Source organism: Hemitrygon akajei, chromosome 17 (assembly GCF_048418815.1).
Source record: "Hemitrygon akajei chromosome 17, sHemAka1.3, whole genome shotgun sequence".
NCBI classification, from domain to species: domain Eukaryota; kingdom Metazoa; phylum Chordata; class Chondrichthyes; order Myliobatiformes; family Dasyatidae; genus Hemitrygon; species Hemitrygon akajei.
In genome coordinates, this window is record NC_133140.1 from 67,558,298 (window position 1) to 67,619,245 (window position 60,948).

The following is a 60,948-nucleotide window of genomic DNA, read 5'->3' on the forward strand; positions in this document are numbered from 1 at the left end:
CTGAGCATGTGATGACTTCACTAGTTTAGGAAACGCAGACACACACATGTTAAAAGGACGTATCATGTGTAACCTGGCATCGAAATGTAAGTTTTGCTTCAGGTGAAAGTGCTCTGAAGTTTAGGCAGATAAGGTCGTATCACTCATTCTAACAAAAGTCGTCTGTCTCAAAATTCATTAGCCTGGAAGTAGCACAGACATTTCCTTCTTGGTCATTTGTTTCTATAGAGTATAGTGGTAAAATAATTATTAAAAGGAAATTCGATAAACCCTTCCCTTACCCTCAGCTAATACTTGCTGACAACTCTCTTGCTCTCCCTTTAGACTGACAAGATATAGATGCTAGTGATGATAATGCAGACTTCTCTTCCATCAACAGATTAACTGCTTGCCAAAGCAAGCAACAAAAGTCACCGCAAAAGGATCAGTAATTGAATTCTCTGTCCTTCAGCCATAGAATTGTGACCCCAGTCAAAGCTTTTCCCTTTCCATTGTAACACTGCCAGTGAAATTGGTAATATTACTAGAATGCCCAGGGCAACAGATTCATCTGGGTCATTGGCCACTTGACCTCTGTGATGCTATACAACAAAGATAAATTAAATGGGGAATTTAGGAGTAAATGGTTTAATGACAGAGCAATTGGATTGAGGAGCTAACTACCAATAATAATAATTATTATTTATTTTTTCTCAGCTCAAGCTGGTAAACCCTGAGGTACTGGCATAACCAAGCACACTCATTTCTCAGTTGCTCGGAATTTTCAAACTATTCTAGTGGTGTTTAATACTGTGACTTACTGAAGATTTACATGGATATTATTGTGTAGCCCTAATTGTTCAATGCTATTGTGTAGTCACTTTGGGACGATACCAGTTGTAGATATTATTATTGGGATAACATATACTTTGTTCATGTTCCATAGTCTTTCAATTTCCTCCTTAAATTCAGCATATTTCTGGTGCTTTTTACTTATTTATTTCTGTAAGTTTTGTGTGCTTGGAATGGCTATGTTGATGAAATAAGTTGTTCTTTCTTGTTTATCTTGTATTATTATATCTGGACAGTTATTATGGATTGTCCTATTTGTAGTAACTGATCAGTCATAATATTATATGTGGTATTTTGACCCTAAAACTGGATGAGGCTTGAACTTATGGTAAGGTGTGATTTTTTTTTATGACTTTGTATCTTAAAGCAAGGTTTCGATGAATGATGCTTGTCACTTGATTGTGCCTGTATAAGCAATCAGATTGTGTTAAACTGCTGCAGGATCCTGAAATGTGTTGGATTGTTTCTGGTTTATTTTGGCATTTTCTCCATTTATCATCTTGAATTTGTTGGTCTTTTGTTACGTATTTTTGATTTTTTTTGTGTGTTAACCACCCTTGTATTGCCTCAAGGAACCATTCTGCTTCTGGGAAGAGCTCTTCCCTTGGTTAACTTTTTCTTCATTAGTAATAATGACTTCATTTGTCTGGCTTGTGCTTTTATTTAGGTTTAGTGATGTATACTCCTTATCGGAATTACATATACTTGCGTGAAATGCTGAATCCTGTTTATTATTATTATTAATAATAGTAGTAGAGGTAGAAGTAGTAGTATTAAATCTTTTTAATTTACACAGTATGTCTTCTTTTCACATTGGTTGTTTGTCAATCCTTATTTATGTATAGTTGTTCATAAATTATATTGTATTTCTTTAAATGCATTCATGAAAATGAATGTCAAGTAAGTATATGGCTAGATATAAATACTTTGACAATAAATTTGACTTTGAGAATAATTATGATCAAAAGCATGGTTTCTTTCTAGGGAGCACTGATAAGTATGAAATTGAAAAAGACAAGCCTCGGATCTAAGTGTCCTGTGTTATTGATTGTGGGAGATAGACTGGGACAAATACCATATATTACTCTTGATACCTTTCAGCATGGAGTCTCAGCTGATCCAAACATATGTTAATTGTTCAAGTAATAATTTATCTGACCCTGGAAAATTAGGTATCAGTAATGTGTGCATAACAATCTTTTTATCTGCCCATTTAGCAATCCATGGAAAATGAATTTACTTTTTCTAAAAAATTGCTACTTCTGTTTCTAGAATCCTTTCAAGATGTCACAGAGTTTGCACAATCAGAGAAACTCCACCCAGCTGAGAACTCAAAGGCTAACTGAAGCTGGAAGATAATCTAGATGTTAACCACATGATTTGGATTCATGGCTTGGTTAGTTAGCTAATGTTCTGTTAGTCCTACTTTAAGAATAAGCCCAACTTCTCAAATCTTAATTTTCTCTGCACTTTTTTTGAGATCTGGCCATTGTTCTTCAAATATGGTATGGCATCCATTATTATTGACTTTTGGTCAAGATGGCAGCTGTGTATAATGCTCGTTTGGTCAATATCTTATGGATAGATCAAGAAACTATTTACTTCATTTCTTTTATGTCTTTTAGTCTGTTTTTCATCTTGAATGTGACTCTGGAACTGTTGGAGCCTGGGATTTGCAGTCTGAGATTGGTTTGACATTGTTTGGGTGTTTCAGTGCTCTGCAGTCTCCAAGAGGATTCTGGGAGGCAGAGGCAGCGTATACAGACCTCATGGTGAGAAGGCTGTGGGATAGGCTGCGGGACAGAGATTGAAGAGTTGAGCTGAATGCGGAAGGTGAGTGCCAACTACCTGCCTTTTGATAGCTGGTGGAATCACTCTTCACAGAGAGGGGAGATTGCCTTTTGATCACTGATGGGATCGCTCTGCTATGGAGATGGGAAAGCCTGACACTGGGCTCGGAGAATGTTACCCAGGTTTTCTGCATTTGGACTCCGGACTTTTTTCCCCACAGGAATATTATCAAGCAGCTGGGGTATGTAGATTATATGGTTGACACAAGATTGTGGGCCAAAGGCCCTGTACCGTGCTATAGATTTTATATTCCGTGTTTTTTGTCCGATCTTTCTTGGTTTTTTTTGTGTGTAAGGGAAGGGGATTTGGGGGGGTCAACGCGCCTGTTCCATTTTTGTTCATTTTTTTGAGCAGGGGGAGGGATTTGGGGGTTGACAATTGTGCTGCCGCTCTTTTCTTTCTTGGTTTCATGGTGAGCTGGAGAAGAAGAATTTCAGAGTTGTATACTTCGATAACTTTTGAAATTTGAATATGCACAATAAAACAAGAGCAGAAGCAACCGACCCCCCCCCCCCCCCACACACAGAAATAGTCCTTCCATTCAGTATGGTCATGAGTTCAATTCACCTCAATTCCCTTCTCTGCCACATTGCCATAGCTCTCAATATCCCCATCTTTCAAATAAAAAATATTTATCTCACTTTCAACACCTCCCATAAGCCAGCTCCACAACACCCCCAAGGCAGAGAATTCTAGACATTCACTGCCGCTGAGAGAAAATTTAACATGGACCATAGAACACAACAGTACAGTACAGGCCATTTGGCCCACAATCTTGTGCCAACCTTTTAACACACATGCTCCAGTGCCTTGATAATATTCCTGTGGAATTTATTCTAAACAAAGTTACGTATCCTAATACAGGTATAAATTCAATAGCTACACACACAGACCAGTCACAGAGTTCATGTTAGAGTGTAATTATGCATGAAGAGCTGCTAAAAGACATCACCTGACTAGTATTTTATATATACTATTTTTAAATAGCTGCCTATCGTTACACTCTGTGGTGTCTAGCCTGGAATCTTTCTCATTGCAGCACAGAAATCTCAATTTACTAATGAAACAAAAGCCATCAACGGAATATATGACACCAGCCACACTTCAGGAAAGTTACAAAACAAAATAGAGGATTAAGATACAAATCTTTAAAAATCAAGCAATTCTATGATGCTGATGCTCTTTGACCATGAAATACAAACGTACATTCAGTAAAACATGTATAATACAAAATAACAGTTATTACCATATTAACTTCATGTAAAAACAATTTTGGAAGCAATTAAACTGAATAACAAGAGTCTGATCATTAAATAGCAACCCTTGAAGGGAGAACTCTCAGAACAATCATTATATTCAGTGTTGGAGTGGGAGCCGGAGAGATAATTGCAGGTATGGGAAGGTACTTACAAGCCAATTATAACAGCCGTTGATCAATGTGGTGCAGTTTTGTCTCCACCTGGTTTACTGCATTCTTTGTGCATAACACGGCTTGTGCCTTTCATCAGCAGCAATGGCATTTTGCCCTTTGTTCGCTAAGTGTTCTTTTCCTCCCTAAAATATGCTCCATTAAGGGTTTACGAACTTAGATACTCATGTAGGAAAAATTCTCTGGCATTTTACATCTGAATAGGTCTCTAATTGTCTGGACCAGTTTTCCATGTTACAAACCAGAAAGTCAGTTCGGATTTGTTCCACTTAAATTGAAATTGCAGAAATTTTCCTTTGGGAAGTTGATTTCCCTTAATCAGAAACCACTCTTAATTTGTGGCTAATTTTACTAGTTTTAATTCCTCTTTCCCTGCAAATGAAAAACAAAACTCTAATACAGTCCCGAAAGCTCCTGTGGTCTGCATATTCATCCAGTGGTAATACGTCAAGATTCAAGATTCAGGATTCCACCTGCCCTGCTTAAGGACTGTTTGTCTCATTTCCTTCAGGGTAAAGGCTACCAACATCCACTCCAAGACCACTGAACTGAAAAAAAGGCAGTTACTTCCACCAAGCTATCAGTCTGATCAACACCTCCACACATTAACCACCCCACAAACCCCACCATCCACTACATCCACACCAGCCACTCCTCTCCACTGCCCCTCAGCACCTTTCAGTGCCACGATGCACTGCCACTTTATGCACACACTCCACACTTCAAACTTTCACTGACACCATCACTGTCCCTCCCACTTTTTCCTCTGCCCTGTTGTTACCTAGAAGAGTTCCTCTTGCCAAGAGTCACTTCGTCACTTTATCACTTCAGTTCCCTAATGTACAGATACTCCTGTACATAGCATCACTTTATGTACGTATAGTCTATGAATATAAACTAATCTTATGTATATATGCCCACACTCAAGCATTGCGTTCTGTAGGATTGCTTTCATATGTATACTTATTGTGTTTTATGCTTATTGTGTTTTTTATGGTGCATCTGATCCAAAGAAACAATCATTTCATTCTCCTTTACACTCATATACTGAAGAACAACAATAAATAACCTTGAACTGTGAAATGAAAAACAAAAATCTAATTCAGTCCTGTGGTCTGCATACCCACGCAGTTGTTATATGCAAGTGAAGTTATTTCAGAGTTACTTTTTTTTTCACCAGTGAGTTGTCTGCCTGTGACAGATGCTGGAGGTGCAGCTGCAGGTGGCATTCATGGAGGGAACTGGACAGTCAACATTTCAGTCTGAGGTTCTTCATCTGAACTTAGCCAAGTGGAACTCATTATCTTCAGATATATGAGCACAAGCATAAGCCTGGTGTACATGGTTAATTAATAGGCATGTGGAGGGCAGGGGAACAGAGAAGAAAGGAAAGAGTCAGAATTTATTTAATGAAATCAACACAAAATTTAATAATCAGGTTGGACTAATTTCCAAGTGTAAGGAACATTCCAAGTGAATCAACATAGAAACTTGGCCAAGCTTTGCTTTGCTCCCTTGGGTCTATGATTTTGGAGCGTTTTCAAAATCGAAGCTGTTCAACTGGTGATTGTCCACAAACATGCACTTATGTTTTCTTTGGATAATAAATGTTCATGTTTGGCTGAACAGGAAATCATAAAGTGAACAGAGCTGAACTCTTGAACCTTAGCCTTATCTTGACATGTGCATAATTCTAGGCAGGTCCTAAAATTTGGCTATTATACTGTCTGACTCACTTGTTGCATTGACAAATGTGTGGTGCAGAGTACTACCGACCTATTTTGACTAAGGAACCAGCAAATTCAATAGGCCTCCCTACGCAACTCTTTTTCATTCGTCCCTCTCTACTGATCTCCCTCCTGGTACTTATCCTTGCAAGTGGAACAAGTGCCACAGCCGTTCCTACGCCCCTCCCTCACTACCATTCAGGGCCCAAAACAGTCCTTCCAGGTGAGGCGACATTTCACTTGTGCAAACACGAGGAAATTCACCTGTGAGTCTGTTGGAGTCACCTGCTGTATCAGGTGCTCCCAGTGCGGCCGCCTGTATATTCAGTGAGACCCAATGTAAATTGGGAGACCACTTCGCTGAATACTTATGCTCCATCCTCCAGAAAAAGTGGGATCTCCTGGTGGCTACCTATTTCAATTCTACTTCCCATTCCAACATGTCAGTCCACGGCCTCCTCTTCTGCCATGAAGAGGAAATGCTCAGGTCGTAGGAGCAACATCTTATATTCCGTCTGGGGAACCTGCAACCTGATAACATGAACATTGATTTCTCAAACTTCCGGTAATTGCCCCTCCCTTCACCATTCCCCCGTTCCTGTTTCCCTCTCTGACATGCACATCACCTCCCTGTGGTACTCCGCCCCTTCCCTTCCCTTTCTTTTCTTGTCCTATCATATTCTCCCTTCTCCAGCCCTTTATTTTTCACCAAATTCCCAGCTCTTTATTTCACCCGCTCCCCCTCCCAGTTTCACCTATCACCTACTGCCTTGTAGTTCTTCCTCCCCTCCCCCACCTTGTTACATTGACTTCTCTTTTTTTTCCAGTCCTGGTGAAGGGTCTTGGCACAAAACGTCAACTGCTTACTCTGGGCTGCTGAGTTCTAACTAAAATGGAATTGGAAATTGGCATGGCTGTTTCAGTCATTCCTCAAAATGAGTTTGAATGGCATTTCAAAGATACAGGACTGAAGCTTGCAGATATCCAACTAAGAACTTATACTGGAAAAAGGATAATTCCTGTTAATTAATAGGCATCTGTTAGTCTCGAGAGACCATGGATTTGTGCCCATGCTTTAAGTCTCCCCTCTCCATGCCACCAATGTTGTCCAAGGGAAGGGCAAGGGCCGAAACAGCTTGGCACCGGTGTTGTCGCAGAGCATGGTGTGGTTAAGTGCCTTGCTCAAGGATAGAACACGCTGTCTTAGCTGAGGATTGAACTAGCAACCTTCAGATCACTAGACCAACGCCTTAACCACTTGGCCACTATTAGAATGATATGCTGAATGTAACAGCAAAATGCCTCAACTAATAAGCCGCTTTGGGCTTGTATGTGGTCAAAACATGAAGGGCCAACATTATGGGGACATGAGTGGTTGAGGCAACTACAAATTGATTGTAGATCCATTCACCATTTGCATGCAACATCCCCTGTAAAAGTCAATTAAAAGAAAATTAAGAAAGACACTGAATTATGCTACAAACGTACCCCATGGTGTACACCATGAACTGTTGCCCGACAGAGGGCAAATATTTGTTGGTGCCAACCTCTGTGCCTCTGCTTGGAAAACATATTGGACCAAGGGAGGACCGTGCTGCTCAGAGGAATCGTGAACATGATGAAAGCAGTGATCCAACTACAAGTTTTTGTAGGCAACATAGAACATAGAACAGAGCCATTTACAGCACATTACAGGCCCTTCGGCCCACAATGTTGTGCCGACCATGTAAACTACTCTAGGAACTGCCTAGAATTTCCCTGCCACATAGCCCTGAGAAAGCTTCTGATATGTTAAACAGGCAGTTCCTTTGGAAATGTGGCTAGGTTTTAAGCTGAAAGAGAGTTCAAGGAGCATTCAGCTTTTGTGAGTATTAAGAACCAGAATCTATTCTTTGTGCATTAAGGTTATTGCGCAAACTTCAAGTGGGAGACTGAGAGCTGCTTGTAAAAGTAGAAGCAAAGACCAAAGCACATCTGGACGAATGGAAGGCCAACAAGAAACGAGTCAATGAACTAAAGCAGAGGATCCATCAGATGATGTGGATGAGGACACCAAGAGGAGAGACCAGATCATAAAGAGAGCAATAGAAAATACTCCGGTGAACTAAATGCACCTCCCCTAGATCAAGATGCCCACAATATCTATCCTTTGTTTGACATGCAGTGGAGCAACACAAATGAGTGGCACTCAAAGAGATAAGTGAAATGATACTTTTGACTGTATTAAGCAATGGCTCAGTCAATTGCGTTGCTGAAAACAGACTCAGAATTGGGTTTAATATCATTGGCTTATGTTGTGAAATTTGTTGTTATGCAGCAGCTGTACATTGCCATAAATACAAAGAATTACAGTAAGAAGTATATACATATTTTAAGTTAAATTACATAAGTAGTGCAAAAAGAGAAAAAAAATGTAGTGCGGTAGTGTTCGTGAGTTCAATGTCCGTTCAGAAACCTGATGGCAGAGGGAAAGAAGCTGTTTCTGAATCGCTGAATGTGTGTCTTCAGGCTCCTGCCTAATGCACCGGTAAAAATCAAATCCAGTAGTAGTAGCAGTTGTGTGGCCACTTGAGTCGCGTATGATGTTCTCCTAGGGGGTTGTCTATTAGTGGGTCTTCAGGTGGCTGTTGAGGCCGATCCAAAATCCACAAAAACTTCCTCTGGGATGTTAACGGAGTATGCCTTACGTGACTTTGTCTAATGTGTGGAGGCTGATACAAGGGCCATCACAACACGGTCCTTGACAGCTCAGGGGTTAGGGATGTGATACAACTGGGGCTCTTCTCTACTGTCTTTGTGATGTGCAATCATCTTCCACCAGCTCCACTGTTAAGGTCTTAATTGGGTTGCTCTTTGTCGGGAACCTCGCCCTTGACCTTACTGCCATGAGTGACCCCACCAGGAGCCAAGTGCAAGATGGCTAATCTCTGGACAGCATCACTCTCAGGAACTCGTAAACCTCTTCACCAGGTCAGGGTAACAATCCTCAGAGAGCCAATCCAATAGGAATACCCAACCTATGCTATCTCATATATGACCTGTCTATACCTCAACAAGGCTTACCAATTGTTTTTCAAAGTTTAAAGCAAAAAGTAAATTTATTATTAATGTATATACCATCATATACTACCCTGAGATTCATTTTCCTGCAGATATTCACAGTGGAACAAAGAAGCCCAATAGAATCAATAAAGCATTATATACCAAGACTGACAAACAACCAATAGGTTTGTAATCAGATCAGAGTAGAGGTGAGTGAAGTTATCCATGCTAGATAACTTTTAAGGATGTAAGCAATACCTTTAGATTTGAGTGTAGAAAAATATTGAATATTAGGCAATGTACTGTACTTTTTATTATTAATACCTTTTTCATAGTAAACTGCATGACTTAACGCTTTAAATTTTATCTTGCTGATTTAACTTTAGAAACTGCAACTCTCGGAGCCTAATCCAATGACTTTCAGATCTGAGAAGTTGGCAACAGTGGCCTGACTGGAATGACTCAATAACCATAGCAGCTGGACAAATGCTTTGCAAGTTGGAATAACTAAGTTTCCAGTGCATTAGCTACTCTAGCATCCCCAGTCCTCCAATCAAGTTTGCAGCCACAGCATGTGAGAGGAAAAAAATGCCGTCCAGAACAAAGCAATTATATGTAATGGGTCAGCCGGTCCTGAAATGCTAACCTGCAATCTGACCATGTGTAGAAAGATCGGGACTGCTGAAGTTACTTATTTTTCTATTTCTAAGGTCTGGCCTGCTGGACAAGTCCCACAGCCTTGCTCTTAGAAACACGTTGCACTGGCAAAGAAGCAAAATCTGATCCAAACTAACAGAAGCTATCCCTTCCGCTGTCATCAACTCATTTGGATTCAACCCATCAAAGATACTCTCTTTGTTCTACCCAAGTATAATCCACTTTCTCTGGTACTGAAAGCTGAAAATAGGAGAGTCTCCAGATGCTGCAAATCCAGAGTAACACACACACAATGCTAGAGGAACTCTGTAGACCAGGCAGCATCTATGGAAAGGATAAAAATACAGGTTCTGATAAAGGATCTCAGCCCCAAACAGCGGGTCTTGATTCTTCATAGATACAGTGAGTTCCTCCAGCATTTCCTGAAAACCAACCAGTTTTCTCTCTATCCCAGATCTGATGAAGGATTAGGGTTAGGGGATATCCATTTGCTTTCCTGCTGAAGTTGTCTGACTTTCTGAATGTCTCCGGCATTTCATAATAACTATTTAAGTTAATTTGACAGCATTCCTCAGCCTGCAACTGGGGACTCGCAATGAAAGTAGCGTTTAAGCTGTTAGCCGGAAACGATAATCAAATTGCTAACGAACACCTGTCAAAATTATGGTTGACTTTACTTCCTAACGGATGCCGATAATCACTCTCTAGGTACAACTGTGCGTCGGTCAATGAGTTACAGGTGCGAAGTTTGTCAGGGTTCATAAAACAAAACATAAAATCCGAGAAACAAATTTATTCCATTTAAGAGAGCGGAGAGAATAAATATCTTATGAAGAAAACTCTAAAAATGCTTTCTCGGACCAAGGAGTACTTCAATCAGAAATGCAGGAGTGAATTATTACGCATGATTTATATTCTTCAATTCTGTCTGGGCTATCTACAACAGTGAGGTTACCGAACATGACTGACAGCGGAATTATCCAATCAAGTTCAGACTGTCCAGGAGTAGCTTTCTTGCTACATGCAGCCATTATATAGATTCATATCACCCCCCCCCCCCCACCCCAACACACGGCCACTGTTTTACTGCCATTTTCCTCACTTTACGCTATGTTTTGATACAGGAGGAACACCGTAACCTTGGCGGTTGCCCGAGGCCTTTACAGGATACCCACCCACCATCAGCAAACTGGTAAAAGTCTGCAGCGGTAACCTGTTCCTTTTAGTTGTGAAATACCCAGTTCAGCAACTGCTCAATCTCGTTTGCGAGTCTGAGAGAGAAAAAAAAGAGGTCCGCGGGAGTTACACTTGCAATTTTCAAAGATATTCGGGGATAAGCTATTATTAAAATTCACTCTACCAAAGTGTAATAATTTCACACTGGAGATATCCCAGCATTATGAAAATTGAATTCTCTTTACAGATTTATAAATGAAGTTCATCTTTTACGGTGAAAAAGGCAAATGTGTAGTCTGATTGGACAGACCCGCACGGCGCTTTTCACTAGATGGTTGACGCCTGCACATAGCGGCGGCGGGAGCATCTTTTTTTAAAATTTAATACTGTTTCAACATCTGATCTCGCAAATTTTGATAATGATATATTTATATCCCCATTCTCACCCAACGTTAACTGATGTTCTATCCTGCCTGGCTTATAAACATTCAATGCTTTAGTTTTTATCTGACTTAAACTTTCTAATGACTGTGTTATTATTCTCATGCGCCAGCCGTTTTTATGAATTCAGGTCAGCTGTTTATTTTAAACAGCTGTGGGTGAGGTGGGCTCCGGGCAAGGGCTTCCAGACAGAACAGGACAAATAATCTGATCGTTCCCGAGCTGTAATCAGCGAGGGAGTTGGTCGGGCGTGTGGACTAGATGCCAGATGTGAACGCGCCTGTCTCCGATTAAAATTATCTGGCTAATATTAGGGTATAGACAGCTGCTGCACGTCGGGGAGGCGTGGATACCTGCTTTCGCCCGCGCATTCTATTACTTTGGCTGCACCCTCTTCCCCAGCAAGACTTTGCGACCCTAACTCTACAACTCTCTCTTATCGCCATTCTAGACGTGGAGGCGGGTGCGCAAGCGAACGATGGACTACGGTAAAAGTTTCTTGAGAGCGCTGGCGGCGGCCCTGTTTTGCTTGCTGACGCTACGGCCACTGTCCGTGGATAGCAGGAGCCTTCGAGTGAAAGTTGGAGACAAGCATGACGTGAGTAATTTTGTGTAAAGGAGAAAACTGATTCAGGAAGGAAAGATGATATTAATCCGTAGCACATGCTGCCGAGTTGTAGTCAGATGATGGATTTCTGATGCTGATGTTTTAAGGTCATAAGCTAACTGTGGACGCAAACCAACACACATCCCCTCCACAGGGAGTGTAACCACAATAGCAGAAATGTATGTTCTTTACAGGCGGGGATCTCTGAATATTTCGTGCGGTGTAGTTACTGAAGGATCTTGCAGGCGGGCTGCATGTGAATCGGTTATTTTAAACGGGATTAAACCACCGCGGGACGCAATGTGTTCTCTTTAGGGAAACTTTTCGGAACGAGAATTTTTTGTTGCAGAATCGCAAACGATGAGTTAAGAATTGTTTGGGGGGGGGGGTTGTAAAATAATGTCCTTGTGCATAAGGCAACACCAAATCCGTGCAGTCTTGTCCGTGAGTTTTCCACTCTCTGGGTAGCAATCAATTCTGGAGCTACCATATGAGATAATTCCGGACTACCGTGTAAAGCGGCTGAGATGGGCTCAGGAACACTTTAAGGCAATTTGCGGAATACGGTAGATCCCCGGAGAATTACACGCTCGGGGCCAAAGTTGGATCACCACAAAGGGACTTGTGTGCTGCAAGTGCTTGTAAATTATACCGAGAACGGGGACTAGGGGAAGATAGATTTGTATGGACAGTTGATGTTTCGGCTCAAGACGCTTCATCTGTACCATTTTATTGTTGGCTCCAGATGGTGGCGTCTGCAGTCCCTGGCATCTCCATCTAAAAAAAAAATCGGTGAAGCTATTGGGGTTCGGTCGAGCTCCTGAAGAACTTCAGTTCCCAAGAAATGTGCACGCGTCATTTTTTTACGACGCCGTGGCGTTCAGAGTAATAATTCACCAGCTTGTCCATTAGGGCGGGGCTGATTTAATTTTCAATATGAATTATCAGGCCAGATGGTTTGCGAAACATAACTGCCAATTCATTATACAGTATGAGCCTCCTTCGCAGATTAATGACAAACAGAGGTGAATATTGAGGACCAGTGTTCCGTAGCGAACGGCATCTAAGCAATGATGTCCACGTTGCTTGCTACAAAACACTTGGAGATCGTTGTCACTCACAAGACATCCAAGGAATCTGAGCCAACCTTTTTAGGGTGCTCTGATGTAGTGGTTGAATTTACCATTAGTTGTGCAATTTGTGTGAGTTCCAATTCCGGTAGCAAATTACGATGAGTAAGTAGATGCTCTAAAGTGAGGAGAAACTGTGCTAATTATGTAATGAAGAGGACATCTTGCTGGGATTATTTAATCATTGACTGTAGCATTGGCGTGCATTAGTAAGGGACAACACCATTCTGGACGAGATAACCTGGTTTAATCCCTTCAGTGCCTCTCCCACATTGTCCAGCGGGGCGGAACACACCCACTGGTGTTTAATTTTAATGTTCTGTTTTGGCATTATAATGTAGTGTTTAGTGTTCCGGCTTTTCCCCACTTTCTTTCCTGTTACTCTGGATTTCCCGCATCTGCAGAATCTCTTGTGTTAGTGCTTGAATTCCCGACTATCCCGTTACTGTCAGAGGACCACATGCGATGCCTTCTCTTCCTGTTCCTACGTCATTCCTCCTGTTCGTTCTTGTGGGCTATTAACATTCAACTCTTTGGAATTCCATCACAGTCCCCAAGCCGCCCCTCCCTCCCAAAGGATAGTCCTTATGACCTACCCTTCTGACAGCCTTTGAATAATTTTTGATCACCTGCTCCGTTACTCAGCAAGTGACATGAGTCAAATATTTTTGAAAAGTGCGATACAATAACAGCTGGCATTTAAATAGTGCCTAAAATTGGTTGTTGTTTAATAATCGTGGTACAAGTGAATATGAATTGCTATAAATAAATATATACCATAGTGATACAAGAGAGGTAGAGTTTGGTGAGGAAATGTCTTGGTTTGATTTTCAAGGTCCTGGGAGAGGGGACCCAGGGTAGTGTATCTAAGTTTGACGATGATACTAAATTGAGTTGAAAAGCAAATTGAGCAGAAGATAGGGAGAGTCTGCAGAGTGATAAAGATAGGTTAAGTGAATGGACAAGGGTCTGGCAGATGGAGTACAATGTTGGTAAATGTGAGGTCATCCACTTTGGAAGGAAAAGTGAAAGAGCAGATTATTATTTAAATGATAAAAAGCTGCAGCATGCTGTTGTGCGGAGGGAGGTGGGAGTGCTTGTGCATGCATCACAAAAGGTTGGTTTGTAGGTGCCGCAGGCTATCAAGAAGGCAAATGGAATGTCCATCTTCATTGCTAGAGGGATTGAATTTAAGAGTAGGGAGGTAATGCTGCAACTGTACAGGGTACTGGTGAGGCCACACGTGGAGTACTTCATGCAGTTCTAGTGTCCTTATTTGAGGAAGGATATATGGCTTTGGAGGCGGTGCAGAGGAGGTTCACTATGTTGATTCCAGAGATGAGGGGATTAGACTATGAGGAGAGATTGAGTTGCCTGGGACTGTACTCACTGAAATTCAGAAGAATGGGAGGAGATCTTATAGAAACATATAAAATTATGAAAGGGATAGATAAGGTAGAGGCAGGGAAGTTGTTCCACTGGTAGGTGAGACTAGAACTAAGGGACATAGTCTCAAGATGCAGGGGAGTAGATTTGGGATGGAGATGAGGAGGAACTGCTTTTCCCAGAGAGTGGTGAATCTGTGGAATTCTCTGCCCATTGAAGTAGTGGAGGCTACGTCAGTAAATAAATTTAAGGCAAGGTTTGATAGATTTTTGCATAGTAGGGGAATTGAGGGTTATGAGGAAAAGGCAGGTAGGTAGAAATGAGTCCATGGTCAGAGCAGCCATGATCTTATTGACTAGCAGAGCAGGGTCGATGGGCCGGATGGCCTACTCCTGCTGCTATTTCTTATATTCTTGTCCTTGCCTGTCTAGTAGAAGAAAGCTAATTCCATCATGTGGTGTGAACAGTTAACAAACAACTCTTCTGTTCTTGATATAGGATGACAAATTGCTTATATCAAACAACAAAAGATTTTTTTTGAGGAAGCAATTCAGTGCCTCAAAGAAATATAAAATGTAATATCATTGCAAGCACTCATGCACAGTTTTTGAGGCGGTTAACACCGAGACGGCCTGGAAAACCTTGGCAGCTGCTATTGTCAATTCAATGCTTCTTCATTAATAGTCTTAAACTCTTTGTGGGGATGCTGGCTGGACATGTTGAACAGGCTGTGTGGTATTTAAAAATAGAGACTGGTAGTCTTGGCCCTCTTCACTGAAGATTTTAATGTCTCACTGCTGAGGAAGGATAACTCACATTATTGAGGAATCTCATCCATTGCCAACTTATACTGGAAAGTTTTGGGTAGTATCTCAGCCAGCTTTTAATGTGTGATGAGAGTGGCCGAAAGTTCTGACAGTGGCTTTTCAAAAACTGGGCTAATAGGAGTTCATGGACAATATTTCTTGTTTTGACAAAGATTCAGAAGACCCCTTTGGACTGGGGGTTCTGAAGATGATATTCAAGTTACTAATTTATCAACACCAACTATGAATGGCAACAGCAAAAATACTTCTATGTTAAAAAAAATGGAGGGAACTCCAAATATACTACTAAATCATGCAGGAATTATTTTGAATGAGGATAAAGAAAATATTTCTGCTGATGGCATAAGTAAGGAATTTCTATGAGATAGTAATAGAAACAAAATAAGGCTATTTATTCCCTTGTGCCTTTCAATGAGATCTTGGATGATTTTCACCTTCGCTCCACTTTCCTGCACTTGTATAATCATTGATTTCCTCAAAACCTAAAAATATCTTTATTTTGTTTTAGTTGGTCTTCAGTCAACAACAGTATATTACACCCAACATTATGTTTTCTAACTTAATAACCTCTTGTCAAAGGCCATTGAAAGTCCAAATGCGTGGCTTCAATTCATTTATCTTTGTCTATTTTCTAAATTACAGTATTAAAAACATCTGAAAGATTTGTCAAAACTGATTTCCCTTTCATAAATTGACTCTGCCCAATTGTATCATTCGTTGACAGATATCCTGTTGTCATTTCTCTCTTATTAGATTCCAATGTTTCCCTTCTAGATGTTAGACTAATTAGTCCATGATTCAATTTCCTCTCTCCTTCCTTCTTAAATAGTGAAGTTTTAATTGCTACCTTTCAACCTGTGTGAACTGATCTAGAATCTATGGATTTGTGAAATATGACAGCTAGTGCATCCACAATCATCACAGCTATCATATGCAAGAGCATCAAGTGCAGATAAATAGCTCCCCGTTACTAATATTTTACTGAAGTTTATGTCTTTGATCTAGTCCTTCATTCTATACGTCTGTCACTTCCAAGACACTTTTGGTGCTTTTTTCACTTAAAAGCAGACACAAATTATTTGTTTAATTTCTTGCCATAAGTCCTGATGAAGGATTTTGATCTGAAACATTGACTATTTATTCCCCTCCTTAGATGCTGCCTGACTTGCTGAGTTCCTCCAGCATTTTGTGTGTGTTGCTCAAGATTTCAAGCAATCTGCAAAATCTCCTCTGTTTGCTTTCTCTGCCTTTTCCTTATTTGCAGCAGTAATTTTTCCTGTTTCAGGCTGTGAGGAATCCACATTAACCTTTATTAATCTTTTCCTTTTTATCTATCTACAAAATCTCCTGCAATATTTAGTGCTTCTCATTTGCCAATATTTTTCCTTTCCTTATTTTATCTGCCTTAGCTAAATCCTGAAAATTTCCTAGTCCTCAGACTTTGATTTTTTTTTTGGTTAAGTTTTAGCTTTATCCTTTGATCTAATAATATCTTTTACTTTTAATGGTCACAGCTGGCTTACTTTTCACATTGGATATTTTTGTCTTAAAGGGATATATGTTACGAGACAGGAAACGTGTGGTGGGTGAGGGCTTGGAATAATAAACCACAACACTTCTTGATTAGCCCTGCGATCAAATAAGGGACTTGACCCTGTCTCCTGTTTGGAATCACCACACTCTTTATGCGTTTTCTTCCTCCCCCCCCCCCCCTTTAACTGGATGTTAAAATGAGTGCCTATCTCACTGGCTTTCCTCAATCTTGAATCTGGCAAGGTAGACTAAATGATAACTTGACATTAGGTCGTATAGTTAGGTAGCGTAACCTGGGGACACGTGGACAAACCTAAAAGCCCACAACAGCTGTTGAATCTGATGCTGGAGCTGTGCCAAATATAGATGATTTTGTTAGTTTTTTTAAATCACTGCATTTAAAACCTCTGACAACTTAACTAGATAATATAATATTCTTAAAAATAATAATCAAAAACCTGGTACAAGTGATTATAAATAATTAAAACATTAAGCTATACTAAAATTATTTTGAACGATAGTTTGCCTTCCTCTTTGCCTCACAATCTGCAGTCGTAAAATCCCCACTGGAGGTCCCATTTTGTGGTTCAGAGCAGAGAACTGATTCCACTACATAATGCTGGACAATCCCAGCAAGACTGCACTTTGCGAGTAGAGAATAGTGAAAGATAAAACGACGTTTGTCCTTCAGTGTACCCTGGTCCTCCGCACTGAAAATCAAGAAAAAATGCCATGAACTGTATCACTAATAATAAACTTAAACACAAGATTCTTCATATGCTGGAAATCCAGAGAAACACGCACTAAATGCTGGAGGGACTCAGCAGGTGAGATGGCATTTAAGGAAATGAATAAACAGTCAACGTTTTGGGCCGAGACCTTCACCGGGAGTGAAAAGGAAGGGTGAAGAAGCCAGAATTAGAATGTAGGGGGAGATGATAGGTACAATCTTGTTCAAGTTAGAAGGTGATAAGTAAAGTTAGGTGGGTAGAGAAGGAGATGATGTGAGCAGCTGGGAGGTAATAGGTGGAAAAGGCAAAAAGCTGCAGAAGATGGGATCTGATAGAGGAGAGTGGACTATGGGAGAAAGGGAACGAGGAGGAGCACCAGGGAGAGGTGATATGCAGTTGAGGAGAAGGGAAGCAGTAAGAGGGGGGCCAGAATGGGGGACTGAAGAAGGGGAGAGGGGGAAATTAGCAGAGGTTTTAGAAATCGATGTTCATGCCCTCAGGTTGGAGCTACCCAGAGACAATATGAGGTGTTGCTCCTCCGACCTGTGGCTTCATCATGACAATAGACGAGGCCATGGACTGACATGTCAGAATGGAAGTGGGGATTGGAATTACAACAGTTGGTCACTGGGAAATCCTGCTGTTTGTGGTTGGAGTGAAGGTGCTCGACAGTGCTGTTCCCCAGCCTATCTCGGTCCCACCAATGTTCAACAGGCTGCATTCTGGATACACAAGACAACCCCAAAAGATCCACAGGTGGAGTGTTGCCTCACCTGGAAGGACTGCTTTGGGAGGTGAGGGAGGAGATGAATGGGTAGGTGTAGCATTTCTCTCACTCTCAGGGTTAAGTGCCAGGAGGAAAATTAGTGGAGAGGGTCAAATGGGCAAGAGAATCAGGGAAGGAGAAATCCCTGTGGAAAGGGAGGAGTGTATGGCAGGGGGGAGGTAAAAATGTGGTTGGTGGTAGGAAACCATTAAAAACGTTCAACAGAATTCAGCTTTTCATGCTTTCCCTGTTTCCCCTACCTACCTGGCTTCACCTATCACCTTATAGCTTGTACTCCTTCTTCTCCCTTTTCAATTCTGGTGAAGGGTCTCAGGCAGAAATGCTGACTGTTTATTCGTTTCCATAAATGCTGCCTGATCTGCTGAGATCCTCCAACAGTTGGTGTGTCCCTCTGATAATAAATCTGATTCTGATTTGAAAGTCCCACAATTATGGCCATTAAAATGGAGTGTCTGTGGTTTCCACTCTGAAGCAGCAACAAAGCTTAGCAAATCTCATGCTTTTTGATAGATAACAAAATTGCACTTCATTTTCTATGTTAAGGATGGTCTGGAATTGAAGATGAGATAATGACCACATTTAAAGTGAAATCTCAAAGACTAATAGTCAAAGTTTTTTTTATTGTAAGCTGCAAATGACCAAATACCCAATGAGATGAAAGTGAATCCATATCAAAAAAGGGAGATGCTGAATTACAGAGTTCTTAAGTGAGTGACAAAGATCAAAGCATAGAGTCTTTAGAGGTGTAATTTGTCTGGTGTATATCCTTTCTGGGGGAAAAAAAGGTCTATTCTGCATTGGTGTTATGCTAAAACCAACATTTGCTTAACTTGGTATTTCTAAATGGATAATACATGTGTATGCAGGGGAAAAGTCAAAGATTCAAGATTCAAAGTGTATTTATTATCAAATCACATATGCAGTATACAACCCTGAAATTCATCTTCCCCACAGACAGTCCCGAAACAAAGAAAACCATGGAACCAACCCGTTCAGAGAAAAACATCAAACCCCATCCCCCCACACGTGAAAAATAAAATTGCACAAAATTTATTTTAAAAAACCGATCAAAAGTACTGAATATAAAACACAAAAGGCATCGTTTCAGTACAATTCAAAAATCGCCCAACAGTAGTCACAAGGAAAAAGCAACCAGAACTAAATCTAGAAATAGAAGACATCGTAAAAACTAAATTAGCGTCCAAACCTACAATCCGTTGCAATTAAACCTAGTTCTGACCCCATCCGCCGACATCATCGAGGGAGAGAAGGTCACTCGAAAGCAAGGACCTTTCCTCGGGAGCAGTAAGCAAGACCGCCACACACAGCTATCTTCTCCAGCAGCAGAGAGCAAGAGCCTGGTAGACAGTGCTGAACACTCACTTGCCTCGATGTTTTCCATCTTCCTAAACGTCGTGAAGTGGAGTCGTTCAGGTTTCCCAGCCTCCATGCTGCATGCTTTGGTTGCAGCCTCATGAAACCCTCTCAGAGACAGCAAAGTGCCAATCACCATATTGACTCAAGATCACACCACCAGCATGTAGATTGCAGGGTTTAACATAAGACATAGGAGCAGAAGTAGGCCATTCAGCCCATTGAGTCTGCTCCGCCATTCATTCATGGGCTGATCCAATTCTTCCAGTCATCCCCTCTCCCCTGCTCTCACCCCATACCCTTTGATGCCCTGGCTAATCAAGAACCTATCTATCGCTGCCTTAAATACACCCAATGACTTGGCCTCCACTGCCGCTCATGGCAACAAATTCCACAGATTTACCACACTCCGTCTAAAGTAATTTCTCCGTATCTCAGTTCTAAAAGGATGCCCTTTAATCCTGAAGTCATGCCCTCTTGTCCTAAAATCCCCTACCATGGGAAGTAACTTGGCCATATCTCATCTGTTCAGACCTTTTAACATTTGGAATGTTTCTATAAGATTCCCCCCTCATTCTCCTGAACTTCAGGGAATACAGCCCAAGAGCTGCCAGACATTCCTTATACAGTAATCCTTTTATTCCTGGAATCATTCTCGGGAATCTTCAATGAACCCTCTCCAATGTCAATTTCTAAAATAAGGAGACCAAACCTGTACACAATACTCCAAGTGTGGTCTCACAAATGCCTTATAGAGCCTCAACATAATGTCCCTGCTCTTTTATTCTATACCTCTAGAAATGAATGCCAACATTACATTCAACTTCTGCACCACCGACTCAACCTGAAGGTTAACCTTTAGGGTATCTTGCACAAGGACTCCCAAGTCCCTTTGCATCTCTGCATTTTGAATTCTCTCCCAATCTAAATAATAGTCTGCCTGTTTATTTCTTCCACCAAAGTGCATGATCATACACTTTCCAATATTGTATTTCATTTGCCACTTCTTTGTCCATTCTCCTAAACTATCTATCTCTCTCTGCAGGCTCTCTGTTTCCTCAATACTACCCGCTCCACTACCTATCTTTGTATCATCGGCAAATTTAGCCACAAATCCATTAATATTGTAGTCCAAATCATTGACATATAGTAGAACCATATCTGAAATTTTTAAAAAGCTGTAAAAGAAGTGAAAGCAATTGCTTTGAGAGTTGTCTTGAGTACGTCACTTTGGTAGCATTGTTTGCTAGTGCTGTCTTCTTTGGAACATGCAGTTCAGTAGAAGGTTGAGTGTTTTTTTTAATCTTTTAAACGTCTGTCCATTGAAAGCATGTTTCCTAACAAGGGCCAAGGTCAAAGGAGCCAAAACCCTGACCAAATATTTTAAATGTGAGCAGACTGATCATAAATGAGTGGGAGTTTTCTGTTGTTCCAATTCACTTAGTTGGTGACTTCTGTGGGTTGCCTGCACGTGAATCGGGCAGCTGTAATTAGATTTTAAAAGGCAAGGGGAATACAGGCATCCTGTGATCAATGGGAAAGCAGACCGGAGAGACTGACCTGCTGCAGACACAGTGCAGCCCACTGACAGAAGCAATTGAACAAGCAGCAGAAAATTGACCATATGTAGTACTTCCTGAAGGTTAATTACCAGATTTTTCCACCCACTCTACAATACTTTATGGTTGAGGTGGATAGCTGGGATGGAAAATGATTCAAGGACCTTTCCTCTGAGCACCTGTGTATCTTTATGGCATAACCGTAAAATCCATATATACAGAACATGTGTGATTACATGTATCAAGTCAGTAAATGACATCATACTACTTGTCCTCCAGCATTGGGAATAGGACTAGCTGTATGCTTACTGGGAACCAATTGTGGTGGTACAGAAAGAGATTGGTGGGATTGATTGTATTGATTTAGATACAATTTTAATCACATACAAAACAAAAAAAGACCTGCAGATAGCAGAGTATGATGACCCATGAGTTTGCTTGCCAGTAATTAGAGTCATAGAACAATACAGCACAGAAACAGGCCCTTCAGCCCATCCAGGCTGTGCCAAACCATTAATCTGCTTAGTCCCTTGACTTGCACCCAGGCCAGAGACCTCAGTAACCATCCCATCCATGTATCTATCCAATTTTTTCTTAAATGTTGAAATTGAACCTACATCCACCACTTGTGCTGGCAGCTCATACCATACTCTCACCACCCTCTGAGTGGAAAAAGCTACCCCCTCATGTTTGCTTTAAACTTATCACCTTCCCCTCTTAACCCATGACCTCTAGTAGTCTCACTCAACCTCAGTGGAAAACGGCTGCTTGCATTTATCCTATCTATAGCCCTCATAATTTTGTATACCTCTATCAAGTTACCCCTCAATCTTTTATGTTCAAGGGAATAAAGTCCTAACCTATTCAATCTTTCCTTATAACTCGGGTCCTCAAGTCCTGGAAACATCCTTGTAAAATTCTCTCTGCACTCTTTCAATTCTATTTACATCTTTCCTGTAGGTAGCTGACCAACATTGGACACAATACCCCAAATTGGGCCTCACGATACAATTTCAAGATTATGCTCCAACTCCTGTACACAGTACATTGTGTCAAGGTGCCAAAAGTTTTCTTTACAACCATATCTACCTTTGATGCCACTTTCAAGGAATCATGGACCTGTGTTCCAATATCCTTCTGTTCTACTAGACCCCTCAATGCCCTACCACTCACGGTGAAAGACCTACCTTGGTTGGCTTCCCAAAGTGCAACACCTCACACTAGGCTGCATTAAATTCTGTTTTCCATTTTTCATCTGTATGTGCAGCATTACTAATTAGTTACCAGTGAATGAAGAGGAGAAAATCAGTTTCTTTCTGGACATCCACATAATATAACATCTGCCACCAATGACCTTTTGGTAGTTTTTATTGTTCTCTTTTTGCTCCTGATTCCAGCATCTGCCATCTCCCATGTCTCCATTCCGTTCAAAAGGTCTGCTGCCAGTCAAACAAGACTAGTCCAGCTTCATTTTGACCTCTGATCTTTCTACAAACTTCAAAGTATTTTATTCCTAATTATTTCTGTTGGTAACTTTCTAACAGCTAAGTGTTGCTAATTATCTGGCATTCCTGCTTTGTGGAATGGAACTGTGACAATTTGGCTTCAATCTTTTGGCAAAAGTTCTGCTCCTAATGAATTATGAAAAATCAGTTAATCCTCCGCTACTTCCACACTAAGTCGCACTCAAGCTGCCGATGGCTTACAGAACAACATCTGCATATTTTAAAAAATTTTCAATAAATGAACATTTTATGCTATTATTTGACAAAATTGAGAGTATAGAAACATTGCTCAGTACAAGTTGAAGGATGGATGTAGCAAATCACAAGAAATCATACATGCCCAAGAAATGAAGATGCATGTATTTAATTCACAATTTATTTCAGTACTTTTCAGAAGAAAACACATGTAGGGCTTGACAGGATTGAAGTAAGGATGACATTTTGTTTGGCTGATATGTCTAGAAAATGGGCTTGCAATTTCAATATCAGCAGATGGCTATTCGGTCCTGTGATAATGAGAAGTTTTCTTCAATCAGAGCACAGTATCTTTGGAACGCTTTACCTAGATGTTTCTTGAGTCTCAGTCTTGGAGTACATTAAAAAAACTGATAGACACAGAGAAAATCAAGAGATATCAGATTAGTGTGGGGAAGTGGTACCAAGGTGAAAGATCAGCCATGACATTGAAAGGTGGACCAGGTTTGAGGGGCAGATTAGTTAACCAACACTCTTATATCTCATGTTCTAGATAAACTATCAGCAAACAAATAAAATCAGATCCAGTAATCACTTATGGTAATTGCACCCCCCCTTCACCATTCAACATTCCCCATTCTCATTTCCCCCTCTCATCTTATCTCCTTACCTGCCCATCACCTCCCTCTGGTGCTCCGCCCACTTTCTTCTTTGGCCTTCTGTGCTCTCCTATCAGATTCCCCCTTCTCCAGCCCTTTACCTCTTTCACCAACCAACTTCCCAGCTCCTTATTTCACCCCTCCCCTCTTCCACTTTCACCTAGTGCCTACTGCCTTGTATTACTGCCTAACCTTTCCCCACCTTCTCTGAATTCTCATCTTTTTCTCCTTCCTGATGAAGGGTCTCAGCCCAAAATGTCGACTGTCTACTCTTTTCCATGGGTCCTGCCTGGCCTGCTGAGCTTCTCCAGCATTTTGTGTGTTTTACTTTGATTTCCAGCATCTGCAGATTTTCTCTTGTTTGAGAATCAAATCCATGTTAATCTTTTCCTTTAAAAGATGTTTGAATTAAAAGCCTGCTGACTGCACCTAATCTTAAAATAACAGCTTGGCAACATTAGTAAATTCAAGGACAGGTTTTTTATTCACTCATGGGATCAGACCAGCAGTGGCAAGGCCAAAAAACTGCTGGAAATGGTGAACAGGAAATGCTGAATGAACTCCAACATTTTCTGTTTTTTTAATTTCAGATATCCAGCATCTGCAGTTTTATTTGCTAGCAAGGCCCGTTTATTCCTCATTCCCTGTTGCCCCTGAGAAGGTCGAGGCAAGGCAACTTCTTAAACCACAGCTATCCTCCTAGAAAATGCACTCTGTCAATATTGAAGCTTACGATATGTTATTTTTGGAAACCAAGTTAATGGAAGAGATTTAAAACTTTCAGTCTTATGCATAGTGTCTCATAGTAGATTTTCTACTTACAAAGCATCTCGCTGAGAAAAAACTTCTCTTTGATACTTCCTACCATATTGTGTTGAACTCTGGGACACTAATTGAGGAAGTCCTGAGGTGTAGCAGCATGCTGGTCTCATTCATCCCTTCTCTAAGGGAAATGTTATAATTATTGCCACTCATGCATTCAGTTTCCTCAGTTCCTTCCTGTGGTGCCTCACTTGTCTCGTAAAAATGTAACTTTTTTTTAACTTCATAGGTTTTCAAAGAAAGTAAGTCTAAACCACAAAGCTCCTTGTTTTGGAGTCAGGGGAGACACCCGCTCAAGGCCATCAATATCTTTGCTTTTTAAATCGCCCACGAAGAACACAGTGTCCTTTGTATTAAAACCTTACCATTACATATTTGCTGATATAACAAACGTCACTGTACTCCCAGAATAATTCATTTTGTCAGTGCTTTAAAATGTTTCCTGCTGCAGTTGGGCACTTTTCCATTACCTTTTAGTTTTACAAGCTGGAATGGTTAGGTTCCACAGACATTGTTACATGTTGTACAGGGAAAACTGTCCCTATAGAGGCCATTTTGATTCCCTGTTGTCAGTGAGATTTCTTATGATCGGTGCCAATCAGAAATTTTGTCACAGCACGTGTGTGACTGAATTTCTAATTTGCACCGATGATAAGAAATGGTGAATGCAGATGTTTGAGAGTTTACGGACAACTGGTGAGAATGCCAGCAGCAGTGTTGACTGATAATAAATAGTTGACACCAGTCCCCTCCCATGTGCGAGAGATCAGCAGTGGACATTCCCTCAGGTAAACAGTGAATGCCTCTGGTAACGCATGCACCAGGAGTGACAAAGGAATGGAGGACGATCACAGGAGATTGCAAGCCTGTGGGTTTAGGGTCACTCTTTATGCTGCTGATGGCAGCTAGCTAAGGCTCAACTTCCACTGCTGCCTGTAAGGAGTTTGCACATTCTACCCATGACAATGTGGGTTTCCTCTGGGTGTTTCGATTTCTCCCACAGTCCAAACATGTACCAGTTGGTACCCATTGGTAAGTTAATTGGTCATTGTAACTTGTCTTCAATCAGGCCAAGATTAAATTGCTGGATTTCTGGTGGTGTGTCTCGAAAGGCTGGAAGGGCCTATTTCACACTGTATCAAATAAAATAAAATAAATAAATAAATGTACAAGATGAATCTGCCTCCACTGGCTGGGAAATTACATGCCGGGGCTTAACAATTAACCTGCAAAAGAATGGGAGACTGTGATCTCCCGATATTGGGAAGTACAGGCTGACAGCTGAAGGTTCTCCTCAGGTTTTATGGGGTTGGTGGTTTTACTTGGGTCTGGGCCAACAACAGAGCTGTCCCAACTTACAGCATCAGATTCTTCCCAACTGGAGACAGACTGAAAGCTACTATCAAAGATCAAAGTAAATTTATAATCAAAGTACATTGTACTACCTTGAGGTTTATTTCTTGCAAGCATTTACAGGAAAATAAAAAAATACAATCAGATTTATGAAAAACTGTGCATAAAAACTGAAAAACAAACAAAATAAGACACATTGTGCAAATAATCGTAAGAGCAAGTAAAAAAATAACACTGAGAACATGAGTTGTAGAGCCCTTGAAAGTGAGTCTCGATTGTGTCAGTTCAGCATTGAAGTGAGAAGTTTTTAATTAACATTTAAGGATAAATTAAAATCTTCTAAACTTCAGTGTTCTTGATATCATACTATCCAAACATTTTAATAGAGCTTTAAAAGTACTAATGTTAAAAACAATGTTATAGGCTTATGTTTTGCTATCAATGTTTATGTTTGGCATAAAATTCTCAAACATTTGATCTTCTGAGATCTGGGAAGAAGGCCTAAGGCTATAGGAAAGATGTGGAAACATATGATCTAATCCTAGATTTAACCAGACTCGGTGAATGATGCAGGAAAGTAAACTTCGCCATGTGCTTCGTCTGGCTCGGAAAAATCCCCCACAGTCACACAAAAAAAACCTGGAGTCTGATCACTAAAGTTGCCAGACCAGAGCTTCTCCATTGTGGCTCTGTTATGTAAGGGTCATTGAAATTGATAATTGGGAATAGTTAAAAACCCCATGAACATAAATCATGTGGCTGCCAGTATTGAATGCTTAGCAAGCTGTTAGTCTTTGCCCATTTATTGCTGAGCAGACCTATTTTCTGTTACTATTAGTATCTTGCACTTTTGAACCGTTTTGACTACATTTTGCATTCTTTCAGGTCCTCCCCATATTCCAGCAAGGTTCCATTTTTATAAACTGTTCATAACCTGGACAGTTCACAAGTCAGAAATGCGACCACAAGCTGGGTTTCCAGGTGGCAGGAGAAGCCTACAGTCCCTTAGCTGCTGGCAAAATATCCTGCTGGTCTCCCTAGTGCTTGATTGTACATCTGGGTTGTTAATAAGTCTGATATTGGTAAACTGGGGACACAGCATTTAAAATTTTCAGATAAGCGAAACATTTTTTTTTTAAACACTATTTCCTGCCTAAGCATTGAGGTAAATGAATTCAGAGGTGTAATTGTAAAATTCCTCTGGTCTAAGAGCAAAATGCAACAGACGCTGGAAATCTGTAAATGAACAGAAAATGTTGAAATGCTGTGTTGACTTGGTGGTGTCTGTGGAGAAGAAATCAGAGTTAATATCAGAGATCTATCACCTTCCACCTAGTTTAACTAGAGGGCACGAAAGATCATTGAGCTGAAACTATCTCTGCATCTTCCTCTACAGATGCTGCTTGACCTGTTGAGTGTTTCCACCTTTTACTGTGCTATTGAAAATTCTGTGGTATGGTACTTTTTTGAAAAACAAGTTCAACAGAGAAAGAGCCGGAAACATAATGGAGGTGAATTTCTGCGGCAAATTTCACCCATTTGTCTTTGATACTTTGTTGATGTATGCAGCTCACAGTGAGAACCCAAAACTTGTTTAGTCCTCTGCTTTTCTGCAGACTATAATGATTCACTCTGGCTCTGTCTTCTAGTCCTGCTGAGTAGCTCTGATACTTTACATTTTTTAAATCCGCCTTTTGTAGTGTTTTGCTGTTGTGGTAGGTTTTCTTTCAGTATCAAAGTCAGAGTTTCATCAGTCAAATTATGGTGGTTAAGGCACAATTGGATGTTACATATTTAGAAACTAAAGCCACCTGCAGAAATGTGGAATGCTATTTGCTAAATTAATAAACTTAATTTCAAACTGTTGTGTATTCAATGGAGAAAGGAGTTGCCCCTTTAACTTTGTATTAGTCCCGTCTGTTCTTTGAGTTCAACAATATTGCCATTCTTCACAGAAAAAAAATATTGCCTTCATCTTGATCAACAGTAAAAGTTGAGCTTATTTTTATATGCACAAGTACAATATATGGACAGGTACAATAAAAAATCTGCTTGTAACAGCATCACAGGAACATATAACCATACCAACAGCGTTCACAAGAAAAATGTAATTGAACATAAATTACACACTTTTTTTACAAAAAAGAAGACAATTTAAAAAAGAGTGGTCCTTTTTAGTGCAGAATGATCAATGTTGTCATATTGATGCTAAACTGTAGTGATTAGGGTTTTGGTTAAAGGGGAGTAGCTGCTCTTGAATCAGGTAGTGTGAGAATTCAGTCTTCTGTACATCCTTCTCAATGGTAGCGGCAGAAAGATTGCAAGGCCTGGATGTTGGGTGACTTTGATACTGGATGTTGCTGCCTTGATGCAGCACCTCCTGTAGATACTAACAATGGTGAGGATATGCAAAGAGGGAATTGAGGCAATGTGGTGTAGGTAAAGGAGGAAATCAGGGCAATGGTTAAGAGGGATATTTAGCTCAAAGTCACAATGTGAAATCTGTATGCATGGAACAAAGAAACACCTAATCACAAGTTAAAGTCACGTGCAGTAAGGATGTAACTGTGACTGTGTGTCTCTTTACAGTAGGTACCTACAGTGGCATGAAAAAGTTTGGGCACTCCGGTCAAAATTTCTGTTACTGTGAATAGCTAAGCGAGTAAAAGATGACTTGATTTCCAAAAGGTATAAAGATGACACATTTCTTTAATATTTTAAGCAAGATTACTTTTTTATTTCCATCTTTTACAGTTTCAAAATAACAAACAGGGAAAAGGGCCTGAAACAAAAGTTTGGGCACCTTGCATGGTCAGTACTTAGTAACACCCCCTTTGGCAAGTATCACAGCTTGTAAACACTTTCTGTAGCCAGCTAAGAGTCTTTTAATTCTTGTTTGGGGGATTTTCACCCATTCTTCCTTGCAAAAGGCTTCTAGTTCTGCGAGATTCTTAGGCCGTCTTGCATGCACTGCTCTTTTGAGATCTATCCGCAGATTTTCAATGATGTTTAGGTGGGGACTGTCAGGGCCATGGCAAAACCTTCAGCTTTGCTCCTCTTGAGGTAGTCCATTGTGGATTTTGAGGTGTGTTTAGGATCATTATCCTGTTGTAGAAGCCATCCTCTTTTCATCTTCAGCTTTGTTAAAGACAGTGTGATGATTGCTTCTAGAATTTGTTGGCATTAAATTGAATTCATTCTTCCCTCTACCAGTGAAATGTTCCCCGTGCCACTGGCTGCAAAACAAGCCCAAAGCATGATCGATCCACCCCCATGCTTATCATTTGGAGAGGTGTTCTTTCCATGAAATTCTGCATCCTTTTTCTATTATAAAAAAATACAAAAAAACTTTTAGAAAAAGTTCTATTTTAACTTCTTCCATCCACAGGACTTGTTTCCAAAATGCACCAGGCTTGTTTAGATGTTCCTTTGCAAACTTCTGATGCTGAATTCTGACACAATGAGCAAAGGTATGTTTGGAGAAAAGTGTTTACAGACTGTGATACTTGCCAAAGGGGGGGTTACTAAATACTGACCATGCAGGGTGCCCAAACTTTTGCTTCGGGCCCTTTTCCTTTTTTGTTATTTTGAAACTGTAAAAGATGGAAATAAAAAAGTAATCTTGCTTAAAATATTAAAGAAATGTGTCATCTTTATACCTTTTGGAAATCAGGTCATCTTTTACTCGCTTAGCTATTCACAGTAACAGAAATTTTGACTGGGTGTGCCTGAACTTTTGCATGCCACTGTAATAAAGTGGCCACTGAGTGTATTTCTGTCTGTTTGTGATCTGCTGCTGCTGTAGCCCATCCACTTCAAATTTTGGCGTATTGTGCATTCAGAGATGCTCTTCTGCACACCACTCTTGTAATATGTGGCTGTTTGAATTACTGTCACCTTCCTGTCAGCTTGAAACAGTCTGGCCATCCTCCTTTGACTTCGCTCGTGAACAACGTGTTTTCACCCACAGAACTGCCACTCACTGGATGTTTATTTTTTGTTTCTCACACCATTCTCTTAGAACTCTAGAGCCTGTCATGCATGAAAATCCCAGGAAATTAGCAGTTTCTGAGATACTCAAACCACCCCATCTGGCACCATGGTCACAGTCACTTAGGTCACACTTCCTCACCATTTTGATGTTTACTCTGAACAACAATTGACCATATCTGCACGTTTCTTTTTAATGGATTGAGTTGCTGCCACATGATTGGCTGATTAGATATTTGCATTAACGAGCAGATCTACCTAACAAAATGGCCACTGAGTGTATTTCTAGACTGATGAAATCAAGTTAACAATAACACTGTGGATTAAAGATTAGCTTAATTTGTCACATGTAACACAGTGAAATGTGTCATTTGTGGCAGGTCAAATCAGCGAGGAATGTGTTGGGCAGCTCTCAAGTGCCGTCATACTTCCAGCATGAACATAGCATGCTTGCACGTCATTAACCCTAACAGCACATCTTTGGAAAGTAGGCTTAGAAACAAGAACACCCAGAGGAAACCACATGGTCACGGGGAGAACATATAAGCACTTCACAGGCAGCAGTGGGAATTGAGCTCTGATTGTTGATCATTGGCGCTGTAATAGTGTTATGCTAACCACTACACCACTCTACTGCTCCATGTAAAACACAAAAATTAACTATCAAAGCCATTATACTTATGTAAATATAAAAAGGTTAGTGAAGGTAACTTCAGGTCTTTTAAAGTCAGAAATTGAGTCGAATATTATTGCGAGGCAACACGCGATGCACGTGGAAGGGCATTCAGGACATCACCAACTACAGGACAGCATCACCTGCCTGTGCTGGTGTTGCCTTCCTCCCAGATGTGTTGAATTCCTACACTGGTTTCAAGGCAGAAAATGATGTAGTGGCAATGAAGACCACTCCTCCTCCCGATGACCAGGTGCTGTGTCTTACCGTGGCCGATGTGAGGAAAACTCTATGCAGGGTCAACCCACGGAAGGCTGCTGGACCAGACAATATTCCTGGCAGAATGATCAGAGGATGTGCAGACCAGCTGGCAGATGTTCTCACTGACATCTTCAACATCTCCCTGAGCAGCGCCACCATTCTAACCTGCTTCAAGGCCACCACCATTGTCCCCATGCTGAAGAAGTCTTCAGTGTCCTGCCTCAATGACTACCATCCCATTGCTCTCACATCCATCATCAAGAGGCTCGTCATGAGGCACAACAAGATCCTGCTGCCTCCCTCACTGGACCCCCTGCAGTTCGCGTACCGTTCCAACCACTCAACAGATGACGCCATTGCCACCACCCTCCACCTGGTGCTCACCCATCTGGACAAAAAAGACCCGTACGTTCGAATGTTGTTCATAAACTTCAGTTCAGCATTCAACACAATCATTCCTCAGCACTGATTGGAAAGCTGAAACTGCTGGGCCTGAACACCTCCCTCTGCAACTGGATACTAGACTTCCTGACTGGGAGACCTCAGTCAGTCCGGATCGGAGGCAGCATCCACTGCTGTTCACTCTGCTGACCCACAACTGTGCAGCACTACACAGCTCGAATCACATCATCAGGTTTGCTGATGACATGACCATGGTGGATCTCATCAGCAAGAACAATGAGCCAGCATACAGAGAGGAGGTGCAGCAGCTAACGGACTGGTGCAGAGCCAACAAGCTGTCTCTGAATGTGAGCAAAACAAGACATGGTTGTTTTCTTCATGAGAGCACGAAGCGACCACTCTCCACTGAACATTGACGGCTCCTCCGTTGAGATTGTTAAGAGCGCCAAATTCATGATCGTTAAGAGTGCCATATTTCTTGGTGTTCACTTGGCAGAGAATCTCACCTGGTTCCTCAACACCAGCTACATAGCCAAGAAAGCCCAGTAGCATCTCTGCATCCTCAGAATGCTGAGATAAATCCATCTCCCACCACCCCCCCCCATCCTCACTGCATTCTACAGAGGATGTATCGAGAGCATCCTGAGCAGCTGCTTCACTGCCCGGTTCGGAAATTGCACCATCTCGGATCGCAAGACCCCGCAGCGGATAGTGAGGTCAGCTGAGAAGATCATCGGGGTCTTTCTTCCCGCTATTACAGACATTTACACCACACGCTGCATCTGCAGAGCTAACAGCATTGTGAAGGACCCCACGCACCCCTCACACAAACTCTTCTCCCTCCTGCCATCTGGCAAAAGGTACTGAAGCATTCAGGCTCTCATGACCAGACTGTGCAACAGTTTCTTCCCCCAATCCAACAGACTCCTCAATACCCAGAGTCCAGACTGACATCTACATCATTTATTATTATATTGTAATTTGTCCTCTACTGTGCCTATTATCTTGTTCGTATAATTATTGCACTGCCCTGCACTGTTTAGTGCACTTTATGTACTCCTGTGCAGGTCTGTAGTCTAGCACAGTTTTTATGTTGTTTTACGTAGTCTAGTGTAGCTTGTGCTGTCTCATAGTCTAGTGTAGTTTTGTGTTGTTTCATGTAGCACCAGGGTCCTGGAGGAACGTTGTTTCGTTTTTACTGTGTACTGTACCAGAAGTTTATGGTGGAAATGACAGTAGACTTGATTTGATTTGACTTGATTTGAACAAAGAAATGGGGGGGGGGGGGGAATTAAACACCTACATTGATTCTGTCTTCACAGAGGAGCATACTAAAACCTTTCAGATATATTGGGAAGAGGGGAGAGATAGGGGGAATGTACATTGTGAGGAGGATGCAAAGACCATTTGGGTGAATAGGCAAGTACATGGCAATTCAGCATATACAGTTGTATATAAAGTTTATAAATGTGAGGTTATTGATTTTGTTCCTGAAATCTGAAGGTCAAATTATCATCTAAGTGGTGATTAAAATGGGAAGATGGTAGGCACATTGAAACTTGAGTGTCCTTGAACACCACTTGCTGAAGGTAAGCATTCAGGTACAGCAAGGAAGGCAGGTGATGTGCAGGAAGTAATGGTACCAAGAGATGCAGAATGGGTGGAAATTTGGGCCGGAGAAATGCCAGTTAGAGTTAATCTGGATAAGCGTAAAGTGGTGCATTTTTGGAGGTCAAATGCAAGGGTAAAGTATACAGTAAATGGCATGACCCTTAGGAGCATTGATGTATGGTGGGATCTTAGGATGCAAGTCAATAGCTTCCTGAAAATGGTAACACAAGTACAGCTGGTGGTAAATAAAGTATACAGCACATTTTATTGGTTGGGGCATTAAGTTTAATAGTTAGCAAGTTATGCATTTTTGTCAACAGGGTACTGAAGTAGATATTTAGTCATAATTATATTTGAATAGTGGAGCCAGATTGCATAGCCCACGCTGATTTTCCGTGATTCTATCACCAGTACAGGCAAGAACTGGGAAGAAATATTCCATTTTGTCCACTAGGTGGCAGCATCATTCATCATTTTACCACATCCATCAATGTTCTCAAACTGACACTGCTCAGCCATCTTTTAATTCCCCTTTGCTGTTGTGGCATCTAGCGAGGTGAAAAGTTCTCACTTTACTAGCTAGTGTCACTTTGCTCGATGGAATCTGAATTAGATGATTGAAATTAACTGGAGGTGATCATTGTAATCATGCAAGTTTAAAAGAAAATGCTATGAGCTTTTATGCAAAGTAAAAGCACTGTGGATGCTGGAGGTGAAAATTAAAACAAAAAGAATGTCTTCCTCCAGTTAAAGCATGCTCCAGTTCATATGCTCTACATCACTTAAGGGCCTCAAAGGTGTGATGTTTAGAAACAGTACTGGGCAAAAGTCTTAGGCACATATACTGTATATACCTGTGGTGCTTAGGACTTTTGCATAGTAGTGTATTTGTCAACGTGGAGTAGAGAGTGAGTTTGTAAATGTGGCAGGTGTAAATGATGTTGGGAGTGGCATGGGAAGAGCGTGGGACAGGTGGCAGAGGAGGAGTGTCAGGGCAGAGATTGACATAAGTGAAGACACACTGAGATCCCAGGCAATATCTTTTGATTCCGAACAATTGGTTTATCAATCATTAGAGAATGTCTCTCTAGTGCTTCCCTCCCCGCACCCTTACCCTTTTCCCAACTGTGTTTCTCCTATCCCTGTCCCCTTCGCACTATCAGTCCACAATAGAGACACATATCACTGTTATATGTCATGAAATTTGCTCTTTTGTAGCAGTACAGTGTAAAGTTACTACAGAACTGTGCAAAAGTTGCAAAAGTCTTGGGGGGGGTGTATTTGTGTGTGTGTGTGTGTATATATATATATATATATATACACACACGAATACATACCTACAGGGTCTTTAAAAAGCACTCACCCCTCGGAAGTATTCATGTTTTATTGTTTTACAATACTGAATCACAGTGGATTTAACCTTTTTGATACTGATCAACAGAAAAAGACTTTTGTGTCAAAGTGAAAACAGATCTCTACAAAATGATCTATATAATTACAAATATAAAACACAAAATCATTGATTGCAGAAGTATTCACCCCCTTTAAGTCAGTATTTAGTAGATGCACCTTTGGCAGCAATTGCAGACTTGAGTCTGTGTGGCGAGGTCTCCATCACCTCTGGACACTGCAATTTTTCCCCATTCTTCTTTACAAAACTGCTCAAGCTTTGTCAGATTGTATGGGGATCGTGAGTGACCAGCCCTTTTCTAGGCCAGCCACAAATTCTCATTTGGATTGTGATCTGGACTCTGGACTCTGACTTGACCACTCCCGGACATCAACTTTGTTGTTTTCAAGCCATTCCTGTGTAGCTTTAGTTTTGTGCTTGGGATCATTGATTGCTGGAAAACAAATCTTCTCCCAAGTCACAGTTCTCTTGCAGACTTTCAGGTTTTCCTCCAGGATTTCCCTGTATCTTGCTGCATTAATTTTCCCTCTACCTTCACAAGCCTTCCAGGGCCTGCTGTAGTGAAGCATCCCCACAGCATGATGCAGCCACCACCATGCTTCACAGTAGGGATGGAGTGTTTTTAGTCTGATGGTCAAAAAGCTCAGCTTTGGTTTCATCAAACAGAGACCCTTCTGTCAGCCGACTTCAGAGTCACCCACATGCCTCCTGGCAAACTCTAGCCAAGATGTCATGTGAGTTTTTTTCCAACAGTGGCTTTCCCTTTGCCACTCTCCCATAAAGCTGCAACTGGTGAAGCACCCGGGCAACAGTTGTTGTATGTGCAGTCTCTCCCATCTCAACCACTGAAGCTTGTAACTCCCCCAGTCTTGTCATAGGTCTCCTGGTGACCTCTGTCAGCCGTCTCCTTCTTGCACAGTTTTTGGGCATGGCCTGCTCTAGGCAGATTTACAGCAGTGCCATATTCTTTCCATTTCTTGATGATTGACTTAACTGTACTCCAAGGGATATTCAGTGACTTGGAAATTTTCTTGTATCTATGTCTTGACTTGTGATTTTCAATAACCTTTCACTGAGTTGCTTGGAGTGTTGGTTTGTCTTCATGGTGTAGTTTTTGCCAGGATACTGACTCACCAGCAGTTGGACCTTCCAGATACAGGTGTATTTTTACTCTACTCAGTTGAAGCACCTTGATTGCACAGTTGTCTCCAAAAACAGATCTCCATGTAACATCTAAAACCAATTGGGTGCACCAGTGATGATTTGGTATGTCCTATTAAGGGGGGGGGGGGGTGAATACTTATGCAATCAATTATTTTGTGTTTTATATTTATAATTAATCTAGGTTACTTTGTAGAGATCTATTTTCACTTTTTCTGTTGATCAGTGTCAAAAAAGCCAAATAAAATCCACTGTTTGATAGGATATTTTATATATATATATACATATATCCTCTCTTTTGTCATTTAGCGTCACTGCATTTCCTACAGCACTCTTGCCTCTCATACCAATGGAGAACTGGGAGTAAAGATCTCCAAATGTGCAACTGTGGTGCAATAAGAAGAAATAGGAAAATTAAACAGAGTTAGCGGCATGCATTTTCCTGTGGTCAAATTAATTGAATCCCTACACAGTGTGGCTAATCTGAAATCAGGTGAACCACTGCTTACTGTGGCTTCTACAACTGCAGTTGCTGATAAATTGGGCCTCTGTTACCTCCCTCTGCAATTGGATCCTCGACTTCCTAACCGGAAGACCGCAATTTGTGCGGTTTGGTGATAATATCTCCTCCTCACTGATGATCAATTCTGGTGCACCTCGGGTGTGTGCTAAATCCACTGCTCTACTCTCTATATACACATGACCGTGTGGCTAAGCATAGCTCAAATACCGTCTATAAATTTGCTGACGATACAACCATTGTTGGTAGAATCTCAGATGGAGACGAGAGGGCTTAAAGGAATGAGATATGCCAACTCGTGGAGTGTTGTCGCAGCAACAACCCTGCGCTCAACGGCACTAAGACGAAAGAGCTGATTGTGGACTTCAGGTAGGGTAAGATGAAGGAACACATACCAATCCTCATAGAGGGATCAGAAGTGGAGGGCGTCTTTGATTATGTTAGTTGCTGTACAGAGGTAGCGAGAAGTGGAGACAGAGTTCATTAAGGGGAGGCTAGTTTTCAAAGGCTCATTACAAAACCAGCAGAAGCAGTCTTGAATTCTGGGTGTGCATTCAAGTAAGTGAACGCACACTGGGGCGAGTAACAAGCTTAAGCAGCATGTCTGAGTGGCCTGACGAAGGGTCTCGGCCCGAAACATCGACAGTGCTTCTCCTTATAGATGCTGCCTGGCCTGCTGTGTTCCGCCAGCATTTTGTGTGTGTTGCTTGAATTTCCAGCATCTGCAGATTCCCTCGTGTCTGAGCGTAACTGGCTTGGCTACTCATGTGAGAAAACAGATGATAAGAAGATCAGACATGGTTACTCACAAATAAGCTTTAGAAAGAGGCTGGAAAGAAAGGAGAAACCTAATTTGTGAAAGTACTGGACCCATTCAAGCTGGGCACATTAACCAAAAGCTGTTGGGAATGTATCTCAGAGAAAGACTGGCCCGCTTCCACTTACAAGCTACGTAACACATCAAGGTGGCCATGTTCCTTGTCACTCTGCTCAGCTGTCATTGAAAATGCTTTTATATTGTAAATATAAAAGGAATAATCAGTAACTATGGAAATTTTTTAAAAACTGCAGATTTAGATTTATTTATTAATTGGTTGTTGTCTCTCGGGGTCCGAGGAAGACTAAACATTGTGCAGTCATCTGTTGCTACGCACGTGGCTTCTGAGGCCGAAAGCCAAAGCACATATGAGGTTGCAGTTTGGACGTGGAATGGCGGTTGTTTGAGCAGGTGCACACACAGATTTGTGGTGTCAGTCTCGTGCTGCTGCAAGGCGCTGATTTCAGTCTTCATCAGTAACACACACAGTGAAATGTGTCATTTGTATTGACAACCAACAGTGCCTGAGGATTCACTCGGAGCAGCCCAGAAGTGTCACCACGTAGCACGCCCACAGTATTTGACAGAACAACACCCAGCCCATATACAACAAGCAATAACAGCAGAACAGACTCCCTTTCCCACCCGTACGCAGAGATGGGCCTCCACTCGCAGGGTTGTCTGCCTCTGGGCCTCTGACCTCCAACCCACGGTCCTGCTGGAAATCTAAAACAAAATGATGGAAATACTCGACAAGTCAGGCATCACCTGTGAGAAAAGGAACAGTGTTAACATTTAAGGTCAAAGGCCCTACATCATAACTTAGAATGTAAAGATTTTAAAAAATGTAGGTTGTAGCAAAGCTGATGGGAGTAATGGATAGGACAAAGGGAATATCTTTTATAGGGTGAAATGGGGTAAACGTTTCAGGAATAGCTTGCTCCCATCTGCATCAGATTTATTAGCAATCCATGAAAACAAGCTCACTATTTTGCCCTCTTTCTGCATTATTTATTGATTTTAATATTTTGTATTGTAACTTGTAGTAATTTTTGTGTTGTACTACTGCTACAAAATGACAAATTTCATGACATATGTGAGCGATACTAAACCTGATTCTGAAACTGAAATATGCAATTAATAGTATTTTCGTGAATTATTTAGAGCTGGATGATGTGATTTGTTGTCACATTGGCTATGCTGTTGTTGAAATTCATTGTTGTCACATTAGTTATGCCGTTGTTGAAATCCATTTCCACAGGACTATGAGTATCAGTTGATTTCACATTCATCGCAATACCAGAGGAACGATCGGTGCCCACCTCCACCTCAGGCATTACCGGACAGTGCCTGTGAGGTTCCCAGCTGCAGGTCAGACTCTGAGTGTGAAAGGCACAAACGATGCTGTTACAATGGTTGCATTTATGCTTGCTTGGAATCTGTGCAGCCACCACCAGGTATACTTAACCTGTGCTTGAATCCTTTGTTGTATTATTACTGTAACAATAGTGTGAAATTGCGACTAAATCACAATGATGGCTGGCAGATGTAATATTCCTTCATTTCTACATACTGCTTGGTCAATTTTATTGCTTAAGGGAAAGACAGGAATCTACACTCAAATTGTCTCTACTATGAGTTGTTTTGTGGATAAAGCAACAAAATACAAGTCTGAAATAAAATCAGAAAATGATGGGGAAGAAAACATCTATGGAAATAAAAAAAGTTAACATTTCCTGTGTGTCAGAACTGGGCAAGAAAGAAAATGAGTGAGATTTAATTTGCAGAGAAAGGGCTGAAGATGGATAAAATAAAGAGAATATCTCTGACAAGGTGAAGTCGGGGTTGTTGTAGAAGTCATACAATTAATGGGAACAGTTTGAGTGAGAAAAACATTCTTCTTCTAACTTTACTCGAATCTTACCTGCCTGTGGCAATCTACACTGTGTAAAGATGCTTGAAGAACAACAGCTAGCTGGGCAGGTTGTGATATTCCAGTAAGAAAGTAAGAAATGCAAGTTGATCATGAAAAGAGGCAAAATACAGCAGTGCAGATGATGCACAGTAGGTCAGCAGTGGTAATGGAGAGAGACAAACTAAGCCAAAAGCACATGGATGGCTTGCAACAAAGCTGTTCTGTCCCGGTACAGACCAGGAACTCAATTTACTTGAAGTTGTAGAAATCAATACTGAGTCCAGAAGAATAAAACATGCCCAGATAGAAGGTCAGGTACTGTCCCTTATATTTACATTGGGTAATCAGTACAACCATGTAAGCTGACACAGACAGACAGACAGAATAAAAGGGGAATGGGATACAGTATGAAAGGTTTTCTCTTTGTAAATGTTTCCATTAAGCATTTGATTGAAAACTTCTCTCAATAGCAACCCTGGACACATCCTACCACTTTGTCCTATCCATTCCTCTCCACCTTCTCTGCAATTTTAACTTTATTTTCTACCCCACCCCTGCTGCCACTTCTGATGAAGGTTCTTCAGTATGAAACATTAACACTGTTTCTCTTCCCAGAAATGCTGCCTGATTTTCATGGCATGAGTTTGATTTGCCTACACAATTTGCCTTCATTAACTTGCCTTTGTACAGAAACAAACTTTGGAACACAATATTCACAAAACACAAATTAATGAATGAAAACTTGCTCATTGTTCTGGTATGATAAATACAAAATATGGTCTATAATACATTCAGCACAAGGAGCAGTAAAATAGTTTTACCTCCACACATCAAACAAATGCTTTTCAAAAAATGATGAAGATTATTAAAAGCATCTTCAATTTCTTAACTAGAGTGGATATCCCAATTATGAGATGATAAAGTGTCTTTGTGATTTTGCTGGTAAACCAAATAATTAGAAGAATTAACTGAATTGTGTTCCTTCTCATTGAAACATTTGCAGGGAGCACATTGGTTAAAAATCCACTCTTTCTCTCTCTCACTCACTCACACATGATCCAGCACAGGAAAAACTGATAGGCGTCGATAACAAACAAGTATTCAATCAACAAACTATTGAATGGAAAATCCTACAAAAAAGTAGTGGATACATCCTTCATGGGTAAAGCCCTCCCCACCGTTGAGCACATCTATACAAAATGTTGTTGCAGGAAAGAAGGATCCATCCTGGATTCCTGGATAAAAATGGCATTAGGGGATACGGTGAGCGAGCAGTAAAGTGGACATGAGGCTAGGTTTAGATCAGCCATGTGATCTCCTGGACCAGTATTCGATAGCCTGGATGGGTCGGAGAGGAATTTTCCAGATTTTTTCTCCTCAATTGGCAACTCGGTTTTTTTTCCCCGGGTGATCACATGGGTTTGGGCGGGATGAATAATAAAACAAAATGGGCGGCATGGTGCCCTGTTGGTTGGCACTGTTGCCTTGTGGGATTCGGTGAAAACTAGAGTTAAGATTGGATCAGCCGTGATCTTGTTGAATGGCGGAGCAGGCTTGAGGGGCCGATTGGCCTACTCCTGCTCCTATCTCTTATGTTCTTATCACCAAGGACCCTCACCACCCAGGACATGTTCTCTTCCCACTGCTGCCATCAGGAAGAAGGTGCAGGAGCCTCAGGATTCACACTGCCAGGTTCAGGAATAGTTATTCCTCAACCCCCTCAACCATCAGGCACTTGACCCAAAGGGGATAACATCACTCAACTTCACTTGCCCCACCATTGAAAGGTTGCCACAACCTATGGACTCAGTTTCAAGGACTCTTCATCTCATGTTCTCAATATTTATTGATTATTATTATTTCTTTAGTTTTGTATTTGTACAGTTTATTGACTTTTGCACACAGGTTGAACGCCCAAGTTGGTGCAATCTTTCATTGATTCTATTATGAATTTATTAAGTACGCCCACAAGAAAATGAAACTCGGGGTTGTATATAGTGACATATGTGTACTTCAGTAATAAATTTACTTTGAACTTTTCAGTTTTAGATTGGTTGGTGCAGCCAAAGCCCAGATGGCTTGGGGGTAATGGATGGTTACTCGATGGACCAGAAGAAGTGCTTCAAGGTGCTGTTTCCTCACAACTCTTAGTGATTTAAATATATGTAATATCAGGCAATATATACAATATTCATCTAAGATAGAGACCAGATGTGCCTAATATTTAAGTCCAGTACTGAAACCGCTTTTTACTGGGCATCTCTAGAGATGTGACTCATTAGCCCCTCACTAATAGCCATTGGACTCAGCGTGAGAAAACCACCTTTTTCAATCTCTGTACGTCTAGGGTCGGTATGACTTGGGTCCCACCAAAACCAGGAAGCTGGGATGTCTCAACCTCCCGGACCCCGATCTGTGTAGATATTGCCCCATTGCAATTAGCCGTTGGCAAGAAATACCAGATTGTACACTGCATACAATTATTTTTTTTTAAGTGTATTTAGAAATTTCAGCTTTATCGACCAGCTAGTAGGAAAAAAGAAGAAAAATTAAAAGGGCCCATTACTGTTAACCCAGTCCAAATGTGCACACGCAGTGGAGCTCATCTTGAAGTTGCCTTTAACTCGAGTGCTGGACCCACAGTCTGTGTGAAAGCACACGCCCCTTTCCGAATGTCACTCGAAATCCCTTTCGAGCAAACAGGCTCCCCCATGGTAGTACTGGTTCTTCCTCCTTGAAACCATTCATCTGCACAAAGCATCTTGTGCAACAGGGACGGCATCCTCAGCCATCCTGTCTACTCCCAGCTCCCTCCAGAAAGACCTTGCCCCACACCAGTGTCCATCACAAAAACCTCTCCGCCCAGCGTTCTCTAGAACCTTCTCCCAATTCCACCATCCTGATTGACTGACACAACATTCCTAAGTTGTAAAGGATAGCCCTTTATTTTTAGCTCGAACCCAAACCTGCTAAAAGCAGAACAGACTGCTCTTGCAGAACTGCTAAGAAAGATATACCTACAGCATAGCAGTAAAAATCGTAACCAGGCTGTTACAGTACATGTATTAGATCATGAGAAGGACATTTCATTTCACAGCTGTATAAAAGGGACATAAAATTTGGCAAAATCTACATGTGACACAATGTGGGAAGATAGGGATTTTTTTGACAAAACATTGGGTATTTTGTACATTTTTTTGGAATCAGCTATGGAACAAATTAATTTACGCTAATTGGCCAGTTGAGCAAAATTAGGAATTTATGGCAGATTTAGCTTAAACCCATTTTATGATGTTTTAAATCCTACTCAAAGAGAAAGTACAGTATTGTGTAGTGATAAGATCTGGCCATCTGACTTCTGCAGGACTCGAGGCTTGCTGCTATATCACTGGCTCTACTCCCCATTTAAAACACTTGTCAAACACTCAGTTGTATTTGGGGATGGCAAATCAATATTGTCTTTAGTAGCAAAGTCCATATCCCAAGATAGTCCTTTCTCTTCCTTGCTGTAATCCAGAAAAAGAACGTGATTTCATAGCTGCTCCCATATCTACAGCTGGCATGTCCATTAAAATGCACAACTTGTTCAGACAGGCCTATCTTTTAAAATTTAGCTCTTTTTGCCCCCGGCACTCCCGCTTATACTTGAGATCTGATGATCAGCAGAAAAAAACCTTGTAATTCAATGAATACATAAATCCACTAAAGCAATAAGCATTTCTGAAGCAGCATATTGCTTGCACATGAAATGCTCTAAATCACTGTTCACTTTTGATGCTTTAGTGGAGGCGTTATCCCAAGAAACCACATTGCTAGACCAATATCATTGATCCATTGGTTATGAGCTTGTCACTACTATTATTTAAGTAACTAACACAATAAGAATAGTTGTTAGTTACGAAAACAATAATGAGCCAGCACGAAAGCATAGCAGTTAGTGTAACTCTATTATAGTGCCAGTAGAGTTTATATGTTCTCCCTATGACTGCATGGCTTTTATTCCGTGTGCTCTGGTTTCCTCCCACGTTCCACAAATGTTTGGATAAGTAAGTTAATTGGTCAGATGGGTGTATTTGCAGGATCATAGGCTGGAAGGGTCCGTTCGCATGCAGTATCTCAAAATAAATAAGTTGTTTTGTTTATTAATATTTGGCAGGATTTATACTGACATCTTAAGCATGGAACTTTATTGTGGAAAACTTGGGTTTAAAGAAATTTGTGTGGGGCTTGTTTGCCTCTAAAATTAAGAGTGTTATAACAGCGAGGAGTTGCTCTAAGTAACGTGATTTTCTGAAAAATGCAGGCATGCCTAAACTCAATAGGACTTGCCATTCTATTCAAAGCTGCATGATTTCGTTGCTGGGGGCAACATCATAAAATACAGACTGCTCAATAAACATTGCCCAAGACATTTCCATATGGAAGTATGAATCAATCAGTCTAGCCCTTAAACTTCAATTTGAACAGTAAATTCTAATCCATAGTTTTAAAATGCTAATCAAATAAAACAGCAGATAGTTAAAATTTGAAATAAAAACAAAAATGCTGGAAACAATAGGACCACATCTGTAGAAAGAGAAGCAGAGTTAATGTTTTAGACTGAATACCCTTTGAGTGAGGGGTGTGGAGATGCATCTCTACCAAAGGAGGTGTAAGGTGCTCCTTTCCTCCGCTGGCCTGCGAGTCAGCCTTGAACAAGGTGTAGCACCTGCTTAGCCCCTCGATCCGGGTCACGTGAAGCCAAGGGAGCTGTTGGTGGATGGTTGTATGTTGTGGCTGGTACATACCACAAGTCCTGGTTATGCAACCACTGACGCTAAGCAGACAACTTCTGAAGAGCATTGATAATGGCTGGGCTCACCTGTCTTTTACAGACAACTGCCCAAACCACTTCTGCAGAAATATTTTCTAAGAACAATCATGGTCAAAGACCAAGATCACCCACGTCAGGCACAGCACAGAGTTTTCAGTATTTATTGCATTAGTATTATTTGAAAATCCTTTTCATATTGTAGGAATGAAAAAGTATGTCGAAAAAAGCTTTGTTATATGAAAATTATATTAAGCAATTCACTAAACTTTGTAAGATTACTTACCTTCACTCTGTAATTCTCATTCTCTTGAAATGAAACATTCTTTGCATGATATCTCTGTATCCATAGTGGCTTAGGACGGAGAGTATCGAACAGTACAGTTCAAGAGCAGGTGTCCATCATTTCTGTGCTGTCTATGACTATGTATTTTGATATACTATGCAGAATAGGCGCTTTGGCCCTTCAAGCTGTGCTGCCCAGCAAGCTTGAATTTAACCCTAGCTGAATCACTGGACAATTTGCAATGACTAATTAGCCTACTAACTGGTACACCTTTGGACTACTGGAGGAGACCCATGCCGTCGACGGGAGAATGTGCAAACTCTTTACAGACAACAGCAGGAATTGAACCTGGATCATTGGTACTGTAAAGCGTTGTGGTAACCACTATACAGTGCTGCCCCGGACTTAAGTCGGAAGATGAAATAATGCCCAGTTCCCCTGCAGTTAACCTTCATGGAAGTTTTATAAACAGTACTATGTGCCCATGAATAAGAAAGGGCTACAGCTTGATCGAAATGTTACCCAGATTTCTGTTCAAGTCCAGAAATCCTTCACATCAAAGTGGGTCATGCTGATACTTCAAATAGAACCATAGAACATTTAGCACAGAAACAGTCCTTTTGGCCCTTTTTGGCTGTGCCGAACCATTTGTCTGCCTAGTCCCATGGAGCTGCACCCGGCCCATATCCCTCCATACACCTCTCATCCATGTACCTGTCCAAGTTTTTCTTAAATGTTAAAAGTGAGCCCGCATTTACTACTTCATCTGGCAGCTCATTCCACACTCCCACCACTCTTTGTGTGAAGAAGCTCCCCCTGATGTTCCCTTTAAACTTTTCCCCCTTCACCCTTAACCCATGACCTCTGGTACAAAACTCCCCTAGCCTCAGTTGAAAAAGCCTGCTTGCATTCACTCTATCTATACCCATCATAATTTTATACACTTCTATGAAATCTCCCCTCATTCTCCTACGCTCCAGGGAATAAAGTCCTAACCTATTCAACCTTTCTCTGTAACTCAGTTTCTCAAGTCCCGGCAACGTCCTTGTAAGCTTTCTCTGCACTCTTTCAACCTTATTAATATCCTTCTTGAAATCCGGTGACCAAAACTGCATACAATTGACTTATTAATTTAAATTAATTTATTTTAGATATTAATCAAGCTTTGTTATTTTAAGAATAAAATAATAATAAGGCTATATTTAAGTAATTGTTATCTTTCTTGCAGCTGAAGCCTGCAGCACTACAGAGGATGGTGATGAACCCCTGCATTGTCCCACGGGCTATGAATGTCACATCATAAACCCTGGGAATCCTGCAGAAGGAATTCCAAATAGAGGACAGTGCATAAAGCAAAGAGGAAATAGTGGTTAGTTGATATTTTTCACAGCCCATGTTAATATTTCATAATATAAATTGGGAAATGTACATCTGTAGAGTACAGTAGGTAATTAATTTTTACAAGCGAATTCAACTTCAGATCTTGATATGATTGAAGTTTATTTGCTGAGAGTAGTTCAGAAGAGTGTAACAACCTGAACTACAGTCAAGTATACTGTAGGGGCCAATAGTCATGTTTGAACACCTGCTGAAACTACTTCTGCAGTCTTTTTTGTAATTCAGATTGTTATTATTTATTCTTATCTTACAAAAGCAGCACAGCATATCATAGAACAGATACAGTACAGCATATTTACACAGCCATCCCATGACAGGAAAACACATAAAACTAAGAAACAAAAAAAAACTTCTAATTTAAGTTTAAATTAACATACAACCAAAATTGATCCCACACGTCTTGCGCTTTTCCCTCACTGTTAATTCTTCCCAACATGTGTTCATATGATGAAATCTTAACCATTTCCTCAGTCCGTTCCCTCACAGTGGGACATCTGGGTTTTTTCCAGTTTTGTAATATAATTCTTGCAGCTGTGATGAGACCCGCCTTTAAAATAGTAAATTTGTCATTGTTTACATTAGGTATCATTGTCCTATCACCCAGGAGACAAAGCCATGGGCACAAAGGCAGTGTAGGACCTGACCAATTCCCCAACAAATCAAGAACTTTACACCAAATGGACGAACCATGGAACACTCCCAAATCATGTGAAAATATGTGCCCAACTCATTTTTACATTTCCGGCATAAATTATTATCAACAATCCCCATTTTGTAGAGTCTAGTTGGTGTCCAATAATATTTGTGTACTATCTTATACTGAATAAGTTTCCCTCTTGCTTCCCTAATATGTCTACCCACATTTGATAAAATATTTAACCACTCATTATCTTCAATATCGCTTCCAAGATCCTTCTGCCATACTGCTTTGAGAATGTTACACGGTTCACCCACAGAGTGCTTTTGATTGAAGGTTGAACAGGGACTTTCCAGGGTTTATCCCCAGCGAAGGTGATGGAATGGTGGCTTATTTCTAAGTGCAGATGCTGTTTGACTCAGGAAAAAGTTGTGTTGAAGCTGCTGCACTTGTTTGTTTGTGATGGTAAAGGTCAGCAGTTGTCAGAGTTGCAAAGGTGAATACGTTCATTGCAATTTTATGATGATACTTCATACCACCATGTACCAGTGATAGAGGGAATAAATATTTAGTGTGGTGGACAGATGCTGCTTTTTCCATTTGAGCTTCCTGAGTATCGTTGGAGCTGCATTCATCCCAGCAGTAGAGGACATTCACAATCATAAGAGATCCCACAGATCCTGGAAATCTAGATGAATACACATGAAATGCTAGAGGAACTATGCAGGTCAGGCTGCATCTGTGGGGAGGATTGAATTGAATTGACTTTATTTCTTGCATCCTTCATCTACATGAGGAGTAAAACTCTTTATGTCTCTGTCTGAATGTGCAATATGGAAATCAGTAATTTGTAATAAATAGTATGTACAGTAAGATATATAAAAGAACAGTCAATATAGCATAGAAATGCAATCATATCAGCATGAATTAATCAGCCTGATGGCCTTGTGGAAGAAGCTGTCCTGGAGCCTGTTGGTCCTGGCTTTTGTGCTGTGGTACCGTTTCCTGGATGATAGTAGCTGGAACAGTTTGTGGTTGGGGTGACTCGGGTCCCCAATGATCCCACGGGCCCTTTTTATGCACCTGTTGCTGTACATGTTCCAAATAGTGGCAAGTTCACATCTACAGATGCGCTGGGCTATCCATACCACTCTCTGCAGAGTCCTGTGATTGAAGGCAGTACAGTTCCCATACCAGGCAGTGATACAGCCTGTCAGGATGCTCTCAATTGTGCCCCGGTAGATAGTTCTTAGGATTTGGGGACTCATGCCAAACTTCTTCAACCGTCTGAGGTGAAAGAGGCACTGTTGTGCCTCTTTTTACCACACAGCCAGTATGGATAGACCAAGAAATAAACCATCAGTGCTTTTGGTCGTGACCCTTCATCAGGACCTGATGAAGCGTCTCGGCTCAAAATATCAACTGTGTACACTTCTCCATAAACGCTGCCTGATCTGGTAGAAAGCATTCCATTGCATTCCTGACAAGCCCAGTGTATGAATAGACCAGGTTGGAATGTCAGGAAACTAATTACTCATCACAGGATATCTAGCCTCTGGCCTAGTCTTTTCTGTCACTACATATGGGCCTGGCAATTGAGTTTCTGGTCAATGGTGATCTTCGGGAATGTTAACAGCGGGGCATTCAGTGATGGCATGAATGTTAAAGGATAAGTGCCAGATTTTCTCCTGTTAAGGGTGTTCTGTATCTGGCACCTTATTGAACAAAAGCTATTTCCCACTTTTTGACCATGCCTGAATATTGTCGATGGTCAGGCACAGACCTGCTACATTTGTTAGTGCGTTATGTATATAAATGAACATTGCTGAACGTCCTCACTTCCAACCTATGCTGCCTGTTAATGGAACAGCCTACAATAGTTATGCCCTGAAGAACACTACAGTAATTGGGATGATTGAATCCCAGACATCATAACATTTTTCCTTGTTAAGTTTCTGTATGACTCGAAGTGCTACACTTTGATGCTTATTGGCTTAGTTTTACCGTTGTTTCTCATTGCCACACTTAGTTAAATGTCTTGATGTCAAAAGAAGTCACTTGCAGCTCAACTCAGGAATTCACATCTTTGGTCCGCGTTTGAACCAAGGCTGTTAAACATCTGATCCCGGTGAGACCCCAAGTTGGAAATCAGTGAGCTGATCGGGTTAAACGTGGTTGAACTACACTGTTGAGAAATCTTTCATGATTAAGAGCAGACTCGTTACTTAGCTGAATTGGATCTGACCTGTAATATGGTCCTGATCACATTTTTTCAGCATTTTTAGGTGGACACTGTATGGAAATTGGTTGTTTGGAGGCTCAGCAATTCTAGAAAGCAAGCAATCAGTATTCCAACGAGGATGCTGAAAGTATTACATCTGGTTTTTACTGTATCCAGTTCTCTTCGCCAACTCTCAGTATCACATGGAATTAATTGAATTGGCTGTTATGACGGGGACCTTGGCAATAATCTGTTTTATTGACATACAGAATTGCAGGGCATGTGGGTTCAGTGAAAACTTTAAGGTGGTTTTCCATTAAGCTTAAAGTGATAAGCGTCCAATACATTATTTGCACAGTACATTGTGTTATTGGTGGATAATAATGTGTTCTTTTAGTTTAGTTTACCTAATAATATCATTAATTTTCTACTGGTAATGTTTGCATGTGTGCTGCATTGTAAAGGCGGGATTGCCATCAGCTCCGACTTTCTCCTGTTCTCCTCAGATTCTCTTCTTAGCTGATGTCTTTGATTGTGCAGGGCAACTGCTGTCATCTAATAAACAAGTCTTCCTTGGGGTGGGGGTGACAAGGGAACATATTGCCATACAGGTCACCATGCCTACTCCTTAAGCAATTTGGAAGCTTCAAGTTGTTGGGTCACCGAGTTCCCATACACAGTTATGATCCTTGCCAATGATGATTATCCATTAAAAAAAGAACCACTAAAATAAATGACCTTGTTATTTTTTCCTTACTGAGATCCTGCCATGTGCAACTTGGCATTTTACTTCCATTGACTGTCCTTGGAATGTTATGAAATCAGGAAGGTTGCAGCATACACACAATCTCTTTTCATTATCCTACAAAATAAATGTTCATCCTTAATTTCCTCATTAGTGTAAACTAAACCAGTCCACAAATGTTTTAAATTCACTTAAAAGGTAAATGCTTACAATGTCAACATCCATTTTGAATGAGAAGAATTACCCGTAAATCATCTTGGCTGATGCAACAATTCAGTATTTTTTTGAATTTCTTTATATCATTCAACATTAACCAATTCTAGCTGTGGAATATTTTGAATAACCAAAATATTGGCATAAAAGCTAACAGGATTCTAACCATGATGATGGAGACAACAGCCAGAGAGCTGGAAATGAATTGATCCACTTGACCCGAAACAGGAGTGTATGGCACCTGATGATGATGATTCTTACCGAGTTGTAACATATTCACTAAATTAACATATTGTTCCAGCTAGGAATCATAAAACCACTTGATTTTGTGAAGCAAAATCACCTCAAGAATTAAGAAAATAATTAGTTATTTTAATACATAAAGCTTTAAGAGAGAATGTCATTCAGTATCATTTCAAATTTCTTCCTAATTATTTGTTTGCAGATGCACGAAATTTAAGACCGAAAGTTTTCAAAGACTACAAAGATTATTTTGGTAAGAATGCATTAAGTACTAAAGTTGATTGAACACACATCGATTGCAACAATTTGTACCTCAATATAAAATGCAGTGGAAATGTAAAATTCAGCTAACCAGTGGGCTATGAAATTGGGCCAACCAAAATACTCAGAAGCTAAATGACGAAAGAATCAAGAGAAGTGGAGTAACTTAGAACAAACCCTGAGCACATTGAATGGAGGAGCACGTGAGCAACTAGTACACTTATCTTTTCCACCGCACAAAGCACAGAACAAGTTAAAGGTGAACCTACCAGCTCAACTTCTTCCCTACAGTGGCAGGAATGTGAGTAAATTGATGGTTTAAGATCAGCACTTAAACTGGTCATGCAAATAATATGAGGGTGAGTGGTTTAGGATGGGATAGGGTCACGGGAGAACTTGATCACTGACTACACCACAAAATTAGTGTCTAAACTACCATACGGTAAAAAAGCAATGCTGAAATTAAGTGAAGTATTTTGCAGAAAAAAATTAAGAGCCTTAGCAACAAGTAGCTGTCTGTCCCTTTCAACTGTGCAAATAGTTGCAAGGATGTCTCTTCATGCATCAGTTTATGCAACTTCATGCTGCATATTAAGTAATTCCACTTGTGTTTTCAACTAATCTCTTCTATCAGCACATGATTGTCATGCAATACAATCTAATTAGAACACCTATAACGGCATCAAACCAAATTACATGAAGACTAACTAAAGTGTCCCTCATTAAATATACAAAAAGGGAAATTAAATTACTTCATATTACTCTGATTAATTCTAATCACTTGGGCCTTAAGCACTGAATATTATCGACATTTACTTTCCTTATTGCAGATTTCCAGCATTCCTGTTTTTTTTCTTCTCTGTCATTCTCCTCTGACAGAATTAAGGTATACACCTGTCAATTCGGCTTTTCAATGACAAATACGAAGGTTTGATGTATGAAGGAGTGACGTGTATGATCTTTTGACCGACACGTTGACATGTTTTCTCCTGACCCTTTCTCGCAGCCCACCAGACCATGTTGTACGATTACATCTCCAAGCTAGACTAGTAACGTAATATCAATTTCAGAGAGTTCACTACGGTTTATTTTGCAGTGCTTGTTAAAATCTTTAAATATAAGAGAAACTACTTGCTAAAATCTTTTTTGCAAAAATAATTCTTTTCGTTTTTTAACCAAAATCTAATATTAAACATTTAATATTTCGAGTCGTGGTAACAATACCACAATGCCAGTGACTTGGGTTCAATTATTTTCACTGTCTGTAAGGAGTTTATACCTCCTCTGTGTTCCTGTGGGTTTCCTCCGGGCGCTCCAGTTTCCTCCCACAGTCCAAAGGTGTTCAGGTTTGTAGCTTTCATGGTTGTAATTGGGTGGCAAGGTTTGTAGGCTAGAAGGGCCTGTTACTATACTGTATCTCCAAATAAAAAATATCTGTGTTCATTTAAATCAACAACTAGACACTGATGATCAGATTTTAGAGTTTTCTGATGCCACTCACACCACCTTTGACCACCAAAACTTATCAAGTCAAGTTTATTGTCATTTCAACCATAAACTGCTGGTACAGTACACAGTAAAAATGAAACAATGTTCCTCCAGGACCCTGGTGCTACATGAAACAACACAAAACTACACCAGACTATGTGAGACAGCACAAGGCTACACTAGACTACGTAAAACAACATAAAAACTGTGCTAGACTACCGACCTGCACAGGACTACATAAAGTGCACTAAACAGTGCAGGGCAGTACAATAATTGATAAACAAGACAGTAGGCACAGTAGAGGACAAATTACAATACAGTAATGATGTAGATGTCAGTCTAGACTCTGAGTATTGAGGAGTCTGATGGTTTGGGGGAAGAAACTGTTGCACAGTCTGGTCATGAGATCCCGAATGCTTTGATACCTTTTACCAGATGGCAGGAGGGAGAAGAGTTTGTGTGAGGGGTGTGTGGGGTCCTTCACAATACTGTTAGCTTTGCGGGTGCAGCGTGTGGTGTAAATGTCTGGAATAGCACCTCCTACCACCAATGTACACCTTCCACCCTGGCTTCTCATCCTACCACCCATCCTGTTAACTCTCCACAACACTCTTAATTCCCATTCTATCTAACTACCATCCACCAAAATACCTGGGTTCACTTATTTGGGAGGAAAGGTTCATGCTCAGATTTATCTTTCAGAATCAACAACTTAATAGAGCCAAAGATGATTCATATCAGCTCATTTTTAACATGACTGCTCATATTTTACAGGAACTAACTCCAACAATGCTGTTGGCTACAAAAAGCACCATCATAAACATCTGGGCTAAAGTTGCTCCTGTGACAGGACAGCAAGGTGCAGTGTGAACAGGAACATAGCAATTTCAAATGTTGTAAATTTACAGGTAACCTAGATCATTATTAATGAGTCACAGAAACCACATATTAACTTTTTATCATCAAACTGCATCCCTGAAATTGCTGGCACAGTAATGGCACGATAAAGTTTCAAGTACATGTAATAAGAGTTTTGTGGCAAGAAAGATGAGCCACAATAAATCACTAGCAACTGCTGGGCCATTTGCCTTTAATCTTCCTGTGAAAATAAAATAAATTGCCACAAAAGTCATAATCTCCATTTAATAATGCAACCATGTCAATGTGTATTTGTTCCCAACATGCTTCATCTGAGAAATTATCAGGAAAAATCAGTTACTAATTAACTAATCAACTAATGATTATTCTACATATCCCATGAAAACTTGCATCCTGGTTCATTGTTTCGTATGATAAAATTGATTTGTTGAAAAATTAAGCAATATTAAGAGTTAACTTCTGGCCTCCAGGATTTGGAAATCCTCACCAGTCCAAAGTCAAACTCTTAAAAGCAAGTGGATCTGGTAATTTGCAAGTAATCAGTGTGCCAATTTCATAAGAAAGGCAGCAGCTTCTCTGATTTCCAAATTTCAGTCATTACCAATATAGTATGCGCTCTTGAGCAGAAGGCAGCTTTATTGATATTTGTTTCCATGGCCAGAAACCTCAGAACTGTACATTTTCTATGAAGATAATTGTTATTTCAATTCACATATGTTTAAGTTACTATGGCAGTATTTGGATAGCCATTCTAGTCATTAAATTTCACTGTCTAAAGACTTCATTTGACCATTCATAATTTTGCGAGTTAAGTTTGATACATCTTTACTATCTACTTCTGACAATGAGCAGTGTAAGAGCCAAAGAGTGACATCTCCAGTAGAATGTGGTCAAAGACTCTTTCCATATTGTAGCAATTATGTTAACAGGAAATTGCACAGAATTTTGAAACTAACAATTGATAAAGGTCTTTAGCTATTATCACAGTCATGCCAAACATGGTACAAACCTTTTGACAGTAGGTCCATCCATTTGCAGGTTAGAATCGTTTGAAGAAGGAAATTACATCTGTAGTATATTACTTGATACTGAAATAGAAAATGGAGGAAGTTTGAAAAAGTTGAATACTTCGATCTTGTGTAGTACTGTACTTTATACCATCAATGAAACAAAGTACTGGCAAAGCATAGTAAGTCAAATTAGCATCTATAAAGAAGAAAAAAGTAATAAAATTTATCTATAAAACATCCAATAAGCTAACCAACATTTCATTTAAATATTGATACATGTTTTATATTCAAACTCTATTATGAGACAGTTGTCTCTATTTTAAGGCCTCTTACTTGCTTTATTGTTCATTACAATTTGAATGTTTAGAATAAAATATAGAGAACCCCTTATATAATGGCATAGTTTAAGAACAAGTTATTCAGTAATAAGAATCAATATATGATAGCGTATGTAGTGTATTTTAACCAATGGGACTGATCCAATTGAATCAGTCTTATCTGTTCTGAATCAGTCTTGTCTGTTCTTATCGTTAAGTCAACCTGTTTGTCCTCAGTTACAGTGGGACTAGATATTTATTAATTAATATCAAAATTGAAATAACCCGCATAATAGGGTAGGAAAGGAAAAGATTTCCATTTATGTTTTTCATCTTTAAGATCATGACACTTCATTAATAATAACTGGAATGACAATTGTGCGTGAGATAAAATGTAACACTTTGCTCAGTTCAAGTATGAACATTCATGAATCTTCTGTTACACTTATCACATTAGTAAAAGTAAATGTAGACCAATAAAAAGGCAGCTGCCAAGAACTCTATTGTAAAGTCATTCACTGTATTGATTTCTCAAATGTGGCCACATTGAGATATAACTCCCTTCACTAACAATTCCCTTCAGATTTATTTTTAATGGGATATTAGTAAATGGAGGAAAGTGTACCGACCAGAAATTCTGCTCTGGTCGACAGTGCGAAATGAATGTTAGCACATTGTATTAAAACTTCAAAATGTATTCCAATTAAGTAAATAGAAGTGAACATTATCAATTTCTAAGTGACTCAGTTTTTCCTTTAAAATCTTTTTAATGGTTCTACTTAGTATAATAATTTAGATTAAGATTATTAATGTTTTTCCAGAACAATGTAACACATCCCCACTTTAACTTTGAATTTATCTGGGAGCTCCAAAGAACTGTGTTGCAATGTATGTACATTGCCCTACACCTCCCTCCCCAGCAGCTCCTGCCCCCCTACCCCAAATCCTAAAGGCAAATAAATAAACTCTCAGAGTTTAGCATAAGTGCTGGCATTAATCTCAAATGATTTACCATTAAAACACATCAAGCCTACTTTTGAATCTGTAGTAACCGGACATGAAAATAACTTGACCTTGGACATCACTATGTTTCACTTATACTTTGCTTGGTTCCATGCTTTGCTTTAGCAAATACTGCTTTTGACCAGTAAACACCATTAATTTAAAGTGGCCAAATCAAATCAATTTCCTTAAATACTTTCAGATATTTAAATGATACTTTCTCTCCATTGGAAGAGGTCCCAGTAGATTTTTTCAAAATTTGTCCTATTCCAAATGATCAACTGAAACAATTTGGAAATCGTTGTAACTGGTATTTATTGGAGGAGAGTTTAGAATCAAATTGTGATTGAGTTCCTAATGGTTTTATCTCAAATACAAATGGAACTGAATTTGTTGGGGTGTGTGATGATAAGGAAAACATTCCTGAGAGAATGTTCTAGTGACCAAAGATAAGTTTCTTGCTCAAGTACCTAGTAGATTTTGGCTACAAACATTCCTCTTCCAAACACTAATTAAAAACAGTAGCATTCTGCAAACTAGTATTGCTTTGACAAGTAGTACATTGGAACTTTTGGAAAATATGCCATTATGTTACAGTTTAATAAACCTTACATAAATATGCATTTTAATTTTATATGCTTAATCATTGTAATATTATTCATTGTTTTAACTGCCAACTTAATCATTATAATTGTAGTAAGGATTATTTTTTAAGTTGTAACACAGGGCTAAATATTGTAAATTGAAATGTTTGATATTTATATTTCCATGTATGACTTGACTTTCTTACTCATGACCTCTGTGGTTACGTCAGTTGTGCAATTATTTTCACAACATTAATTTCATATCTTCCGGCTTTCATTTCATTTTATCTTAAATGACAAGACATCTCCACTAGTTCTTCCTGTCATGATCAAGTCTATGTCAATACTTCTCTGATTATCAATATCTCAGGCATTTTACCAGGTGCTAAATACACAGTTAATGGTTCTAAAGCATTGTGTAACTGTACAAATACCTTTTATTGTTTCACTTTGTACTGATGACAACAAAGATAAAATTCTGAATTAAACATTGTCTAAAATAATACAAATTGACGAGTCATAATTTAATTTCTGCTTGCTCAAAAATGTGATGTCAGATTTTGGTCAAATATGCTGCATCTGACTGATTTCTCTGTGACAAGAAGATAGGAGGTTGGATTATGCAAATAACGTTCACTGTGTGTGTATGTTGGGGGGGAGGCAGTGGGAGTGCAGAATTTTTTGAGGGAAGAAAATTTTAAGCTGAAACATGGCAAAACTCGGATCAACCACAGAACCATCTACTTCTGCTCTAACTGGGATGTTTTTGGAGGCCCCAAATATTAATTAACCACTATATAAATAAATTCCAATCTATATCTTTTAATGATTATCTAAATTTAGCCGCTGTGAGCCATTCTTCCCAAGACCCCACCCCTCTTAAAAGGAGTTCACTAGCTAGATCCAGCATGTTAGATGAAACAGGAGTAGTTCCTTGGGCAGTCATTCATATCTGCACTCCATGCAATTGGTTTCCTATCTCCACTAGATAGATAGATAGATAGATACTTTATTCATCCCCATGGGGAAATTCAACGTTTTTTCCAATGTCCCATACACTTGTTGTAGCAAAACTAATAACATACAATACTTAACTCAGTAAAAAAATATGATATGCATCTAAATCACTATCTCAAAAAGCATTAATAATAGCTTTTAAAAAGTTCTTAAGTCCTGGCGGTTGAATTGTAAAGCCTAATGGCATTGGGGAGTATTGACCTCTTCATCCTGTCTGAGGAGCATTGCATCGATAGTAACCTGTCGCTGAAACTGCTTCTCTGTCTCTGGATGGTGCTATGTAGAGGATGTTCAGAGTTTTCCATAATTGACCGTAGCCTACTCAGCGCCCTTCGCTCAGCTACCGATGTTAAACTCTCCAGTACTTTGCCCACGACAGAGCCCGCCTTCCTTACCAGCTTATTAAGACGTGAGGCGTCCCTCTTCTTAATGCTTCCTCCCCAACACGCCACCACAAAGAAGAGGGCGCTCTCCACAACTGACCTATAGAACATCTTCAGCATCTCACTACAGACATTGAATGACGCCAACCTTCTAAGGAAGTACAGTCGACTCTGTGCCTTCCTGCACAAGGCATCTGTGTTGGCAGTCCAGTCTAGCTTCTCGTCTAACTGTACTCCCAGATACTTGTAGGTCTTAACCTGCTCCACACATTCTCCATTAATGATCACTGGCTCCATATGAGGCCTAGATCTCCTAATGCACCTCCATGCAATTGGTTTCCGCCCTGTAACCTTCAGTCTGCTCTGTAGTCGCACCATCTCTCCTTTACTAACGTTCTCAGACCCCTACACTCCATCATGCTTTGATTGTTGGAACCTGTTCTCAGCTGCTTTGACATTTGCCACTGGTTGAACTATCCAGTAGTCACACCTCAACTCAGCAACACATGCAAAATGCTGGAGGAACTCAACAGGTCAGGCAGCATCTATGGAAAAGAGTATAGTCAATGTTTTGGGCAGAGACCCTTCAGGCGGACTGACGTAGGAGTAGAGTTGAAAGGTGGGGGGAGGGCAGGGAGAAACACAAGGTGATATGCAAAGAGTTGGAAAATTGGTGAACAAAAATATAGGGTTAGAGAAGGGGGGAGTCTGATAGGAGAGGACAGAAGTCCATGCAAGAAAAAAAGTGGGGAGGAGCACCAGAGGGAGGAGTGGAGAGCAGAGCGTTCAGAAGGAGTGAGGTTAGAATTGGAGAGAGGGGTGTTGAAGTCGGGACGGTTGATAGCTTGTCGGCAATCGGTACTGAAAAGGTGCAGCGCAGGCAGAAGACCAGGGTGGGGTGTCCAGGAAGAGGATGAGGGTTGAAGACGTGAGAAAGGGTCGTCGGTGTGGGATGGAGAGTCCTTGCCAAAGAAATAGGCTCAGCGATGAAGACTCTTCCTTGGATTTCCAGTATCTGCAGATTTTCTCTTGTTTGTGATTGGAGGCCTCAAATCAGATTCAGATTCATTTACTTTATTACATCTATATTGAAATGTATAGTGGAAGAGATGTTATCACCAATCCACACAGATTGTGGTCTTCTGGTTAGGAACTCAAGGATCCAATTGCAGAGGGAGGTACAGAGGCCCAGGTTCTGCAACTTCTCAATCAGGATTGTGGGAATGATGGTATTAAATGCTGAGCTATAGTCGATGAACAGCATCCTGACATAGGTGTTTGTGTTGTCCAGGTGGTCTCAAGCCATGTGGAGAGCCATTGAGATTGTGTCTGCCATTGACCTATTGTGGCAATAGGCAAATCGCAATGGGTCCAGGCCATTGATGAGGCAGGAGTTCAGTCTAGTCATGACCAACCTCTCAAAGCATTTTATCACTCTAGATGTGAATGATAGTCATTTAGGCAGCTCACATTATTCTTCTCAGGCACTGGTATAATTGTTGCCTTTTTGAAGCAAGTGAGAACTTCTGCCCGTAGCAGTGAGAGGTTGAAAATGTCCTTGAATACTCCTGTCAGTTGGTTGGCACAGGTTTTCAGAGCCTTACCAGGTAGTCCATTGGGACCTTCCACCTTGTGAGGATTCACTCTCTTTGAAGACAGTCTAACATCAGCCTCTGAGACAGAGATCACAGGGTCATCGGGTGCAGCGGGGATCTTCACAGCTGTAGTTGTGTTCTCTTTTCCAAAGTGGGCATAGAAGGCATTGAGTTCATCTGGTAGTGAAGCATCGCTGGCGTTCATGCTATTAAGTTTCAATTTGTAGGAAGTATTGTCTTGCAAACCCTGCCACAGTTGTTGGGCATCTGATGTCATCTCTAACCTCGTTCAAAATTGTCTCTTCACCCTTAAAATAGCTCTCCGCAAATCATACCTGATTTTCTGGTGCAGGCCTGGGTCGCCAGACTTGAATGCCATAGATCTAGCCTTCAGCAGAAGATGTAACTCCTGGTTCATCCATGGATTTTGGTTTGGGAATGTACAGTAATTCTTTGTAGGCACACATTCATTCACACAGGTTTTAATGAAGTCAGTAACAACTGCAGCATAGCTATCCAGATTCAAAGATGAATCACTGAATACAATCCTGTCCATTGATTTAAAGCAGACCTTTAGGTGCTCCTGTGCTTCCCTTGTCCATTCTTTCTTGGTCTTCACTACTGGTGCTGCAGTCTTCACTCTCTGACTATACTCGGGGAGTAGAAGTACAGCCAGATGATCAGACTTCCTGAAGTGAGGGTGTGGAATAGCACTTCGTCATTCTTGATGGTGGTGTAGCAATGGTCCAGTGCATAGTTTCCTCTAGTATTACAAGTGAACTGTTGATGATAATTGCTTAGTGATTTTTTCAACAAGTCAGGCAGCAATTAAGGAGAGGAATGAAGAGCCATTGCTGTGCAGAATAACATGTTACAGTTAAAGAGATGAAGTGTAGGTAGACAAAAGTGCCATGTCATAACAAGGTAGATTGACAAGTCAAGAGTACATTTTATCACATTAACAGACTTATAACGGTGGGACAGAAACTGTAATTTAGCCTGGATTTTCTATGCACTTTTTGTATCCTCTGCCTGACGGGCATGGGTAGAAGTGAGAATGCCCAGGATGGGTGGAAGTTTTAATTATGCTGGCTGCTTTACTGAAGCAGCACGAGGTGTAGGCAGAAAATCTTGGTGATTTTTGTGATCTACTGAACTGTGTCTGCAACTCTGTGAAGTTTTTTGTGATCATGGACAAAGCAGTTGTCAGACCAAGCCACGACGCATCCAGATAAAATGCTTAACGCCTGCTTCAGGTGTGGGCGGAGATGTCCTCTATTTTGTTTTTTTTTATCCGTTACCGCATTCAGTATACTTCTGTTGAGTCTGCACACATGCTTTTGCCCTCGTTTTTTCAGGCACCTTGATGGTCACTAGAACATGGGGCAAAGCAATGTTGCAGCTATTGCCTTATAGCATCAGGGACCCCGGTGCAATCTAGATGACCCAGTGGTAAAATGCAGGGCGGTAAATTAATTGGCCATTGCAAGTTGCCCCTAGTCTGTGGATATGTGGTGAAATCGGGAGGGGGTTGATGGGAGAATGAGTGTAATGAGTGTAGATCAGGGATTCCCAACCTGGGGTCCATGGACCCCTCAGTTAATGATAAGGCTCCATGGCACAAAAAAAGGTTGGGAACCCCGAGTGTAGATGGATGCTCGACGATCAGTACTAATTTGGAAGGCTAAAGGGTCTTTTTCTTGCTACATAATTCTAGACACGTGAGTTTAAAAATGCATATTTATGTAGAATATCTTGCAGAACCACAGGAGGCACCAGATAATGAAGGAGGCATGATAATGAGGTTATAATACTGCCAGCAGGCTACACACCGCTCAGAATAACCTTATTGTTGCTTTTATCACAGCCTTCCCGCCCAGTAATCTTTGCTGAAGATTACCTTACACACGCGTTATCAAATATCTAAGTGAGTTACTTCATGGCCAACAACCGTGGAATGCTGAAATACGAAAGTGGCACAAAAGCGTTATTTTCTTTTGTAGAAACTTTCCATCCATTAGTCATATCACCTCAGAATGGGAGTGGAAGGAAGTTTAAGTAGTTCAGCACAAAATCACGGGCTGCAGGTTGTACTCCTGTGCTCTACTGTTAATGTCACTCTCAGACTGACTAGGAAGGAGTGGATGTCCAATATTAGTGTCAGCAATCATTTAGATAAAAGAGAATTCATAGAATCAGAAACAAGTGTCAATTGTGAAAGTTGCAGAACAACATTCCTCTTACTTATGGTGAATCAGGATGAGTCATGAACAAAAACAATAGACCTTATTTGCCTACAACTTATAATCGTACTCCAATATAGTTTCTTTTGGAGCCAGCTTTTTTTCTGGATCCATACTGATCAGTGAATTAAAATAACCACATCCAGCCATCTGCTAGTCTCTGGGTTAATAAATACTTTTACTTCTATGTTTACTTAATATTTGGGCCGAGCACAATGTAGGTAATTTCATAAACACTATGAAGCTAACACCTTTTGAAGTCTTGAACAATCTTCTACCAGGAATTACTACTGTGAACAATTAACTTCAACACAAAAAATGCCATTGACTTCAGAGCCTCTTCCCAAAATGACTTCTATCAGTTTCTCTCATTATTTCTGTTATCTTAATGCATGCTTTTCCCATTTTGTTTTTGTTTCTGTTGTTTAGATATCAGCAGAAGTAATTGTCTAGTTCTGTTTGTGGATCACTTTCCTATATTCCTGTTTATTCAGAGATGTCTATTTGTATATATTTTTCTTTGACATCTCCAGAGTGATTTTGTAGAGCTGTCTATCCTTTCTGTTGCCGCGAGAAAGCATCTAAAGTCCACTTGGTCATTCTTTCTTTTTCTCCTTCCATCAGGCAAATGGTACAAAACTCATTGAACCAAACTTGTGGACAAGTTCGATCCTGCTGCGATAGGACTCTTGAACAGACCTCTTGTATGATAAAGAGGAACTCTTGACCTCTTTATTTGTTACTTGCACTGCACTCTCTCTGAAACTATAACACTATAATCTGCAATATTCTTCTTTCTTCCTTTTTGAACTGCCTGGCATGCAAACTAAAGCTTTTCACATTATCTCAGTACATGTGACAATAATAAACCAATTCATTTCCCCTTATTGGGCTTCATATATCAGGAATGATAGGATTTGTGTTTATTGAATAATTTATTGCTTGTAGAAAATTTGGTTCACTTGCACATTTACAGTGATGGTCTCCAAGAGCATGGACAGTTCAGTCAACTAGGTGGAAGTTCACTAGATGAGATTTCACACACACATACACAGTGTTTATGGAGGAAAATGAATAGTCAATGTTTAGGGCCGAGACCCTTCTTCAGCCAAGAACAGAGATGAGGCTAGATGGCCAAAAGTTTAGTCAGAGTAATAATTTTTGCATAACATCTACAGAGCTGTTCATAAGTCTTAGTTATAGCTATATAGCTAGGGTGCCTAAGACTTTCAC

General features: G+C 40.4%; 1 protein-coding gene across 4 annotated transcripts; it reads left to right on the forward strand.

The window, feature by feature from the left end:
* The first annotated feature begins 10,596 nt into the window (after positions 1 to 10,596).
* On the forward strand, positions 10,597 to 60,425 carry wfdc1 (WAP four-disulfide core domain 1). 4 transcript variants are annotated; one of them, XM_073070328.1, is made up of 7 exons: positions 10,597 to 10,729; positions 11,606 to 11,752; positions 37,730 to 37,925; positions 40,427 to 40,510; positions 44,708 to 44,848; positions 49,139 to 49,189; positions 51,460 to 54,986. In XM_073070328.1, the coding sequence occupies exons 2-7, from the start codon at positions 11,633 to 11,635 to the stop codon at positions 51,516 to 51,518; spliced, it is 651 nt and encodes a 216-aa protein (XP_072926429.1). In that variant the 5' UTR covers positions 10,597 to 10,729; positions 11,606 to 11,632; the 3' UTR covers positions 51,519 to 54,986. The 4 variants fall into 4 exon arrangements, 3 of the variants coding, with proteins under 3 accessions (XP_072926429.1, XP_072926430.1, XP_072926428.1); XM_073070329.1 differs by lacking the exon at positions 10,597 to 10,729 and adding an exon at positions 11,270 to 11,284; XR_012101936.1 differs by lacking the exon at positions 10,597 to 10,729 and adding an exon at positions 60,340 to 60,425 and having other exon boundaries at positions 11,336 to 11,752; positions 51,460 to 51,593.
* The last annotated feature ends 523 nt before the right edge of the window (positions 60,426 to 60,948 follow it).

Excerpts from the sequence above, each read along its gene's own strand:
- wfdc1 (XM_073070328.1), top strand. The coding sequence starts at position 11,633 with ATGGACTACGGTAAAAGTTTCTTGAGAGCGCTGGCGGCGGCCCTGTTT. Across the intron at positions 11,753-37,729 it reads AAGTTGGAGACAAGCATGAC|GACTATGAGTATCAGTTGAT; the intron begins GTGAGTAATTTT and ends CCATTTCCACAG. Across the intron at positions 49,190-51,459 it reads AGACTACAAAGATTATTTTG|GAACTAACTCCAACAATGCT; the intron begins GTAAGAATGCAT and ends CATATTTTACAG.